This window comes from Cnephaeus nilssonii, assembly GCF_951640355.1.
Source record: "Cnephaeus nilssonii genome assembly, chromosome: 16".
Taxonomy (NCBI): Eukaryota; Metazoa; Chordata; class Mammalia; order Chiroptera; family Vespertilionidae; genus Cnephaeus; species Cnephaeus nilssonii.
Window position 1 is genome coordinate 50,657,140 of NC_137087.1, and position 60,948 is coordinate 50,718,087.

The following is a 60,948-nucleotide window of genomic DNA, read 5'->3' on the forward strand; positions in this document are numbered from 1 at the left end:
GAAGGGAGGGAGAGAGAGAAGAAAGAGCGAGAGCGAGAGCGAGAGCGAGAGAGAGAGAGAGAGAGAGAGAGAGATTAGTTTGCTGTTCCACTTATTTATGCATTCATTGGTTGAGTCTTGTATGTGCCCTAACTGGGGATTGAACCGCAATAATCTTGGCGTGACGGAACTACGCTCTAATCAACTGAGCTACCTGGTCAGAGCTAGTGTTCATAATTTTGAAAGATCAGCTTTATTGAGGTATAATTTACATAGTATAAAATTCACCTATTTTAATTGTAGTTAAATGATTTTTCAGAAATGTATATACTCAGTGATATAACCACCACCCCAATCAAGATATAGACTCTTATTCACATCCCAAATTTCCTTGTGCCCTTTTGCATTCACTCTTTTCCCACTGCAGACTCTGGCAATTAATTTGCCTTTTCTAGAATTTTATATAATTTCATACAGTATGTAGGTTTTTTAGTCTGGATTATTTCACTTAGCATAATGCATTTGAGATTCATTCAGATTGTCATGACTATTAATACTTTATTCCTTTTTATTATTGTAATAATATTGCATGATATGGATATGCCAATGTTTGCTTATCAATTTACCCATTGATGGACATTTGGGTTATTTCCAGCTTTGGGCTCTTATGGATAAAGCTGTTATGGACATCCATGGATGTATTTCTGGACATATGGTAAGTATATATCTAATTTTATAAGAAACTGCCAAATTATTTTTTAAAATTGATAATACCATTTTACATTGCTACCATTAATGAATGAGAGTTCTGATTGCTCCATATCCTAGCTCATACTTGGTATTGTCTGTTTTTGTGTGTGTGTGTGTGGGGGGGGGGGGGGCGGGTGTTAGGTTTTTGTTTGTTTGTTTTTTAGTTGAGCCATTCTAGTAGTATGTAGTGGTACCTCATTGGATTTTTAAGTTTGTATTTCCATAATTACTAGTGATGTGGAGAATTGTTTCATGTAATTATTGGCTGTTCATATATCTTCTTTGGTAAAGCATCTGTTGAAAGTTTTTAGATAAACTGTTTTATTATTGAGTTTTAAGAGTTATTTATATATGCCATTGATCTATATGTCTATCCTTATGCCAGTATCACACTATCTTGATTACTATAGCTTTGTAGTAAGTTTTGAAATCAAGAAGTATTTATTCAATTGTTTATTCTTCTTTTTCAAGATTGTTTTGGCTCTTCTGGGTCTCTTACATTTTTATATGAATTTTAGTATCAACTTGCCAATTTCTGAAAAGAAGGCAGCTGGGATTTTGATACAGCTTATGTTTAATCTGCTGATCAATTTGAGGAGTATTGCCATTTTAACAATGTTAAGTCTTCCAATCCATGAACATGGGATGCCTTTCATTTATTTAGATCTCCTTTAATTTATTTCAACGATTATTTGTAGTTTTTGTTGTACAAATTTTGTATTTCTGTTGTTCCTAAGTTTTTTTTATGCCATTGTAAATGAAGCTGTTTTCTTATTTTCTTTCTTTCTTTTTTTTTTTTTTAAATATTTTTATTTATTTCAGAGAGGAAGGGAGAAGGAGAGAGAGATGACATTGATCGGCTGCCTCCTGCACGCCCCACACTGGGGATCAGCCCACAACCCAGGCATGTGCCCTAACTAGAATTGAACTGAGACTCCTGGTTTATAGGTTGATGCTCAATCATTGAGCCACACCAGCCGGGCATGACCTGCCCTCTTAACACATACACACACCTCCACTGATGTTATATACCAGGAGAACCACTGGTTTGGGGGCCTCATCTCTCCCTGTTTCATTCTGTGCCTGTGTTAGAAGAGCGCATACACTGTTGATGCATGTGGTTTAGTGGCAAGAGCACTGGACTGGGAGCCAGGGCACTCTTCTCATTCCAGTTCTGTGGCTCACCAGTTGTGTCTCTTTAGGCACACTAGTTCATATCTCTGGGCTTGTTTCTCAATACTTAAGGTAAGGGGGTTGAATTAGACCATCTCAAAAGCTTCTTCAAGTACCAACATCCTATGAGTCTATGAATTGGTGACCTTGCTGATAGAGCTAATAATTACCTGACCTGGCAGGATAGCTAAGATTTATTTACTTTAATAATATTTATCAAAACCACAGAGCTTGGCTGCTCACTTCATGCTCATTTATCTTCTCTGGCTTCCTGTTTATCCCAAAGGTTATCTTTTCAAACCGCCCTTTGGGCTTATAAAATCTCCTTTGTGTTCACTCCATATTATTAAGTGAACAAAAAGCAGGTTACAAAACTGTATGTATCCCATTTTATTAAAAAACACATGTGTGTGTTTGTATATATAGATATAGACTTATACTTATATTAATGTTTACATTTATGTAGTCTGAAAGGATATGTATATCAAAATGTTAGAATGGCTTTTTCTGGATGGAGAAATAACTGGTGATTTTCATTTTACTTTTTCTTTCTTTCTTTCTTTCTTTTTTAAAAGAAGATACATTTTAAATACATTTTTTATTGATTTCAGAGAGGAAGGGGGAGGGAGAGAGAGAAACATCAATGATGAAAGAGACTCATTGATTGGCTGCCTCCTGCACGCCCCACACTGGGGACTGAGCTCACAAACATGGGCATATGCCCTGACTGGGAATCGAACTGTGATCTTCTGGTTCATAGGTCGATGCTCAACCACTGAGCCACGCTGGCCAGGCTTCCTTTTTCTTTATATATTTTTGTCCTTTGCAATTTTTGTCTGATGGAATTGCTTATATTTTTTATACTATTGCTTATAAACACAATAGCTCACAAGCCAATAAATAATGTCTCCTTTGGATTCAGGGTCTCCCTGCCCCTTTAACTTTGTCTTTGGTGTCTTCTCCTAGGTTGGCTACCTGTCTTTCTGTTTTAAAAGACAAAACAATGGGGGAGGGGGTACACAACACATGGGACAAAGTAATCAGGGATTCAGCCCTCTCCAACCCCAGCTTTTCCGCGATTCCCCACATTCCACCTCCATTCAATCACTCTCCTCTTTTTCTCTTTCCTTTTGTGTCATATTCCCTCTTTCCTCCCCCCCGCCCCCCCCCCCCCACACACACACACATCCAGTTTCTCCCTCTACAACAGGCGTCCTCAAACTACGGCCCGCGGGCCACATGCGGGTGTTTTTGCCGTTTTGTTTTTTTACTTCAAAATAAGATATGTGCAGTGTGCACAGGAATTTGTTCATAGTTTCTTTTTAAACTATAGTCCGGCCCTCCAACGGTCTGAGGGACAGTGAACTGGCCCCCTGTTTAAAAAGTTTGAGGACCCCTGCTCTACAATCTATGTTGAGCACTTCCAGCATTCATTCATTCATTCATTCATTCATTCATCATAAATTATGCATAAATCAGAACAATAACGGAATAAGCGCTTTGGTTAGAGTTGAAGACTGAGTTTCGAGTCCTGAATCTGCCCTAGGTATACCAGGATCATGTGAAAAGCACTTGGAGAACTGTAAAGACAGATCCGTGGGAATCGTCATTGCCAAGGCCCTGTGCTGAGCCCCATGGGAGAAATGGGGTGGGGGAGCCTCTGCCTTCAAAAAGTCTTGAGTTGTTTTCTAGGGAAGAGGTGTAAATGCAAAGGGGGCGGGGGAGGGCATTGAGGGAAGCAGAAATAACACCCATAGACAAGGAATGAATGACTGGATTCTGCAGAGGAGGGAGAAGGAAGAGTCAAAAATCACCAAGGGGTTTGGGGCCAGAAAAATCATGGGGCCATTAATCTATTTATCAATCCATCTACTCATTCGTCCCACAAATACACATTGAGCATCTGCCACCAGCCCAATACTGTCATAGATGCTGCAGATGAAACAGCGGACAGAACAGATAACAACCCCCTACCTATCCCATTTTGCTTACATTCTATGGGTCCACGGAGAAAAGGAAGTAAACAAGTACATAAACTAGATCATTTCCAAAGGCGATAAAAGCTGTGAAGAAAATAACACTGGTAGTGTGTCAGAGAGCAACGGGGGAGGTGACATTTGTGCTTCCATGCCATTAGCTGAAATAGAAGTCAGGGGCTGAACTGAGGCGGAGGATGGTGAATTTCATGGTAGAGCTGCTGACTCAGAGATACTAAGATTCACCTCCTAGTGAAAATATCTTAACCTTCTCTCAAACTGTGTATTATATTACCAGAGGCCCAGTGCACGAAATTCATGCATGAGTAGGGTCCCTAGGCCTGGCCGGCGATCAGGGCCGATCAGGTTCCCCGCCTCCCAGCCTCCCTGCATCCTCCTTCCCTCACTCCCTCAGTGCCCCGCCGCAGCTGGTCGCCCGCCATGTTCCGAGCCATCCCCTGGTGGTCAGTGCATGTCATAGTGAGCGAGCGAACTCCCAGTCTCCCGGTTGAACTCCTGAGGGGGCAATTTGCATATTAGCCTTTTATTATATAGGATTTTCTGGCTCAGAAACATTTGGTGGGTTTCCATTGCCCTCTGGACAAAATCCTAATTATTTTTATTTATTTAAATATATCTTTATTGACTTCAGAGAGGAAGGGAGAGGGAGAGAGAAAGGAAGAGAGAGAGAGAGAGAGAGAGAGAGAGAGAGAAACATCAATGATGAGAGAATCATTGATCAGCTGCCTCCTACACACCCCCTACTGGGGATGAAGCCTATAACCCAGGCATGTGCCCTGACTGGGAATCGAACAGTGACCTCCTGGTTCATAGGTCAATGCTCAACCGCTGAGCCATGCTGGCCAGGCAAAATTCCAATTCTTTAGCTTGCAATTCAAGGGCCTTCACAATCTCACCCGGCCTGTCCATCTGCCCGCTTCTATCTTCACAAGAACCTTCCATTCTGGCCTCAAAGGGCTCATCACCGTCTCCACTCAGGCTCTGTCCCTTTGCACCTCCATAATTGGGTCCTAGGAAAGTCTGCTGAGTTCTCTAGTTCACAACTGCCCTGCTCTTTTGGGGGCTCAGGCCTTTTCTCTACCTGACTGCCCATCCTTATGATTGTTTAAATGTCTCATAAGCAAGGACCTGACTCTTCAATAAGAATGTAGTCTCGCCGAAACCGGTTTGGCTCGGTGGATAGAGCGTCGGTCTGCGGACTGAAAGGTCCCAGGTTCGATTCCGGTCAGGGGCATGTACGTTGGTTGTGGGCACATCCCCGGTAGAGGGTGTGCAGGAGGCAGCTGGTCGATGTTTCTCTCTCATCGATGTTTCTAGCTCTCTATCCCTCTCCCTTCCTCTCTGTAAAAAATCAATAAAATATATTTTTAAAAAAGAAAAAAAGAATGTAGTCTCCTTGAGGGAGGGGCTGGCCCCTACATGATCCTCTCTCCATTGAATTTGCTCTGTACACCTGCCCAGAAACACATTAACCAGCTTTACAGATCAATTACCTTCTTGTATAAAATGAAGAAGGAAAGAGAATGAGAAGAGTTTAGAAAACCAAAAAGTTTCCCATCCAAATTCATGGAGCCGAGAGATGACAGAATTCAGCTGTGGGCAAGTGTTCAGAAGCAATCAACAAGGAATCAAGTCAGTTTGCTAGAAGTTGGAATAAACTCCATCTACCTTGTGCATCTAGGGATGAGTCTGCTTGGCAACGCATGGCCTGAGAGTTCTGGAATTCCTCCCACCCCTGAATCCACAAGAGGGGCAGAGGCCTGGGCTCTGGCCTAGAGTCATCCATAGCCCCTCTCTCCAAGGCTTCCTTCCTCAGTGTCCTAGGCTCTGTCATCTTTCCTTCTTTTAACCTGTGGGGAAATAGAGCACCTCAGTTTACCATCTGAAATGCAGGATGATGGGGGATCAGCTGCTCCCTGCCCTTCCCTCTCCTTCAGCAGCATTTGATACTGGTGCTCAGCTTCTGTGCTTGGAGGCCAGGATGTCAGGGAGGGCAGTGGGAGGTTAGGGGAGGGGCACGTGATCGTCATGACGAGTGTTGGGGAGGAAAGTCAATACCATAAACACGTATTCATCAGGACATTCCTTCTGCCGTGTCTTTCATCTGGGGAATCTGAAAGCCCTGGACAAACGGTAATTAATTTCCACAGCAGCTTCCAAGGAGGATGGGGTGCTGCCTGCCAAAGGCCAGAGGGGCACTTTCCCAACATCCCTCCCCCAACCCTTCCTGCTCACTCCCAGCTGCTGCTTGTCCCCAAGGTGACAATGCCAGGTGATGGCATGCCTAGATGGGAGACTGTTTCCCAGGACTTCTCTGCTTAGAAGCCTCCAGAGACTCCTAACTGACCTCCTTCCCCCACCCCTACTCTTTCCCAGAGGATGACTAAGAGTGAACCAGGGCAGGAGTGGGAGCTTTTCCGGCCCCCACAGGCAGGCTGGGGCCAAACAACTAGTTAGTTGACTCAGCGGGAACCACATGGCTCCAAAAATACAAGTGCCTCTGTCCAGTTCCTCCTCGCACTCCCTTGGCCCTTTGGACACAGTCACCTGCTCCTTCTCCCTCCTCCCCATACCCCAGAGAAGCCACTTGAAGTGATGTTTGCCTTATTTCTGATTATAGAAGAGCTATAAGCTTAGTATAAAATACATTTAAAATATAGAAAAATATAAAACAGAGAATTATTTTGTTAATCCCATAATTCCTTCACTCCCCAAATAACCACTGTTGAAATCTTATTGTATTTAATATCTATTTGTTCTGCTTTTTGGGTTTTATTTAAAAATTAATACATAATCATGGCAAAAATTATATACTGTATATTATAATATATACTAGAGGCCCAGTGCATGGATTCGTGCACCAGTGGGGTCCCTCGGCCTGGCCTGCACCTCTCGCAATCCGGGACCCCTCGGGGGATGTTGGATTGCCAGTTTTGGCCTGATCCCCGCAGGCCAGGCCAAGGGACCCCACCGGTGCATGAATCCTTGGACCAGATCTCTAGTATCATATAACATCTTTGGTTAATCTCTTCCCGCCCTCCCCCCTCCCCCCTTCCCTCTGAGATTCATCAGTCTGTTCCATCTTTCCATGCCTGTGCCTTGAGCGTCTGCCCCCCCCCCCCTTGGTCAGTGCACATCATAGCAAACGGTTGAACGGTCGAATGGTCGCTTAGGCTTTTATATATATTATAATATATATATATTGTTTATTATTTTATATACCTAAAATAGGAGAGGTTGTAAAGTGAAAAGTCAAAGTGCATCCCAACTTTCTATTCCTACCCAAGAGGAAAACACTGTTAGGAGTTTCTTGTGTATCTTCCCAGAATTGCCAATTACACATACAAGCTTGCATATGCACACTCATTTTATATGGCTGAGGTCATGCTGTATGAATAATTTAGCCCTTTTTTTTTTCTTCATATGAATACATGAGCATTTTCCATTCAGTTAAAAATTACTGGTAAAAAAAAATTACTGGTTAAACAACATTTTTATTGACTGCCTAATGCTTTGTCTTATTGACATACCAGTTTGTTTAATCTTTTCCCTATTGTTCATATTTACTCAAGTGAGGGGCAGGGAGAAGGAAGTGAGTAAGAATGAAGTGTTGGGAGGAAGAAGCAAGCTAGGATGCATTGAGGGCCTACTGTGTGCCAACCATTTTTGCTCTTTTCCCAATTGCCCAGTGTCAGAGTTAACACAATCCCCACACTGCAGATGAGGTTCAGAGAGGTAAAGAAAGAATTTGCTTGTAAGCCAGGGAGCCAGGGTTTGAAGCGAGGTTTGTCAACTGCAGAGCCCATAGTTGTTCTATTTTGCCAAGATGCCTTAGAAAAGTCCCAGGCCTTAAGACTTTCCATTGCTTTGCATGGGGATGAGGAGAGCCCTTCATTCATTTATCCTCTCATTCATTCCAATAATATCGATGTACCAGGCATGAGGGATTCAGGGGGAAATGACCCAGCTCTGTCCTAGAAGTTCAGTTGCATGGGGATGAGTATGTTAACAAGCAACCATAACCTGGCGTGGGAGAGGGAAGTACAAGGTACCATGGGGGTCAAAGCAGGGGTTCTTCTCCCAGACTCCAAAGGTCAAAGTAGGCTGCCAGGGGTGGAGACCCTGCTGAGTCAGTCTTCTGGCACCAGGCAGGAAGTGCCAGCGAGGCCTGAGCCGCCTCTGCTTCCTGTCCTCCCCAGATCCCACTGCACCGAAGTCACCGGAGGCGGGGGTTGGCTCCTCCCTGACCTGGCTCCTGCCCTTCACAAAATGGCTTGCCCGGCTCCCACGGTGGTAAGGTGGGTGGGGGACCCCTAATTGCTGAGAAAATTTTCAAGACCCTGTTTCCTGTTATTTTCTAGAAGTTCAGGAAATGTTTCTCATTCTCTGGGGAAGAGTGGGTCGCACAGAGGATTGGCTCCATGCTTGGGCCCCGATGGCCACATCTGGATTGCAGTCCTACTTCCCATTTGCTCTGGGACTGCTGGAGAGTCACCGATGGCAGTCAGAGCTGTTGGTGACAAGCCAAAGAGATGGGCCCCGGCTGTCTTGAACCAAGAAGGGAATAAAATGCAATAGAATTGGCAGAGGTTCAAGAAGGAACAGGCTTAGGAAAGGAGCAGGTATGAAGGCAGCAGTCCTCACGGCCCAGAGCAGCAGGAGGCACCAAACCATCCCTCAGCCGGGAGGATCTAATGAGGACACTGATCCTGTTGCACCCAATAGCACAGCAAGTGGAATTCTAACCTTCCCGCGCGCGCCAACTGTCTGGGCCTTTATCGTGTATCCACATCCGCCAGGGAGCTTGGACAGGGAGGATTTGACCTTGGACCTCAGTGGTGGGAGGTCAGCGGCTCCCATCCTCTAAGCAGACACACCAGGGCAAGTCCTGCACACTATCCAGGGAGCTTTGGATCCTGGACAGACAAAAACCTCAATGTCCAGGACAGGCCCTAACATCTCAGAGCCGTTGTGAAATAGACACGTTAATAATGTCCACCTCACAGGATTGCTATGAGGATTAAAAAAAAAAAAGCAAGCAAGATACTTAGCATAGTGCCAGACACCCAGTAAATGCTCATAGTTTACCATTCTTGTTGCTGTTATAATATTATTACTGTTATTAGCCACTTTCTTCTAAAGTAAGATACAAATAGTATTTTAAATATAAAACATATTTTTTAAATATCGGCCATGGATGGCGTATGAAGTAACATATGCCATAGAAAGAAAAATACTGAAAACTTGGAAGAAGAGAAAGAAATCACCTACCGCCCACTGAAAACCGCATCGACGTTTTGGTGTTTCCTGCCGATCTGTTTACTATACATTGGTTTTGGTTCTTTCATTCTTCCTCTTTTTCCTTCCAAACAGCTATCCTGTGTGCACAGTTGTGTATCCTACCTTCCAGCATGTGCACTTCCTCATGCTGTTAAAGACTCTTTGCAATTGTCATCCCTAAGAGCTGCAAAGTATCCTGTGGCCGGGAGAGAATCATCCCCCAAAGTGTTGTTTCTACTGTCTGGGAGGGGGCAGGGGCGAGGGAGTGGTGTGCATTGATAAAAGTGTGAGTGTTTTTCAAAAAACGCTTCTGATTCTGGAATGCTTCTTCAGAATCCCAAATCCCCATCAATTAAGCACTTTGTTCCAAGGAACCTTGTTCAAGAAGCTGTTTCGTAAAATCCCCACAGATCTGATGCAGGTTAGGGGCATAGCCCTCCAGATGCACACCACCTCACGGTGTTCTGATGGGACATTTTCACTGCCACCAGGAGTCTGAGAGTCCCATAGTCCCACCGTCACCTGACACCGCTGGCCTGCCCACTGTCTTCTCACGTGCCCAACATGCTCAACCGCAGATCAGACTGGGTGGTGTATCCTGCCTGTGAACTCTCCTGCCACTAGTCTAATGGAGAATGCCCCCGGCCCTGCCTCTCGTCAGCTTGGGACTTGGGCGATTTTCTTGTGCCTCTCAACCTCTTCTAGAAAATAAAAAGAATCACGTAAAAATTCTCTTAGTAAGGTTTTCTTCTTCTTTTTTTTTTTTTTTAATATATTTTTATTGATTTCCGAGAGGAAGGAATAGGGAGAGAGAGATGGAAACATCAATGATGAGAGAGAATCATTGATGGGCTGCCTCCTGCACACCCCCTACTGGGGATCAGGCCGGCAACCTGGGCATGTGCCCTAGGCTGGAATAGAACCCAGGACCCTTCAGTCCACAGGCTGACGCCCTATCCACTGAGTCAAACCGGCTAGGGCTTCTTTCTTTCTTCTTGGAGTGTTTCCTATTTTCCTCTCTCGTGACCAAGCTCCCGGCTGGGAGTGACTAAATGCCAGGGATGCTGATTATTTGGACTTCCTGGGCAGGCCAGGCACCCTCCAGTGGTGGGGCTTCAGAAGCAACAATAATTAATATTTTGCCGAGTGTGATTCTGATCACCCAGCCAAGGAGAGGGTCCCACCCTGAGCTGGGAGCCCCAGGGGAACTGCCCTGGCTGCATTCCCCCGGCAGCGATTGTGCAATGGGTACCCGCGTGCTCCCAGGGAGGAGCGGGCGAGCAGAGGATGTGCCCCAGCCTGACCAGCTTGGATAGGCCGGAGGGGCGGGGCGCTCACCTTTACCCTGCAGTGTCTGGGACGGGGCTACCCACGTGGTCCTGAATCCATCCTGGGCCTGTCCAGGGTCCCCGCTGGGTGGCCAGGCTCTGCCCCAGCCACAGTGTGCTAGTGAAGTAACCAGAGTATCTGAGGAGGGCAAAGGGCAATGAAATCATCCTTTCCCCCATCCCCTCCCCCACACACCCCGTCCTTCCACATCACCATTAGAACCTGAGAGAAGCAGAGGGTTCAGAGGTCTTCTGGTCCCACTCTCTCCTTTCATGCAGGAGGAAACTGAGGCCCAAAGAAAAGTGAATTGCTCTACGTCAAGTTTCCATAAGAAATGACCAAATGAGGAGCGTGGCTGGAGCTTGTGAATCCATGATATTGCTTATTGGAGCCTCAGTATAGCCCCAGGCAAACATCACCCCATTTTCCAGAGGAAAGGCCTACGGCTCAGAGATTTACTTAATCCATTGAATTGTGAGCACCTCCAGGGGAAGGAACTGAGACACGCCCATCTTTTCACGGTTGATTCATAACTTTACCTATGAACGTTTGTTGTGAGATTGTCCAATATGCTCTGTGCCTTTCACAGATGAGAAAACGGAGGTCTGCAGGGTTAAGGAATATGCCTGGATCACATTGTGGCAGAGTCTGGACCTCAGAGCTTTCGATGCCCAGTCTGGTGTCCTTTCCGCTTCATTCATTCCTCCATTCATTTATTCAACTATGAGAACTGAGCCCACACACCTCCAGGAAGTATGCTGGGCTCTGGAAATACAAACAAATAGGAAATAGTGTGAAAAGAGTGGGGCGCTTACTTTGTTTTTGTTGTTTTTTTTTTTGTTTTTTTTGGGGGGGGCGCTTACTTTGAGTACAAAAACCTAAGGAGAGGGTGCCAAAAAACTCAGTGACCAAGATAAATAATATTTCAATGCAATATTAAAAAATAAAATAAAATCAGCAAACCATGGCCCATAGGTCTGCAGCCTGTTTTAGTAAATGAAGTTTTATTAAGACTAAATTCCAGTCCCTGTTTTGAGGAGCCCATAGTCTTATCGGAGGAGATGGTCCCCAATGGAGTATTTTCAAAATTTTCCATGAATGTCCTTAGGCAGCAAACAAGGGTGAGGGGGCGTGTTCGAGACAGGGAAGGAAATGCACAGAAACCCAGCTGAAGGACACCGCCAGTTTATTGGGGGAAATGGCAGCAAAGTTCATTGATGTAGGCAACTCAGGGTCAGGCGCCAGGGGAAGGAGCCAGGTCTCAGAGATTGTGGTAGGGGGGGGTGGGGTGTGGGGGTGGGGGGTGGGGAGAGGATGCAGAACCCACCAGCCTGAAAATGTCCCCTAAAGATTTTGGACTTTACACCAGGGACCTGGTAACCTACCCTCAGTCTGCCACTGAACTGAGGGAACCAGACACAAACCAGAGGGGACAGGTCTTCCCTCAGAAATATGTTTGAAATCACAATGAATGTGTTTGGCTGGTTGTCCCCAGATGTCCCTCAGGTCTTTGTCCCACTCCAGTCCTTGTCCACCTCCGGGTGCTCTGTGGCCTCATCTGTGACTGAAGCTGTCCACAGCTGCTCCTGCCTTGAGTAAGCTGCTGGGAACCAGGGAAGAATGAAGGCTACTGAGGAGCCCTAGCCGGTTTGGCTCAGTGGATAGAGCGTCAGCCTATGAACTGAAGGGTCCCAGGTTTGGTGTGTGTATATATATATATATATATATATATATATATATATATATTGATTGATTGATTGATTTCAGAAAGGAAGCAACAGGGGGAGAGAGAATGAAACATCAATGATGAGAATCATTGATCGGCTGCCTCTTGCACGCCCCCTACTGGAGATCTAAGCCCACAACCTGGGCATGTGCCCTTGACCGGAATTGAACCTAGGACCCTTCAGTCCACAGAGCCAAACCAGCTAGGGCAAGGGTCCCAGGTTTGATTCCGGTCAAGGGCACATGCCTGGGTTGCGGGCTTGATCCCCAGTAGGGGGCGTGCAGGAGGCAGCCAATCAATAATTCCCTCTCATTATTGATAATACTACCTCTCTTTCTCTCTCCCTTCCTCTTGGAAATCAATAAAAATATATTTAAAAAAAAATTGTGGCAAATAACACAAATGTCAACATTAAAAAAAAAAGCTACTGAGGAATTCTAACTTGCTGAGAATATTATAAATGCATATTTAAAAATATTCCAGCTAAATAATCAGAAGAGAACCTGGCATAAAATAAATGCTCAAATAAAGAGGGCTGTTACTACTTTATTTTTTAAAGTATTTTTAGTATTTTTTTAACAAGTTTACAAGTTTGATGATTTGAAGACCCATGTTTGAAGGACATTGTCCCTTCCCCATATGTTTGTGTTAGTTGCTGATAGTTGCAGAAGCAGTTGCTAGATCAGGATGTTGGCTAATAGCTGAGAGGGAGGGATTAGAGTCCTGGGGGAGGTTTAATCCAGGGGGACTTCCTGGAGTGGGAGAGGTTGAGGGCAGAATTTTAAAGGAATCAATGAGAAGATGGATGGAAGCATTCTGAATGGCATGGCTTCTGAAAGATGGAACAGTTTTGCCTATGTTCTATGAGAATTAACTGCAAACAAGGCCCTAGTGAAAAGTGGATGAAGAAGGAGGAGGTGACGGGAAAAGAAAGAGGGAAAAGGACTGAAAAGCAGATCTGGGTTCTAGGCACAGCTGTGGCTCTGGTTAGTTATGGGAGACTTTGGGAACATCACTGCCCTTCTTGGCACTTTATAGATGATTCAGGCTAAGATTTCCACCTCTGAGAATCCCTGATCGTAAAAAAATATATAAAATATTAATTACTGTTGTTTATGTTTTACTTACCTTATACCAACCTCTCTCCTAAGTGATAAACATATAACATCTCATTTGATTTTCACAATAACTTTGTTAGTAGATTCTATTATCATCCCCATTATATTGATAAGGAAATAGAGGCTCAGAGAAGTAGCCTGTCCGTAGTAAAGTAAAGTAACTCCAGTAAGCATTTTCCCACATGGCCGGAAACGCTGAAGGAGGCTGCTCTCCTTCCTGGTTTCACGGCTCAGTTTCTGTGGTGACACTAGCCTGTAACTTGAACATCCCCCCACCCACCCACGCCCTCACCTCAGCGCAGTGACTTTCCCCAAAAGCTGTGTCACTCTTAACAGATGACACTCAGGGAAAAGCTCTGTGGTTGAATCACAGTGACCACTTCCTGTTCCATTCAAGGTCCCCTGTTCTCTGGGGCCCTCACTCTGCCATGCCCGGTTTAGCAATAAGAGCCTTGATATCTCTGACCCCCAGGCTGCTAGGAAGGCTTAGTCACCCCCTCCTGTGCCCTCATCTACCAGGCTGAGGGGCTCCAGCTCTGAGCTTCAGCCCCATCCCACAGCCCTGCTGTGGAGAGCCGGGGGAAGATCTTGGATGTCCCAGGGCTGTGCAAGTGGACAAAGGGATAATCCCCACCCCTTGAGGCTGGTGATGTAAGGCTGATGGGGACAAGTAGGTGGATGCTCAAACATCAGCCATGAAGTCAAGGAGTAGTCACTGACCTTGTGGGCGCCTCGTGGGCACGCAGGCAGGGGGTATTGTGGTCTCCATGTACATGGGTCAGCACACCAAGTAGGAGAGACAAATACAGTCAGGGCTCTGTGTCTTGGGGGAAAACCCCATTCTCTCCCAGGTGCTCAGAAAGGGCTTCCTGGAAGTTGACAAACTGAAACGAATGTTGAGTGTGAGACTGGAGGAAGTCGTCAGATATTTTGAGGGGCTGTCTGGAGGAGGAGACTTCCTCTGGGTAAATGCAGACAGCAGACTCTGGGACCATCTGGACCGTTTAAGGTCTTTAGAAGTCTTAAGCCTCTAAAGATTATGGCATTTCTTGCCCACCCCACCCCCATAGGTAATACAAAACAAAGCGATCTAAATCCTAAGAACAAGTATAAGGAGATCCAACAAATTTCAGGCATTTTTCCCCCACAATAACTACCTCGGTGCTTTCATTTATTTTTTTATACTATCAGTTATCAGCGTCCTTTGAAAAACATTGTTATGCTTTCAAGTGCCTCCACTCTGCTGATCCTACCAGCTCTGTTAGGTCAGCCTGTTGGGTAATCCTGCACTGGGAACAGTGCATGGTGTGATCATAGGGAGGATCTGTCTGACCATTTGTGTTGTGTGGCCACTGAGTAGGCTGGCCCAGGGAGGGAGTTCCTGGTCACTGGTGTGTTCCCACCCCGCCCTCCCCAAGGCCGGAAGTCCCTATGATGGGGATGTGATGTGAGGGAAGGGGGGTCTGAGAAGGTCGTGGTTCACCCTCTAAAGTCCTTTCCAGTCCAGTGATGCTAGGGTGGGAATTTCAAGCAGTTTGGAAGGAAATCGCTCATGAGGCATGCTCCAGGCTAGGGTCACCCGCTGCGAAGATGGCCTCTGGGGTCCTGTTAGAGACTTGTAGGAGAGAAATCTCCTTTCCATCAGGAAGGCAAGCTTAGCCCTGCCTTGGAGGCCTTGGACCAGCCTGCGGCTACATCTAGAAAACCAGCCACTGTCACCAGATGGCGCCATGGTGGATGGGTCAGGACCAAATGAGTGGAAACCCAGGGGCATGGGGGCCACCAATCCCAGCACCCTGTGTTCAGTCCTGTTTATTTTAATATTCTTTTTTAAAGTATTATTTTATTGTTATTATTTTTTAATCCTCACCGAGGATATTTTCCCATTGATTTTTAGAGAGAGAAGGGAAGACAGAGAGGAATATTGATGTGAAAGAAACACATCAATTGCATGTGTCCCAACCAGGGTCAGGGCCAGGAGAAGCCTGCAACTGAGGTACATGCCCTTGACCGGATTCAAACCTGGGACCCTTTGGTCTGCAGCCCAGCGCTCTATCCACTGAGCCAAACCGGCTAGGGCTCAGTCCTGTTTACATGTACTCCCTCCCTCTGCTCTAGTAGAAGCTCCTTGAAAGCCACAGCTACCTTATTGGTCCTTGTATCCCTGGTGCCGGCTCCCAGTTGAATTCATTGAATGGAGTCAGGAGAAATGAGATGGCATATTTCTTTCAGGCAGTATATAATAAATGCACATTCTATAGACAACCAATAAATGCCTTCTGATTGCGACTTTCTAAAAGGGAACATGGGGAACCGACCATGGTGTTTGCCTCTGAAAAGGAAGACCGAGGGACTCAGGTCTGGGGATGGAGGGAGGATTTTGGTCACTTGATGTCGTTTTTATCATGTGCATTTATTAGTTATATCTACTAAAGTAAAAATGCTGCGTTAAAAAGTTTCCAAAGTGCTTTCAACCGCCGCAGAAGGTGATTAACATGTGTAATTAAGTACTGGGTGTTGGGAACGTGTGACACTCCTTTGAAGAGGCTCTTGACCTTTTGTTCAACTCGATTGACTTCCAGTTTACAATTTTCACAGCGCTGAAGTATTTATTTTCCAGTATAGAGCTGTAGATTTTCCATGAAACGTAACAGGTTAAGCATGGGCTTGTGTCCTAGCGGATTTGGCTCAGAGGATAGAGCATCAGCCTGTGGACCAAAGGGTCCCAGGTTCGATTCTGGTCAAGGGCACTTACCTCGGTTGTGGCATGTGCCCTGGTTGGGGCTCGTGCAGGAGGCAACCAACCAATGTGTCTCTCTCACATTGATATTTCTCCCTGTCTCTCCCACTCTCTCTAAAAATTAATGGAAAAATATCCTCTGGTGAGTATTAAAACAAACAAAAGAACCAAAGTGGGCTTGTGATAGGGCAGCAAACACACTTTCCCCAAGAGAGGAGTCAGAAAAACAGGTGTTTCATTTTTGGTTCTCACTTACAGTCACCAAGGTGACCAGGAGTCACTGGCAAAAGATTACCTTGAATTCACATTTTTTTTTTTTAAAGAAAGTGAGTCAAAATAGTTCTTAGGTAAAATTGGCTATTCCAGACAAGCCTTACACCTAGAGAATAAACCGCTGGGCCCAGGTGAGTTCTAAATTCAGCAGGCTTTCTGAAGGTCTACAGGGTAGACGTCACTGACACCAAGAAGCCTGCAATCATTCACAAAAGGAGGGGATTTCCACTTCCAGGACCAATGTTGGGCCACAGAGCCTCTCCCTGACTCCACGGCAAACCCACATTTCCTCTGTCATCGGTGTTAACCTCCGGGGCGTCGCTGAAGCTCTCTGGACCTCAATTTCCTCAAGTCAATAGAAATTAAAATTCTACATTTTGTTCTGTATTCTGTTTGTGATGCTAGTTATAGGAATCTATACATGTTAAAGTGCAAAGAAGAAAAAAGTCAATTTTACTGTATAATAATTTAAAAACAAATTTTATTTTAAATCCTATACTTTTCGGACATTTCTTTTTTTTTGAAATATATATATTTTTATTGATTTCAGAGAGGAAGGGAGAGGGGGAGAGAGATAGAAACATCAATGATGAGAGAGCATCATTGATTGGCTGATTCCTGCACGCCCCCTACTGGGGATCAAGCTCACAACTCTGGCATGTGCCCTTGACTGGAATCGAACACGGGACCTTTCAGTCTACAGGCTGATGCTCTATTCACTGAGCCAAACCACCTAGGGCTCGGACATTTCTTGTTGCAATATTTTTCCTGATATATCTTCTTGGGAAAGGGAAAAACAAATGGGACTACATCAAACTACAAAGTTTTTGCACAGCAAAGGAAACCATCAACAAAATGAAAAGACAACCCAATGAATTGGAGAACATATTCGCCATCTGATAAGGGGTTAATATCCAATATTTATAGAGAATTTATAAAACTCAACACCAGGACAAACAAACAATTGAATTAAAAAATGGGCAAAGGACCTAAATAGACACCTCTCCAAAGAGAACATACAGATGGCCTAAAGACATATGAAAAGATGCTCAATGCCACTAATCATCAGAGAAATGCACATTGAAACCACAATGAGATATTACTTCACACCTGTCAGAATGGCTATCATCAATAAATCAACAAACAAGTGTTGGCAAGGATGTGGAGAAAAGGGAACCCTTGTGCACTGTTGTTGGGAATGCAGCCACTGTGGAAAGCAGTATGGCCCTCGCTGGTTTGGCTCAGTGGGTAGAGCGTTGGCCTGTGGACTGAAGGGTCCCAGGTTCTATTCCAGTCAAGGGCACATGCCCGGGTTGTGGGCTTGAACCCCGGTAGGGGGCATGCAGAAGGTAGCCCATCAATGATTCTCTCTCATCATTGATGTTTCTATCTCTCTCTCCCTCTCCCTTCCTCTCTGAAATCAATAAAAATAATAATAATATAAAAAAAGCAGTATGGACTTTCCTCAAAAAATGATGCAGCGATTCCTCTTCTGGGAATATATCAAAAGAAACCCAAAACACTGATTCAAAAGAATGTATGTGCCCCTATGTTCATTGCAGCGTTATTTACAGTAGCCAAGATTTGGAAGCAGCCCAAATGCCCATCAGTACATGAGTGGATTAAAAAAAGCTGTGGTATATTTACACAATGGAATACTACTGGGTCGTAAAAAGAAGGAAATCGTACCTTTTGCATCAGCACGGATGGGCCTAGAGAGTCTTATGCTAAGAAAAATAAGCCAGTCAGAGAAAGACAAGTATGTACCATATGATTTCACTTATATGTGGAATCTAATCAACAAAATAAACTAACAAACAAAATAGAAACAGAGAACAGACTGACAACTGTCAGAGGGAAGGGGGATGGGGGGTGGGTATAAAAGGTGAAGGGATTAAGGGGAGAAAAAACTTCATAGACACAGAAAAAAAAAATCCTGTGTTTTTAGTAAGAAGCTCTTTTCATGGCATCCTTTTTACCTGTTTATTCTCTCTGGCATCCAGTACAAGATTTAGCTCACAGCAGACATTCAACAAGTTGTATATTTGTTGAATGAATGAGTGAGTGAATGAATGAATGAATGAATATCAGAAAGAACAGAATACTGATCCCAGGGAGGCACTCAGTAGTTCTTTCTGTCACCTTCCCTTTAGTCCAGGGGTCCTTAAACTTTTTAAACAGGGGGCCAGTTCACTGTCCCTCAGACCGTTGTAGGGCCGGACTATAGTTTAAAAAAAAACTATGAACAAATTCCTATGCACACTGCACATATCTTATTTTGAAGTAAAAAAACAAAACAGCAAAAACACCCGCATGTGGCCCGCGGGCCGTAGTTTGAGGACGCCTGCTTTAGTCATTTCAGACAAACAGGACATAGTGCAGGTCTTCAGAAAAATACTAACCGTTTGCTCAGTTCTCTGCCACTTGGGCAATGTTTGATCTAAGAGGAGAGAAAAGGCAGCTGCTGGCAGTGAGAGTGACCTGGCTGGTTTCCTGTAACCATGGATACATTCTATATGGACTGAATGTCTTCTCCAGCCATGCACCGTGCTAACTACGTGGTATGGAAACCAAGTCCATTTAGACACGTTTCAACTTGCACGATGGAAACAGCGTTTATCTCAGTGCCCTGCCTGGGTTAACACCTGCTGGAGGATCACCCAGCTTCTGGTATTTACAGAAGCCTCAACTTAATTTAAATGACCCACTGGGAGCTAGAGTGAAGGAGGCTGGGCAGGAAACCAGACAGGGTAGCCAGAGCGTGCCAGCAGGGATCCTGGGCCTTGATCCTCCAGTTCCCCCAGCCCTAATCATGTCTGGAAAGACCGATTTACTCTAAGTAATTAACAAGAGTGGGAATAATACCACAGGAAATGAATGTATTCGTTTATAAGGCAAGTCCTTGAGTCCAGTAGCAGCAGCAGTATTGTTCCCTCCTGAGGATAAGACAAGCCAAGGCTATCACATAAGCAGAAGGCTGCTCAGAACGTAGAAGGAGCACAGAGGGACCGGGGAATTCTTTAAAGGGAGGTCAGTGATGTTGTAGAAAGAGCGTGACCTTAGAAACAGGAGGCTCTGTGGCTTGACATTGCGATTCCAGCATTTATTAACTGTGTGACCTTGGGCAAGTTACTTAAACTCTCTGTGTCAGTTTCCCTGTAAGAATAAGGGACACATCCCTTAACTCATACTGTTTTAAAATACAAATGAGATAATATATGGGAAGATCCAGGCACAAACTGGATATCATCAAGTGCTTGAGGATCACCCAGCACTATTTTTTAAAATATATTTTTATTGATTTCAGAGAGGAAGGAGAGGAAGAGAGAGATAGAAACATCAATGATGAGAGAGAATCACTGATCAGCTGCCTCTTGCACCCCCCACACTGGGGATTGAGCCCGCAACCCATGCCCTGACTGAGAATCGAACCGTGACCTCCAGGTTCATAGGTCAATGCTCAACCACTGTGCCACGCTGGCTGGACTGAACTATTTTTTTTTTTTATAGATAACTTCCATTTGCAAAGATAATGCATGTCAATTAGTGACTATGGAAAATATGAATACACCAAAAGGGAAAAATTAAAACCGCCTCTCATTCTATCATCCAAAGGGAATTGTTGGTAGTACTATAATAATTGTCCTGCCAGGTTTTTTATGGATTATTATCATTAAAAAATATTTTTATTTATTTTCAGAGAGGAAGGAAGAGGGAGAGAGAGAGACAGAAACATCAATGATGAGAGAGAATCATTGATCAGCTGCCTCCTGCACGCCCCACTCTGGGGATCAAGCCAGCAACCTGAGCATGTGCCCTTGACTGGAATTGAACCTGGGACCCTTCTATCCGCAGGCTGACGTTCTTTCTATTGAGCCAAACCAGTTAGGGCATATGTATTATTATTTTTTTAAAGCAAAAATGGAATCCTACTACCATGTGGTCTTACACCTACTCTTTTCACTTCTGAGTATTCACATCATCTCATGTCTTTAAATGGTCTTCTACAGCATCATTTTTAAAAAAAATGTGTGGCATGGTGCCCTACCATATGGCCGTACCATCATTTAGTCAACAAATCTCATATTGTTGGGCATTTTCACTGTTATAAACCATGCTGAAGCGAATGTCCTTTATTACTCCCCTATGTTGAGTTTCCTCATGGAGAATTGTTGGTCCGTACTGACAAACAACCTTCCCAAACCTTCTTTCCAGTTTATGTGCCCATCTGCCAAGTCCAGCAATGCCGGTGATCTTAATGGCAGGTCACCCCCAGGTTTCCTTCTTTTTTTTCTCTCCAGCAGCTGTAACCTGGTCGCTTTCTCTCCTCCACTCCAGAAATACTTCTGTCCAAATACATACATTTGGCCTCCTCGCCTACCAAGGCCTTTTCTTCCCTGTCTTGTTCTGGAAACACAAGCTCTGACTATTATCTCCTGCCAGATTTTTCATCCCAGCCACCGAGTCTTGTCTCCCCGAGGAACCATGATAATTAGTTAGATGGCTGTTTATCTGCTACTGGTTACATGTCCCCAGTCTCATCAGCCTTGTTCACAAATCTCATCTGGGGCGAGTTCTTTCCTGAGAAGGTTGCCACAGTGAATGCCATTCATTTTCTGTTGACACTCCTGGCTTCCACTTCCGAGGGTGAGGCTCTGGCTTTGTCTCTAAAGGCAGGGGTGGGGAGGAGGGCGTTTTATCAAAGCTGAAAGTAGCAAATTGGGTTCCAGGGACAAATAGCAGGAAATGAGGGTTCAGATCAAAGGAAGGGCACCCTTGGGGGGAAGGGGAATGGAGAAAGCAGAGGCCCCTGTTCACATGTGCATTCCTTGGCTCTGGCCCCACATCACTCCAACCTCTGATTCTCTGCCTCTCCTGCCTCCTTTGCCTTACAACGATCCCTGTGACTACATTAGGCCCACCCAAATAATTCAGGATTATTAGTTTAATCTCCAAATTCTTAGTTTAACCAAGCTGGCACCTTTTGCCAGGTAAGGTCACGTAATCATCGGTTCTGCGGATTAGGACTTGCACATATTTGGGGTCATTATTCTGTCCACCTCACCTGGGCAAGACACTTTCCCTCTCTGGCCTGATTTTCTCACCTACAAATTGTGAGTCTTTGGGAAAAAAAACTCTCCAGGGTCCCTTTGTGGTTTGGCTGGTGGAAACATTTTAAAATGTGAAAGGACTGACCTGTAGGAACCACACTGAAATTCTCCGGCATTTCCCTCATTCTTTCTCTGGGACTTGCCCTCTGCCCCACGTGCTACTGATGTCCTTTGCACTTAGGTTTCTATTCTTACACAAGTCTACACAGAGTTCTCACTATGTGGAGTGGTAACCTCTATTTTATAGAGGCATAGAGAGGTTGAGTAACTTGCACAGGATCACAGAGTAGCAGGGCTGAGGTCAAACCTCGGCTGTCTGACCGTAAGGCCTGCACTCTTAACCACCGGCGGCCCAGCCTCTCCTCAAAACCCTTTACCCAGCCATACAGCCATTGCTTAAATCTCCTCTAGACTGTGAGCAATTCTAGCGCAGGAGCCTTGTCTAATTCTGTGAATCTTGGCTTTGATATCAGCCTGACACACAAATAAATGAAAAATGAATGAATGAATGAATGAATGAGAACCATGGTTGCAGGACATAATAATAATAAACATTTATGGGACACTTCAAAGAAGCGTGAGCGCTGTAAGGCAGGTACTATTACTCTCATTTTACAGACTAGTAAACTGCAGTAGAAAAAGGACTAGTGACTTGCCCAAGGTCAAGAACTGGATTTGAGCTGAGATCTGCTTGACTTTCACGTTAGGATCATGAAGGTCAGCATGAACTCCCTGAGGCTTGGTGGTTTACAGATGGAACCGCCCTAGTGGGGTATCTCAGTTGGTTAGAGCACCGTCCCCATGCGCCAAGGTTTCAGGTTCGATCCCTGTCAAGGCACATGCAAGAATCAATGAATGAATGCATGGATAAGTGGAACAACAATTGATGTTTCTCTATCTCCCTTCCTCTCTAAAATCAATAAGTATAATAAAAAATATTAAATAAATTTGGGACCATGTATGACTCTAGACAACCAAAGAGAAGGAAAGAAACAAAGGAACACTTTACTGAGCAACTACTACATGCCAGGGCCTTTTTTTTTCTTCTCTGATCTTAATGTCCTATTTCACAAATCAGGAAACTAAGGTTGAGAGAGATTACTGGTAGATCCAGGATTCACAACTAGGTCTGTCTAACTCCAAAATTCACAATCTTTCCACTATCGCTAGGCCGCTGGGCCTCAGTTCTGTCCTTGTAGAAGGAAGGAGTTAGGTGACCTCCGTGCTCCAATTCTGCTTAGTTTTTAAAAGCCAGCATTAGCTGTGTGCTTATTGCATGTCAGGCACTATGCTAACTTCACATACATTATGTAATTTCATCCTCACAACACTCTCTGAGGTGCTCCTATTATTATTTCCACTTTAGAAATGGGGAAACTGGGGCTCAGACATGCAGATTTTGTCCAAGGTTAAATAGCTGCCAGGAGGCCCAGCCCGAGTTTTAACTGAGGCTTGTTTGATTCTTAAGCCAAGCTCTTACCCAGACCCTACAGCCGTCTCAGACAGCCTTTGGAGTGAGAACATCCTGTGTTCCTCCAGGATCGGAACAAGGCTGGAGTCGACGTGGGATGAGTTCCTCCGTGCGTGGGCCCCTCTTCCTTGGGATTTCAAAGACTCACTTCAGTGAAGATCTGTTGGAGTCAAAAGGTGACATCCTTCCGTGGACCATTGGTCAAGGGCCAGAGTCCAGCCCTGGCACCTCCAGGGCTTGGCTGTTGTCTCTGATCTTGTTGTCAGGGCAACCCTGGCTGGCTCTGTGGCTCTGTTAGTTATGCTCCCTTTTGCATCCTTGTCTTCCCCACTTTTCAAGACAACGCATGAGAGATGGTGGGTCCAAGTGGCCCACTTGTCAATGTTCGAAGACAATGCTGACCTGAATGAAAAGGTTTCCAGGACCTTCAGGGCCTCAAACAGAAAAAAATTATATTCTCTAAACATTTTGAGAGCAGAAGCTGTCTGTCTCATTCACAGCTGCGGCCTACATATAGCCTTCCAAGGTGCCTGGAACAAAGCAGGTGCTCAGTAAATGTTGAATGGATGAACTGATTATGAAAAGGGGCTCCCTAAAGTAATCAGCCAGAAAACGGGGGTAGAGGGATGGGCTCAGATTGGTAGTAGCCCCCAGAAAAAAGTACATGTGTGTGTATACATGTGCGTGTCATGTGCCCCAAAGTAAAGGCTCAACAACCCTTGTGATGTGCTATCCAGCTCCACTTCTTTCTACATCTGTAATCTGAAGCTGTCAATGTATACCGTTCCTGCACAGCCCACCTGGGAGTTTTGGCCTGAAGAATTTTTTTCTTTCTCTCCCCATCTTATTCTCTCTCTCTCTCCTCTAACTCTATATCTATCATACACATACTACAAAATTCACCATTTTAACCATTTTAAGATGTACAGTTCAGTCATGTTATGTACTGGGATATTCACACTGCCATGCACCCAATCTCCAGAACTCTTTTCATCTTGCAAAACTGACTCTGGCTTGTGTTGTCCCATTTTCATAGACTATCTTGGATTTTAGCTACAAATATATAGACAGTGGGTTTCAAACTCTTAAGTGAGTCTCAGTGTGGTCAGGACAGTATTGGTGCTCAGTAAATGTCCACTGGTTAATTGATTTTGCTCTGTTTTATTTTTTCCTGTATGCTACAATTTCTTGGTTTAAGGGCAAGTTTAGTTTTATGATGCACCTGACAACTATAAGTACTTCTCGACTGCCCTCTCATGGAAAGATGAAGAAGTGAAACTCAGAGCAGTGTTTGTCTTTTATGCTGGAATAAAATGGCCCCTTTTTTCCTAACTCCCTGGACTTACACCATCCAAAATTATGATTGATCCAAAGTTGTCAGTTTATCCTCACCTTATAGATGAAGTTGACATATAGAACAGTGGTGAATGACCAGTTTAAAACATTTTTTTAATCTGTTGCAAACCAATCCATTTGTAAAATATGATAAAAACGAATCCATAGATATATTACATTTAAAAACAAAGGCATACAAAACAGAAATCTAATTTTTATTATCAGATTCAACAGACAAAATTACATTCCAATAAATATAATCAGAACAAACATAACAGGGAAAAAATAACATAATTGCAAAATCTGTATGTGTTGTTCATTGAATGTGCATACTTTAGGTGATTAATACAGAGAATTGCTTCTATGCTAATAACTTTTGTTGTTCTGCAATCATAACTAGACAACAAATTCTAAGTAAAAGGTAGTGTTTCCCCACTTTGAATGAACACCATATTTATTAACATGAAGGTTTTTTAATAGACAAATGCACATGTATGGCTTGTTAGCCTATCTAATCCACGCAGAATGGAACAGAATACTACTCAGAAGATACAATGTAATTTCATCTTCAATGCCTGTAGAAACTGTTTCTATGTCTTGTTTTAATAAGAACTCTAGAGGAGAAGCCAGCCTCACAGAGGTTTGTTGATGGAATAGAAGAAATTTTATTTTATTTATTGTTTTAATAAAAATGGTTTTCTTTTAAAATATATTTTTATTGATTTCAGAGAGGAAGGGAGAGGGAGAGAGACATCAGTGATGAGAGAGAATAATTAATTAGCTGTCTCCTGCACGCCCCCTGCTGGGGATTGAGCCTGCAACCTGAGCATGTGCCCTTGACTGAACCCTTCAATCCACAGGCCACGCACACACTATCCACTGAGCCAAAATGGCTAGGGCGGAAGAAGAAATTTTAAAGCAATTTCAGGAAGCTCAGGATTTTCATAGTTTACTTGAATTCAAAATGAAGCAAATGATTCTAATTTTCAAAATTCATCTTCAGTTCTCTATCAATATTGCCTGTTCCACCAATTTATCCTATTAGGGTATATCAAATCATCTTTCAATTAAAGCAATGGTTTCTGGATCTGTGAATTTCCCATGCATAGATCCTCTTTTGATGGAAATAAAATGTAAACAGTTCAGTCAAATCTGTAAGGCATTTGGCCATAACGTTTCACAGATGTGCAATATCAAGATGATCAAGTACTTTATTGATAATTGTTGTTAAATTATGAAACATTATCATAATCTATGGAAACTCTGTTCTTCTAAGCTTCTAATTCCATTTTTGCTCTTCAATCTTATCTGCATTGAAAATCACATTGTATTCTTTCCTTGCTTAGAAGTAGAAAGAACATAAAAAAATGCCTGGCCAGTGTGGCTTAGTGGTTGAGCATTGACCCATGAACCAAGAGGTCACTGGTTCGATTCCCGGTTAGGGCACATGCCCAGGTGGCAGGCTTGATCCCCAGTAGGGAGTGTGCAGGAGGCCACAGATAAATGTTTCTATCTATCTGTCTATCCCTCTCCCTTCCTCTTTCTCTACAAAAATCTATAAAAACATATTTAAAAAAAAAAAAACACAAAAAAAAACCCAGCAAACAAAATTCTCGACCTGATGGCTTCACAGGGGAGGTTAAAATTTTTTTTTTTAATGCAAAAATATCACACAAATAAACAAGTCCTTTGTCCAAATCACATCCTTAAAAGGTTGGGATCTTGAAAAGGTGGGTGCTTTTTTTGTTTTTGTTTTTACTTTCTAGGAACGCTAAAAATTCCTTTCAGATTCAAACATTCCTAATAGAACTGTGTCCTTAAGTAAACATCTTATCTCAGCGTGCAACAACAGTTACCATCAGCTTTCATGCTACCACGTAATAAAGAGAATCTTCTCAAATTTAATACATTACCTCTTGCATAATTCACCATTTTTTACTATGTAACTAGACACTGTTTAGTTCAGCTAAATCTTTTTCATGGCAGAATTTTCTTAAAAAGGAAGCAGTGTGTTGATTTACATTCTCATGCAACATCTTTAGTTGGGAAATAACTTCGGAATGGTTTTCTGTCAGTGCAGCTGCACCATTAGAGCACGTTGCTACACCAAACTTAAACTCAAACCATATTCCTTGGCAGCGTGATCCCTCATAGTTTTATACAGTTCAGAGCTAGTTGTGTTTTCATCAATGAAACTGAAAATTTTCCTCTTATCTCCAGCATGTTCAAATTGCATATTGTATCAAAGTAATTGTCATGTGAGCAGTATGTGTGCGTTCAACAACTCCCGAGGCTGAGATGAAATCGCAGCCTGGTCTACACTTACCTCTCATTAACTACAGCTCTACATTTATTTATGTTCTTTCTTTTGATGTAAAATCCACGTATAATGACATGTAAAAATCCTATGTGAATAGTCACAGATTTTTGATAAATGCATAAACCTTGGAACTCAAATCCCTATAAAGAACATTACCATCAGCTCCCAGAAAACTCCGTGTTCCTTCCCAGTTCCCTCCTAACGTCCCCGAAGCAATCACTTTTCTGATTTTTTTCCATAAGTTTGTTTCACTTGTCCTAGAACTTCATATACATAGAAATATGTATTCATTTGGAATATATATATATATATATATATATATATATATATATGTCTCAGTCTCTAAGATTCATCAGTATATCTTTGAGCTTCACTCAGTATATTTTTGAGATTCATCTATGTCATTGCACCTATCAGTAGTTCTTTTCTTTTTATTGTCAATAAAAAGATATACCTCAATTTATTGATTGAGTCATCAGTTGGTAGGTATTTGGGTTGTTCCAGTTTGGGACCATTGTAAATAAAGTTGCCACGAACATCCTTAAAAAATCATTGAGGACATATACGGTATGTTCATCTTGGGCTTAGATCATAGGATCGATGTATATTTAATTTTACAATAAAGTGGTTGTATCACATTACATTTCTATCATAAATGTGAGAGTTTCAGTTCGCAGAGAGAGAGAGAGAGAGAGAGAGAGAGAGAGAGAGAGAGGATTCCGCACGCTGAATTCCAGAGACCACCGGCATTCTGTGGGTCCAGGGACGCAGCCCGCTCCGGGTCCGCATTTTTAAACAGACCGAGACCACGTGACCGCCGGCCCGCACAGCTATTGGTCCTCCGACTCCCATACTTGGCTTTGGCGCCGAAGGTTCCCCCTTGTGGACGCAACCATTGGCTCCACGCTCGGAGGGAATACGAGCCAACCTCACCTTCAAGACTTTACTGAATGAAGCTTCCGGCTAACTCTCAGGAAAGTTTCAGCTACAAATAGAAATTTAATAACCAAATGAAATCCACCTCAGGACGCCGGAGAAGCCTCCTTTTCTGAGACAGATAAAGCAGACCTGACCCTGACTCCCCCTACGCTTTGTTGGGGGAAAACGAGGGTGGTTCCGTCCGAGGCGCGGACTCCGCCTCCCGGGGCGACGCCATTTTGTTTGGCTGGCGGGACGGCTTGGCGCTTAGGGGGAGGGGTCCCTTAGGTGTCTCACCTGACCCCCCGCGGCCGCGCTGTTGTTTCTTCACGGGCAGCCCTTCTCCCCGGTTGGGGTCACGGAACCATGTACATAAAGCAGGTAAGGCCTGTGCGTCCCTCACACCCCTCACGGGCCCGTGAGGACCGCTCCTAGAGGCGGGGATGTCGCGGCACGACCTGCGGCCTCACTACTCCCGGCACAGGGGGACCTGGGTTGGACGGGGACTGAGGGGGGGGGGGGGGGCGGAGAAAGGCCCCGCCCCCGGAGCGCGGGGATCGCTGAGCATTGGGGCGCCCCTCTGCAGCCCGGGCCTCTGTGCAGGGAGGGCACTTGTTTGAAGGAGAAAGAACCTGGGAGAGGTGTGGAGGGGCCGGCAGGGCGGGCCTTGTGGAGCGATCGGGCCTTCCCGGAGGCGGGGGCTGGGGGGTGGAGGTAGAGGGGGTGGGAGAGGCCGGGGAGCTGTGGGATCCCGCGGGGAGAACCCCGCGCGGGTCCTTCGCCGGGGTGTGTTGGAGATGTGTCTCCCCGGCCCGGGGGCGCCCCTGCGGGCACAGGCTGGGTGGGGTGTCAGCGTCCCCGGCTGCCTTTCTCCTCCCGGTCTGACAGGAGGCGTAAAAGGGACTTGATTCTGGCAGAACGTGTGGCGCCTCCTTATTGTTTACGTCTGTCAAAACGGTCTTCCCGCGCAGAGTCCTGCACACACAGGAGCCCATTCGCGGTCCTTGGGGAAAGTTTCCCTGTCGGACATGTGAGGCTCTCAGCACTCCTTTCTTGCAACGTCTCCTTTTGGGGGGTGGGGGGTGGGGGGCTGTCCCGTATTTCTCTCGGATCAAAAAAGCTGGGGCCAGCCCGCCTTCTTGACGCATTTACTTGAGCCCTTCAGGTTGGGGGTCCAGCGCCCCTTTCCCAGGGTGCTTGGTTTTGAGACGCCCCGAACCGGTTACTAATGGAAACTAAACACACTGGCAATGGTCACCGATAAACGGACGGTGTGTTCTCCGACGATTTTTTTTTTTTATAATCGCCACTTTCCACAATGAAATATTCTTAGGAGAAGCCGACAGTTTCCTATCTTAAAGGAGAAACCAGAAAGGGCAAGAAGTGCAAAAGAAAACGTGTTTTAGAAGTTTATTTCTTTGTGTGTGTTCTGAAAAAAAAAATCCCTTTTATTTATTTGTTAGGTTATCATCCAGGGTTTTCGAAGTTACAGAGATCAGACAATTGTAGATCCCTTCAGTTCCAAACATAACGTGATTGGTAAGTGTTCATGGCTCACGAGACCAGATGTATACCTTTGCAGCCGGTTGACATTCTGCCTGTATCTGGGCTTACGGAGACAAAGTTACCTTTGAGTATACATAACTATGTATTTTTTCCTGTATGAAATAACTTATTTGTCTTCAGTCTGCACGGATGAATTGCTTATTTTACACATTTAAAGTATTTGAATAAGACAGTCATACATTACTTTATTTGGGTATACTCCCGTGTGTGTGTGTGTGTGTGTGTGTGTGCACAGCTTTAAGTTTATAGTGAATGGCACTAAATTTAGTGCCATTTTGTAGTTAAAATGCTCACTATTGCCTGTTTCAAAGAAGACCATTCTTTATGCACAAATGACATTGTTCTCAGATTTCTTGTCTACCTGTCATAATGTCTAAGGATAGACCACATTTACTAGATGCACGACCCTAAACAAGTTACTTAGCCTCTCCAAGCTTAATTCCTGATTTGTAAAATGGAGACTGAAGTGGCTACTCCCTGTAACTTTTAGAACGCTGCCTGGCAAATATCATTCAATATGTGTTGCCTGATAGTACAACAATCACAGTAGCAGCAGAAAGCCAGCTTGGTGGGAAGGTCATAAACTTTGAAGCAAAATTGGATGGGATTCAAATCCCAGTTCTGGCATGTGTTCTTTTTCAATCGTGACTCCCCGAGGGGCTTCGGTTTTCTCATTTGTAAAGTGGAGGTAATGATACCCATCTCATAGGGCTGTTGGGAAGATTAAATGAAAAAGCAGCTATGTGAGGATCAGGGCTAGTGGTGATTGCCCTGCAATAGTTAGTCTACAGGTTCTTCTACAGAGCGATAATGCTCTGTTTTGCTCAGAGAGCCAGCACAAGTGTTTTTTGATGTTCTGAATTTTTACATGTAAGTTACATATATCATGGAACTTTACCTCAGACTTCAATGTGAACTTTCTAAGAAAAGGGATATTCTCTTGCATAATCATAGTATACTTAACGACTTCAGTGAACTTCACATCAATACAGTCATTTGCTGTTCATTTTCCAGTTCTGTTGATTGACTCAGAAATGTTCTTTATAGTATCTCCCCCCTCCAATAAAGGATCTAATTTAGGGTCAGGCATTGCATTTAGTTGTCATGTCTCTTAGGTTCCTTTAAGGTGGATCCTTTTGACAGTGTTTCTTTATCTTTATAACATTGTTTTATTAAAATATTGTGCCATCTTCCTTTTACTGATGTTACTTTCGATCACTCAGTCAAGGTCGTGTCTAATTTTTCTACTGTATAGTTATTTTCCCTTGCAACTAATAAATACTGTGGGAATGGGGAGATACTTTTGGAACATGCAAAGATGGTGATCTTTATAAAAATTTTCCTCTACATTTTGTATCCATTAATAGTTCTTTATTCTGATGGTTTCAAATGATTTTTTTCCCCATTTCCAGCATTCCTTTCACATTTACCATGATCAACTAAGAGCCCTTTCTTCTTGGTTGCTTATCTTTTTGTTGTCAGTTTGAACTCATGGATTATTCCCCCCTGCACTAATTTCTAATTCTTCTAATTATTATGGTACTCATGTTGTCCTAGATTTAGCCAGTGGAAGCCTCTTCAAGCTGGCCTCTGTGTCTGTTATATACCTCTTTTTAAAAACACTTCATTACTTTCTGGCATAACATAAGAGATCTCTTCAGGATTTACTTTGCAGTAAAGGTGGTAACTTTGAGGCTAAATTGTTCAGCATATTTTAGTCAAGATTAAGAATCTTAATGAAAATGTTGCAAAACAAAACACTCAAATGAATTCATTAAACTCAAAACATTTGATACCCTTTTATGTATAGGATAGCTTATTTCTGAATTCAGATAGAAAAAAACAATGCTTTACAGTTATCTATACTTTTGTGAGTATGGAACTATATTATGTACATAGGGCTGATCATAAATTATTTAACATGTGAATAGTTTGAGAATTTAAAATGATTCGAGTATTTTTAAAAATGTTAGTAATATGTGCATCTTTACATTATTAAGAAATACTTTATATACAGTTAAAATAGAATTATTGTACATTATAATGATTATAAATTATGAAAACCAGGCAGTGTATTTAGTTATTTTTATTAATTTTAAACTATTGGGAAAGAGCAAAAATATCAACAATTAAATTATTTTCTTTAGAGAAAAAGATATCTGAGGTACATATAAAAATTATACTCATTTGGTGATTAAAGCTGTTTTGTTTATTGATTTCTTTTGTTTACTGTTCTGTTTTATTTAATATTATATATTAAGATGTTATGCTAGAAACTTGGATTTATAAATTTTCTAATACTTTCAGTAAAGTTTTAATTTTATAGTTTCTTACACAAAATAACATACTTTTTTTGAAATTTTATAGTGGGCAGAAATGGATCTGGAAAAAGTAACTTTTTTTATGGTAGGTATTGTTTTTTGAATTTTAAATATATTAAGATCTACCTATCTTAAGATAGCTCATTTTGAGATTATGTTTGCATGAAATCCAAGAAATACTTCTTCATACAGGTTGTAGTTTAGAGAGTTAAGAATGTAAGGACCTGAGTTCTACTCTATACCTAGTGATTAATGAGCTCTGTGAGACTGGGCAAAACACTTAGCCTCTCAAATTAATCTTTCCATTTTAGGAACAGAGATGTTCACCCTGCCTGCCTTAGATGGGTTGTGTGAATTATAAACTTGTAACCAAGATACCTGCCCGTGACCAGAAATCGAACCTGAGGTTCAATGCTCTAACCACTGAGCGAACCCAGCCGGGTCTCTAAACCAATTATTTTTATAATGGATGGAGGGGTGTAAAAACTTTGTAAACTCAATAGATTATTGTCAGTTTGCAGATAGTAAATAGGACTTTGAAAATTATCTCTAAAAGATTAGATGCATTTAAGTATAGTAATGCCTCTGTTAGCAAATCTTCTGGGCAGAAAAAATCATGTTAACAGAATTAGACTATATAAAGAGTGAGTTGGAAAATTTTTGAACCTCTTAGTTGATTAGTATTTGAGGAAAAGGGTGGGTTTAGAAAAGCAAAAGTTCTATTCTGTCTGCTTGTAAAGCTAAAAGGTACTACTCTGTATCCTATCAGTGTAGTAATTTGGGGATGGTAAGAGAGTGGCTTGGAGTGGAAATGAGTATTTCATAATCTTCTCGGGAATGAGGGCAATTTAAATTCATTTTCCTTCCACCCCCCACTCCAAGGTGATTATAAAAGACAGCCAGTCCTCACCTTCACCCCCATTCATGCACACATACACACTGTCAAAGGTCTTTTGGGTGGACTAGGAACAGAACAACTGGGTAAAGAGTTCAATTTCTAGATCAGGTCCATTTAAGTGCTCTACATGGAAGTAGGAGTGACTCCTTATGGAAGCAGTTGAGTAGAAGGTGGGACTCTGAAATATTTCCCTATATATATTTTAAAAATTTTATCTTATTTTTTTAAAGTATTTTTTAATTGCTTTCAGAGAGGACAGGAGAGGAGAGAGAATTAGAAATATCAGTGATGAGAGAGCATTATTGATGGGCTGCCTCCTGCATGCCCCCTTCTGGGGATTGAACCCACAACCCAGACATGTGCCCTGACTGGGAATTGAACTGTGACCTCCTGGTTCATAAGTCGACATTCAACCACTGAACACACCAGGTGGGTAACCTTTTGGTGCACAGGACCACACCCAGCTAACTGAGCCACACCATCCAGGGCATTTCCCTATATTTTTACTTAGTTCTATTTCTTTTGACAAAGTATCCAATTAAGGATATTGTAGGAATGTATTCTAATTTGTTAATAACATATAACATATCTAGTGGGTAAAAGCAAATACAGTGTTAACCTAACAAGTCAGTGAGTACTTTGATTAAGAAGTAGACCTTAATTCTGCTGTCTCTTCCTGTACCTTTGTATTTTCTTTTTATTTTATTACCTTAAATGTTTCAGTGAACGCTTTAAAAAAATATTTTATTGATTTCAGAGAAGAAGGGAAAAGGAGAGAGAGATAGAAACATCAATGATAAGAGAGAATCATTGGTCGGCTGCCTCCTGCACGCCCCACATTGGGGTTTGAGCCCATAACCCGGGCGTGTGTCCTGACCGGGAATCGAACTGTGACCCCTGGTTCATAGGTTAACGCTCAACCACTGAGCCATGCCAGCCGTGCTCAGTGAAAGCTTCTTAATAGTTTTCTTATATTGTCATTTTCTAGCTGATTAGTCTGAAATACAGGCAAATTATCTGCTTATTTGTTGTTGTTTATATGAAGCAGGTAATCCACTTTATCTGCATTGTTCATTACCTGATACATAATATTCTAGGAAGATATGGGAAATTATTCGTAAGGCATAAATTCATTTTTAGACTGTACTAATTGTTATGTTTTTATATTTCTAGCAATTCAGTTTGTTCTCAGTGATGAGTTTAGTCATCTTCGTCCGGAACAGCGATTGGCTTTATTGCATGTGAGTGAGGCTGCTTTAAGACATTATTGATATTACAGTTAATTCTTGAACAACTCAAGGGATAGTGGCATCCACTGCCTTCAGTAGGAAATCTGCACGTAACTACAGCCAGCTCTCCAAATATGCAGATTTCCAATCACCAGTGGATCCTTGAACAACATGTACAGATCCGTTTTAAAAACCTGCATATAAGTGGACCCTCATAGTTCAAGGGTCAGCTGTATATATTTTTATTTATTTATTTACTTTAATTCTCCCCTGAGGATATGTTTCTACCGATTTTATAGAGAGAAACAGATTGGCTGCCTCCCAAATAAATATGCCCTGTCCAGGGATCGAACCTGCAACCTTTTGGTGCATAGGATGATGCTCCAACCAACTGAGCCACACCAGCCAAGACAGTAGTATATATTTTAAAATACATTGTCAATCCTGATAAATTATTTGTTCAAGTTTCAGATCCTTTTGAATATGATATAGCCTCATTCTGCTGTAAAATTTAATCTGTTAATACAGGATAAAGCCCTAATTTTAATCGAATGATAAGAAAATTGTAGGACTTGTCTATAGATGGATATGTCTTCCATATAAATATAAATTCTTTATTAAGGATATTGTCTGGTAAAGCTCGAGAAGGTTTGCCGAGGAAAAAGAAGCATTTGATATTGGGGATTAGGAACTTCGAGACTCAGAACCAAAAGTTAAATGGGACCATATAGAAGTAACCATTGCAAACTAAGCAGCATAAAGTTGTTACCATTTTTAGCTATATTTTTACTTAAATGTTAACATTTTCCAATATGAAAGAAGTATGTGTAAAGAAAATTATAATTTTTCATTAGATTTTTATGAATAACGAACTAAAGTAGTTTTAGGATAAAAATCACAAAAGACATAAAATAGTATAATTTATATTTCTGGTTTGAATAAGGCTTATAATTAAGGATCAGAAAGTAAGATTCCTCCATATATCTCAATAATGTCTCTCACACCTAGGAAGTGTTTTTTGTTTTAAATAGCTCTCCACCCTACTCCCCAAATTTGAACGTTTGACTCAGTAATCAGGACTAATTCCTTATAGAAAAATCTCTGTTTAAGTTTCTCATATTGGCATTAAAAGAATAATCTTTTTAGATATTCTCCATTGTGTTGAATCACTACATGATACCATGTCCAGAATCTGGAAATTACCTGGACTTGGTTATGTAAGTGGTTAGGTCATAAATTGGTTTAAGTGTGACATGTGTTAAATGTGTTTTCTTAGCAGATTTAAAACATAGACTATCTCAAATGTTGAAAAAAGTTTCAATAGTTATATGATTTGTTAGGGTTCATTTTCAGCCTTAACATGAGTCTGTAAAAGAAAAGCCTCAAAGTGTTTTAGATATTATCATATAGGTAGAATTTAGTGTCTATGGGGTCTTGTGCTCTGCTCTAATGAGGACCTAACTTTAACATCTTTTGTATTCTTATTCAGAATCAAAAGCCTTTAGGTTAAATATTACTATCCTAATATCTAATATCTAATATTCTAGTATCTGCTATTTTGGCAAGAGAGATGTATACTAGTCTGGTAGAAATTTTTCTCCATTGAATCAGGCTTGTTACACCATGCACTAAACTTGAAATGTGTTTAAAGTATTTGAAAATACCACTTAAATTTAAAATTTATTTTTCTCATGTTTTAGGAGGGTACAGGTCCTCGTGTTATTTCTGCTTTTGTGGAAATTATTTTTGACAATTCAGACAACCGGTTGCCAGTGAGTAACTGCTTTTTCTTTTTATTAATGTTGAGAATTTTATTGTTGCAGCTGTTTGTTTTTTTATGCTTTAAAACATTTATTTATAGCTTTATGTAAGCTATTATAATTTCATTTATGCCAGAGTTACTATACAGTTTACATACTAACTTTGTTTTAAAATTATAATGAACATTCTTATAAATAATAAATAAGTGGGAATGTTCAAGCTGTTGTGAAAAAAATGTCTTTATCATAAGAATTGAGTATTCATAGCATACCTGTAGTGAGATTGAAATGTCAAAATAATTGTTATGTTTAGGGACTCTAAAGTGACCTTTAAAGTTTTTTACTTATACTATTAAATTAACTCTGGGCTTTTACTTTTTCTTCTTCTTAGATTGATAAAGAGGAAGTTTCACTTCGAAGAGTTATTGGTGCCAAAAAGGATCAATATTTCTTAGACAAGAAAATGGTCACGTAAGCATTTTTCATCACATTTGTAATTTCTTTGCAACAGAGTGAAAGTATTTTTTACTTGCCTAATAGAAGTATATTTACTTATGTTCTACAAATCAATATTTAGAGCATAAATGTTAAATCAGAAGATTCTCTCAGGCTAATACAACAGATGGTTTAATGACTGTTCTGTACTCCCTCATGCTCCTTAACCCAAAAGTTAGTGTACTCATTTTTTGGTTATTTATCTGAAATTTTCAATCTTTATCAACAGGAAAAATGATGTGATGAATCTCCTTGAAAGTGCTGGTTTTTCTCGAAGTAATCCTTATTATATTGTTAAACAAGGAAAGGTAAAAAAATTGTATGTCCTTTTTTAATAGAATTTGGTTTCTGAGTATATTCAGTGAATGATTTGGTTTATTGTAGTGGTTAAGTTGAAGCTAAAATGTACCTTATGTCTTGTTTTCACTGGTTTATTTTGTATTGAAGTTAGTATTACTTTTATGTGGCTATAAAATACAAAGTAGATCCATTGCATAATGGGATGGGAAGTATTTCTGTAGAGTTTAAGTGGATCATCTTTCCTTAGTGACCTGTATCACTTTCTAAGGTACATTGCACTGGAAGACATTTAGGTTTTTGGAAATCTTTTAAAATCATAAATTATGAATATTGTAGAAATTCTGTAAAAATCACATTTGGAAATATTACTTTCTAAAAGTATATCACAAAATTAAAATGCTAAAAAGCTTACATTACTAGAATTCACCATAATGCTACATATTATTTTCCTTATAGAGATTATATTCATTGTAGTTTTTAGTTTCTATATACTTTAGCTGATTGTTCTACGATTTTCTAATATACTTTAAACTATATCTAAGATAATTAATTTTTCTTAAGACGTACCTATAATGTCCTAAAGTTTTCTGTAATGTTCGTTTGGACTAGGGGGGAGTTCTTAACAAATGTCCACTTCTAATATCATATTGAAGGCTTTTTTAGATTTGTGTTGGAAAGTTAGCATTCAGAAGTGATTAGGAAGGGTATGGTGTTTCACATTGGGAAATGTGATACCAGAAGAACAGGATTTTTAAAAGATGGTTTATAAGACCTTTTTTTAAAAAGGAGGCTGGTTTGAAATAGCAATTATCTGAGTCTTCCCTTCACACATACAACATGGGCCACTTTACATTATTTTAATTTCTGCTCATGTGTGATTTCATATGGCCCATCGTGACTTTTTTATCTACAAAAGTATTGCCTTCACCCCTACTCTATATGCTTTATTTCTTTATTTTGTGTTTTTTTTTCATAGCAGTGTGTTATACTGTGATGGTATGCTTATTTCCTCTTTTTCCACTAGAATAAGTTCCATGAGGGCAAGACCTTTTCAGTTTTGTTCACTGTTTTCTTTCCCAGTGCCCAGCAGAGTGGCATATATGTTGTAATGATTCATTAAATACCTTTTTTAATATATTTTATTGACTTTTTACAGAGAGGGAGGGAGAAGGATAGAGAATTAGAAACATCGATGAGAGAGAAACATTGATCAGCTGCCTCCTGCACACACCCCCTACTGGGGATGTGCCCGCAACCAAGGTACATGCCCTTGATCGGAATTGAACTTGGGACCCTTGAGTCCGCAGGCTGACGCTCCATCCACTGAGCCAAACCAGTTAGGGCCATTAAATATTTTTTAATTGAGTAAATTTAGTGAATGAACAAGCTTAATTGGGGTACCCAAGGAGAAGGACGTGAAGGGTGATTTTTTTGTTGCATATACTTTTGTTGTGTATACTTTTGACAGACCATTTTTTCTTAGCTCAGAGCTGATTCTCTTTTATGTAAAAGTGTTAAAGTAACTGTCACTTGAATTTTTAATGCAGTGATAGTATTTTTTACCTTTAGTGCTTAATTTTATTTTAAAGAACATGTGAAACTCATGCTTGTTATATAAAGTTTCATGGTAATTAGGTTTTATCACTCTGTCATGTATTTTCTTTGCCATATATTTGTGAGATATTAAAGATGTTTTTGCTTATTTTTTTTAATACACCCTACCCCGGTGAGACAGTTATTTTAATCTATACTTTAAGGATACCATTTTTGTTATACTTTTAAAAGTATCATTATAGCTTTTAAAAAATGCGTTAGTGAGTTAAGGTTTCCCCTTTTAAAAATACTTTGTTCCTTTAGAATGAATCTCATCTTTTATACCTTGTCAAATTGACTAAGAAAAAGAGATCATGGGACATTCCTCTGTCATTTGTAATTTGGGGTTTTTTATCATAAATCTGACTTATGAATATATATCTTAGATTTTTGTTTGGTAAATTTCACTTAAGTAAAAGAAAATACAGGTATATAGGTATACTTGAGTACTGTACAGATTATATTAGTGAACTGCTACTCAACTTACGTGAATACCCATTTAAGGTAGAGTTCTTAAAGAGCAGTCTGTAGTGCTGTAATAATTATTTTTCCAAAATTTTTAGATCAACCAAATGGCAACAGCACCAGATTCTCAGAGACTAAAACTATTAAGAGAAGTAGCTGGTACTAGAGTATATGATGAACGAAAAGAAGAAAGTATTTCTTTAATGAAAGAAACAGGTAAAAGAAATGTGATTGTACCTTATTTCTATTTGTTGTGAATTACTTTTCATTGTATTGTAGTAGAAAGGAGTTATGTCTATCTCAGGAGTATATTGTATGATACTTTGCCTATATGTTGAATGGAGAGAAAATTAAATTTAAGCAATTTAAGGTTTGAGATTTCCAATAATTTATTTCTTTGAATAAAGAATTGTTACTGTGAAGTAGTAATGCCCTTTTAGGTCAACTATTTTGTGCCTCTAATGTCCTCATCATTTTGTGTGAGATAACAAATTTGGATGTATTCCTCAAAAAAAAAAGTTGTTTAGGAGCAAGTAAATGTAAAACTTGGAACTTAGACTCATCATTAGTGCATTTATTGTGGAAACCCACTCTGCTCTTCAAGTGCTTTGTCCTGTCATAGCTTAGGGTCAGACAGTCCTGGATTCAAAATCTAACTAATAATTAACTGACATTGTAACTTTAGACTTGATCTCTCTGGTTCAAAGCTTCCCCATCTGTAAAATCCTTTTTCATGTTTTATGGTGGTGAGTAGAGGAGCAGAGTAGCACCATAATTGGAATATAATAGGCATTCAATATGTAGCAGCTATAGATAATGCTATTATTGTAAAATTGGGAATCAGTGACACCAATGATATTAGTAGGGTTTTGTGTTTTTTAATGTTAAGCTTTTAAAGGAAGCTTAAACTGAGACCCTTACCACATGTATATGAGAATCAGTGTCACTATGTGTAAGTTTGTTCTCTGTTGTTTTTCATAATAAAGTATCATAATTGCCATTTTATCTTAGATTTGGTTATCCCATAATATCAAAGAAATAATGCTGTAGTTCTTAAGATTAAGTTTAACTCATGGTATATTTGAGAAGAGATATTACATAAAAATGTATTGAATTCCTTCATCCCTCCCATTTTTTTTTTTTTTTAAAGAGGGCAAACGGGAAAAAATCAATGAGTTGTTAAAATACATTGAAGAGAGATTACATACCTTAGAGGAAGAAAAGGAAGAACTAGCTCAGTATCAGAAGTGGGATAAAATGAGGCGAGCCCTGGAATATACCATTTACAATCAGGAACTTAACGAGACTCGTGCTAAACTTGATGAGGTAAAATATTTACCTTTGCCACTTAAATTCAGATTAATTTTATTACTATGAATGCGTTAAACTCATGCTATACTTATACTTTTCAGTGATTTTTAAATAGAAAATTAAATTTGAAAACCCCTTAATGAATTTATTAGTTAGCAAATTTGTTCTCTCAGTCTATTCTAAGAAAAATGTGTAGGCCCATATTGGCCTTGCTGTATATCTGAAATATAATCAGGTGGGGTCTCAGACCAAGATGAGAGGAAGCCACCTTTAAAGTTTTATGAATTTTTTTCTTAGCTTTTAAAAATGTATTTTGTAATTACTATTGCTGACATTTTGTACAAAAATTTGTTTTAGGGAATTTTCTATTTAAAGAAAACCATTAAGTTTTCTGGTGAAAAATTTTAAAGTGAATGATTATTTTAGCAGATATCTAAAAATTTAACTAGGTATTTTGAAAAATTAAACAAATACAAGATGAGTTAGAAATAATAGCTTGGTTTTGTTGTTGTTTTTAGCTTTCTGCTAAGCGAGAAACTAGTGGAGAAAAATCCAGACAATTAAGAGATGCCCAGCAGGATGCAAGAGATAAAATGGAGGTAAGATTACAAACTACACCTAGGCTATTTTTTTTTTTACCACAGTAGGACCTTTGTACAAGAATTGGGAATGATTACTTTAAGTGGGGTGTCACTGGGATTGAGTATTGGAAACAGAGAGTACTGAACATGTAAATGAAAGAAAAAAAAAAACCAGACAAATCTAATCTAATCTAAAGGGCTAATATGCAAATCAACCGAATGACTGGTCTCTATGATGCACACTGACCACCAGGGGGCTGATGCTCAATGCAGGAGCTGCCCCCTCGTGGTCAGTGCACTCCCACAGGGAGCACTGCTCAGCCAGAAGCCCTGAGGCCGGCTCACAGCAGGCGAGTGGCAGCGCTAAGGATGTGCAACTGACAGCTTAGGCCTGCTCCTCTCGGGCCAAAGCCGTCAGTTGGACATCCCCCAAGGGCTCCCAGATTGCAAGAGGATGCAGGCAGGGCTGAGGGACCCCCCCCTCACCCCCCCCATGAATGTCATGTACTGGGCCTCTAGTGGTATTATAATTCTGCTGTTGTACTTTTAATTGCCCAACTCATTTCTATTTGAAACTTTTGAATAGGACATTGAACGCCAAGTTAGAGAACTGAAAACAAAAATTTCAGCTATGAAAGAAGAAAAGGAGCAGCTCAGTGCTGAAAGACAAGAACAAATTAAGCAGAGGACTAAGTTGGAGCTTAAAGCAAAGGATTTACAAGATGAATTGGCAGGCAATAGTGAACAAAGGGTAAGTTAAAATGCTAAAAATGAAAGACATAAATATTCAGATGAGGAGGACTAAGAGTCCTTTCTGTGATGGGTGCATGCTTAAATTTTTGTAAAAGATTTGGCACATTAAAATAATTTGCATTCACATAGCAACTCAGTACTATCTCTTTGTTTCTTACATTTAAAAATTAGTTTTGTGTTGCAGGATCAGTTTTCTCAATGAATTTTTTTCATGAGAAAACATTTTATGTTAGACTTATAAATTAAACAAAAGTTTTTAAGCAGATTGCATTTTTACTTATCTTGCTTTATTTACAGAAACGCTTATTAAAAGAGAGGCAGAAGCTGCTTGAAAAAATAGAAGAAAAACAGAAAGAATTGGCAGAAACAGAACCTAAATTCAACAGTGTAAAAGAAAAAGAAGAGCGAGGAATTGCTAGGTTTGGGATTTTTTTCACCACCACTTTTAACTTTCTGTATAGGTTTTCTATAGAACTAAATAGTCATGGGTTAAGAAGGCACAGTATTAAGGGCAAAAGTTAATTGCCCATTACAGAGTAATAGCCAATGTTAAACAAATACTGTGGGCCAAGCATTATTGTGCATATATTGTCTACATTCTTTTTACTCAAAGGCCCTAAGAAAACCACATTATTCCCACTTTATATGAGACAAACTTGAGTCTCGAGTAGGTTAAATAACATGTCTAAAATAACATAGCTAGATGTTGGATCTTTTTAAATCATTCATGTTTGTTTGTTTTTTCACCAAATGACATGTTACTTTATATTTTATTCTGCCACTTTTTTTTTTATTCAATGCTGTCTTTTTTTGTTTTTTAATTTCTTTATTTACGGTGTTACATATGTGTCCTTATTCCCCCATTACCGCCCCCCCAACCCCCCTTCAATGCTGTTTTAATAGCTAGACATTTTAGTATGTATTTGTAGATTGGACTTGCCAGTGTTTGCTGATTTTATGATTTAGTGCATTATCATGTTTATGTGCCACTTATATTTCATTTTAGTGAATTGCCCTTTAAAAAATTTTTCTGTTGGAATCGGATTGCTTTATGTAATATAGGCATCAATATTTATTTTATATGTTTTGAATGTTTTCTCTTGCCTTTTAACCTTTATAGTGTCTTTAGTTGTAAGGAGTTTAAGTGTTTATATAATTAAATATAGTTGGAGCATTTTTGAAAATTCCGGAGAACAGGTTACTAGAATTGTCTAGATCTACTGACTATTGCAAACCTTTTCTGTCTGAAATTCTTAGGGTATGGACTATTTTACCTGACGTAAATTGTGATTTTGAAGTAAATTTATTATTTTATAGTACTAGTCCAAGGAGCTCTCTCTGTCAGGTAGCAGTTGCTTAATACCTTTTTTAATGGAATTTTTTAGATGGCTATTTTCTCTATGTACTCTTGATGTATTGATTGCAATTAAACTTGTTTATTTCCTGTTCTGTTTTTCAATCTATTCTCTTTTGTCTTGTGTAGATTGGCCCAAGCTACCCAGGAAAGAACGGATCTTTATGCAAAGCAGGGTCGTGGAAGCCAGTTTACATCAAAAGAAGAAAGAGATAAGTGGATTAAAAAGGAACTCAAATCTTTAGATCAAGCTATTAATGATAAGAAAAGACAGATTGCTGCTATACATAAGGATTTGGAAGACACTGAGGCAAATAAAGAGAAAAATTTGGAGCAGTATAATGTAAGAACTTTTAGTTATTTTGTAAAAATCTTTCCAAAGAGATAAATGTGTAGTTTTACCTATTTAAGTTTTATTTTTAACAGTTTTCCATGCTACTCTTAAAATACATAAGACAGTACTAATTTTAAAAAGACCAGCACAATTTAATATACATATGGTAGTTTTTTGTTTTTACTGATTTTTTTAGAGAGGAAGGGAGAAAGAGAAATTGGATTTTAAATTTGAATTATTTTTATTTCCTTAGAAACTGGATCAGGACCTTAATGAAGTCAAAGCTCGAGTAGAAGAACTGGACAGAAAATACTATGAAGTAAAAAATAAGAAAGATGAATTACAAAGTGAAAGAAAGTTAGTATAGACTAAAATATGTCAATTTTTTTGAGGAATGCTAACTAGCTGACTGTTAAATGGTCTTTAAATTAAAAGTTAATCAAATACGTTTGATGTCATTATTTTACTCTAAATTTTGTATGTTAGTGCACCTTCTTAAGTCTTTTGAAATTAAAGACAGTCTAATTTTTATTGGTTAGTTACTTGTGGAGAGAGGAGAATGCAGAACAGCAAGCACTTGCTGCTAAAAGAGAAGATCTTGAAAAGAAACAACAACTTCTTAGAGCGGCAACAGGAAAGGTGAGCGGATTCTTTTCCTTACCTCAGTTTACATCGAGTCAGTTGCTATTACACGAAAATTTATTAGCTTTCAAGCTGTAGGTAATTGGTTCCAGGAAATAAGAAGAGAGTGCAAATCACTTGTCTTATAAATATGAAACTATGGGTATTGTTTTAGCATGCTATTAATGATAGTACTTTTAATAATATAAGATATTGCATTGTTGTTGGCATATTTCCAAGGGGCATGTGTTGTTGGAGAAGTGCTTTTACTTTAATCTCTGGCATATTTTTTAATATAGAGATAGGGGTTTTTTACCAGCAAGAGTGCCATTGGTAAATTATTTTAAAATTTTTCACTTCTAAACAGGCCATTTTAAATGGAATAGACAGCATAAACAAAGTGCTAGACCACTTCCGTCGGAAAGGAATAAATCAGCATGTTCAAAATGGCTATCATGGCATAGTGATGAATAACTTTGAGTGTGAGCCTGCTTTCTACACATGTGTGGAAGTCACTGCTGGAAATAGGTGAGATTATTTGCTTGATATCTTGAGTTTTTAAAGGAAAGAGGAAATAAAAAGTAAGAAACAACTTTTTGTAGTTTTTAGTACAATATATCTCCCATTATCTTCTTTTTCCCCCATTATCTTCTTGTATCCTCAATTACTTACTTAATTTTCTAATTAAATGTATAGGTACCAAGTGTTTGTTTCTAATTGTAGAAGCTAGAACTTTCCCCTTTTGGGGCTTTTTCTTAGAGTGGTAACAATTTGCTTTTTCTAAGTAGTTCTTCTCTCCACCCACATATAAATTGGATTGCATAGAAAGGAAGTGAATAGTTTAAATGTTTATAACACTTTAAAGTCTGGCAATTAAAAAATGTCTAACAATAAAAATCTGTTATTATTCTGTTTACATGTAGGTTATTTTATCATATTGTTGATTCAGATGAAGTCAGCACGAAGATTTTGATGGAGTTTAATAAAATGAATCTTCCTGGGGAGGTCACTTTTCTGCCTCTTAATAAGTTAGATGTAAGGGATACTGCCTATCCTGAAACCAATGTGAGTTGGCCTGTTAAGGTCTTTCTTTCTTTCAATAAGTTACTTTTTCTCATGTTCAACACATGCTTAGTGCACAGGCACTGTACATTAGAATTCACATGGTCTGTGAAATAAATACGCCTTTTTCCCCATAGAGCACAGTCACAACATGAAACAAATAATTGGAAATGCTGTAAAGTGTTAAAATACAGAAATGGAGGATGCTTTGAGAATGTATTCTAGGGTGACAAAATTAAAGTTAGGTAGTTGGAGAATTCCCTGAGGAACTGTCATGTAAAATGAGTATTAAGTTTTCCGAATATACTATTTAAAATTGTTTATAAATTAAATTTAAAACATCTAGCAAGATGATAGGCTTGAAAGTGTAATGTTGCCTTTGTTACTAGCTGGTATATTTTTGAAAAGAAAAAAGTGCTTTGAGGTATTTGCTTTCAGAATGTTCATGATAGTAGCAACTATTTTCTTTTCTTCTAAGGTTAGAGCTGAAACCTTATGAGAAAGATCAACAATTTCAGAGGAACAATGAGAATCTTATAAGCTACTCAAAGGGCCCAGCTTTTTCTTTTAAATCTATAAATTGTATTTGAATTTTGGGGGAGGAGAAATTGAGTCACAAATGTGACCTGTGAATGAAGCAAGACACAAAAGAATGCATGTAGTGTGCTTCCCTTTACATTACCTAAACAAAACAGCTGCCACTGTTCTGTAAAGAAAGCCCTCTCCTTTTATTCTTAATTTTATCTGAAAACAATATTTTTCTGACTAAGATAGATATAAATTAAAATTAAACATTTTTGAGGAAACACTATTAGTTTACATTTGTTTTGCCTTTTTATGTGACAGATGCTATCCTGTTTCACATATATTAATTTGTCTAGTTTTAGTAACTTTATGAGAAAGATACTGTTGTTATTGCAATTGTATAAATGAAAAAACTGTTATATAGAGAAGTTAGGCAGCTTGTTTACTAAGCTCTTTATCACTGTGCTCTACTATTGAAAACCTAGATGATTAAATGGGCACTATTTCCAGGATATTTTAGCAGAATGATTTTTCTAACTTCTTCAGTATAAAAACCTATAGTTTTGAAATATAAAGGCATTTGTGTTTATTTCTATTTCATAAAGATGTAATTCATAATTCTGCTAAAATGTTTTAATTAACTGTGTTGTGATCTCTTTGTTTTCTAACAAAATATTCATTTTTAGGATGCTATTCCTATGATAAGTAAATTGAGGTACAATCCCAGATTTGACAAAGCCTTCAAACATGTGTTTGGAAAAACACTGATTTGTCGTAGCATGGAAGTTTCAACCCAGTTGGCTCGTGCTTTCACTATGGACTGCATTACCCTGGAAGGTTTGTAATGGGATTTATTTCCCATTTAAGTTTTAAGAGTATTTGAAAATTTATGTCCAATTCTTATTTTTTAAATAGTTGGTTTATTTAAATCAGAATCCAAACAGGGTCCACACTTTATATTTAGTTGATGTCTGTTAAATATAATCACTTGGTCTATAATAGAGGTTCTTAACCTTTTTTGCACCATGGATTCCTTTGGCTCTTTGATGAATGAAGCCTATGGATCCTTTTTCAATGTTTTTAAACATTGACCATAAAAAACATAAATTATATTGGCACATTGGCATGGTTATCACAACATTAAAAAAATATGACATAGTAATTCTTAAGGTATTCAAAAACAAGATTTAGCAGTGGGTCTAATCTATCTATATATATAAAAGCCTAAGCAACTGTTAAAATGGAATGACCAGTCGACCAGTTGCTATGATGTGCACTGAGCACCAGGGGCAGATGCTCAACGCAGGAGCTGCCCCCTGGCGGTCAGTGCGCTCCCACAGCCAACCTCCTGCAGTCAGCCGGTGGCATTGGCGTCCGGCGTCCGTTCCTTCCGCCTGGCCTGGCGACTGTTGCCTTCTCTCCCACCCCTGCTGGGGCCTTCAGACCCCGGGCTGGGATGGGGAACTGGGGGTGGGTGGCAGCGGATGCGGCCCCTTTCTCAGAGGGGCCGAGGGCTGGCGGCCAACCTGTGCCCTGTTCCCCCCCCTCGGCTGGCAGGCCCCGCTGATTGCCAGCCAGGCCTAGGGACCCTGCCCGTGCACAAATTCGTGCACTGGGCCTCTAGTAAATCATAATTTTGAAGCACTGCTGCATGTAAACAATATTTTGAGATTTGTGACAAGTGTTATCTGATAGAAAATATCTGTTATTTCTCTGGATAACAAAGTCACAAGTACTGATAAACTGTGGTTCTTGTCTCATTCATTATAGAAGGAATTACTAAATTTCATTTGAGATTAGCATAAAAATAAAGATACAAATTTTTTCCCACTCAAGACAAGGACCTCCTAAATTTTATCTGTGGAATCCAGGTTAAGAACCTCTTATACATAGGTTCACTTGCCTTCATTTTTTCCCCCTTTACAATATTTATGTGTTGATGAAAGAAGGTAAACCACCTTCCAGCTTTGTCTCTATATATGTAAAATTTTATGTTGTTTTGAACCATCTGAGAGTAAGTTTTACAATAATGACATTTGATCTCTAAAATTTAAAGCATGTATCTCCTAAGAACAGGACATTCTCCTTTATAACTATAATGTCATTGTTAAACCTAAGAAATTTAATCTTAACCTTATAAAATTTAAAAAGGGTCTACATTCAAATTTTCTCAATTGCCCCAAAATAAAAAAAAATTTTTTTAAATTACAGTATAGTTGACATGCAATATTATATTAGTTTTTTTTAAATTACAGTATAGTTGACATGCAATATTATATTAGTGTACAGCATAGTGATTTGACATTTATATACCTTATGAAGTGATTATCACATTCAAATCATTTTTCTGTCCAGGATGCAGGCAATGTCTTCTCTTTAGATTATTTTAATATAGAACAGTTTCTCCTGTTTCTTTCTACCCACAGAAATTGACTTTCTCAAAAAAATGTCCATTCTCTGTATTTGTCTTCTTTCTTATCATTAGATTCAGGTTAAAAATTCTTGGCATAGTGATATGTACATATAGTATCACATAATGTATCCCACTGTTGGTGATGCTAAGTTTGACCACTAGCAAAATACCTTTTCCCTTTTTAATTAATAAATTATATGTGGGATTGTCCTTTAAGAATACTAAACCTCATGTTCCCCCACAACTTTTTTAGCATCCTTTGCTGATCATTGCCTAACTCAATTAATACACTGAGGGTTTCAGAATGGTGATTCTTATATTGCTTCTGTATTTATTAGCTGTCACTGTTCTGTAAAGAAAGCCCTTTCCTTTTATTCTTATTTTTAAAGTATCACTGTGATTAATGGATTATTTTTTTATTTCATGTGTTACTACATTGTCACTTATTTTTTATTAAATTTTCCCAAATATGGCCAGTAGGAATTCCAAGCTAGTTCTATGTCCTGTTCACATGTCTCCATTTTCTAGCAGAGGTTTGGGCTCACCTAAAAGGCACATTTTTTTTTTTTTTAAATTTCTTTATTGATTAAGGTGTCACATATTTGTCCTCATCCCCACATTCCCATCCCACACCCCTCCCCATGGATGCCCCAACCCCCTGTTGAACTTAACCATTGGTTAGGCTCTTATGTATGCACACAAGACCTTTGGTTGATCTCTCCCTTCTCCCCCCACCCTCCCCTATCCTCCCTCTGAGGCCCGATAGTCCGATCGGTGCCTCCTTGTTTCTGGTTCTGTTCTTGTTCATCAGTCCATGTTGTTCATCATTTCCCCTAGATGAGCGAAATCATGTGTCACTAGAGATGTACTTATAAGAATTGAATGTGCGACGGGCAATAATAGTTATGCTGACAGGCAAAAAATCAGTCTGTAGTGAGTTTCTTTCTGGACCAACAGTTCTTTTGAGACCCAATATCAATGTCCACCAGTTCCTTATGAGTACATGTCGGCACTGACCCCTCAGCTCTGGATGGTGGACAAATGGTGATAATGCAGGTCCGACTCCCTCTGGTTTGGTCTCGGCCGGACCCAGCGGGGGCACGGCTTCACCCGGACCCGGGACCCAGGCTCACCCGGATCCAGGGGCCCGCGGCCTCGCCCGGACCCGGGGCCCAGGCTCGCCCGGATCCAGGGGCCCGCGGCCTCGCCCGGACCCGGGGCCCAGGCTCGCCCGGATCCAGGGGCCTGCGGCCTCGCCCGGACCCGGGGCCCAGGCTCACCCGGATAAGGCACATTTTTTTAAACACATATTTTAATATTGGAAAGCAAATTTTTTTCAGAGTAGCTTAAATTCTTTTTAATTCTCATTAAATAGATAAAACCTTTAGTTGTTTGATTGTAAGTAAGTATATCATTGAGTAAAGTTGTTATAAAGAATTACTACCTTTCTTATGTTTTATTTATAGGTGACCAAGTTAGTCATCGGGGTGCTCTAACTGGAGGTTATTATGACACAAGGAAATCTAGACTTGAATTACAAAAAGATGTTCGAAAAGCAGAAGAAGAACTAGGTGAGCTTGAAGCAAAGCTCAATGAAAACCTGCGCAGAAATATTGAAAATATCTTTTTGTGCTACTGTGGAGAAAGAACTGCATTTTGGTTAGAATATATAATCTTTTGCATGTTAGGTGTGTCTTCTCATATACAGTGGGAAAAAATTCCATGTGTTTTACTTTGACTTTTATTTAAGTACAGAAGCTTATATTTGGCTAACTTCTGAAGGCAGAAAAAACTATTTTAGCATTGATCCTTTACTTTGTTGATAAATAGCTAGTAGTGAGTCTGCTTCTGTGCGAAAAGAACTCAAGAAACACTAAAATTTAAGGTTATAAGGTAACTGAGGAGGAGTAGTTAGAAAATTGTAGAAGGAAAACCAGGATAGTGTTTCATGGAAGAAAGGGGAGAGGGGTAATCAGAAATGCTACATTCTTCATAGAAATTAAATATATAAGGGTTGAAAATGTCCATTAGATTTTATTATCTCGCGGTCATTTGGCTGAGATTTAGTAGGGTGGAGGAAATGGCTGTCAAAATCCATAAAAATGGTGTGCCATTACGCGTGGCTAGTTCAGCCCTTGTTTCACTGTCCTCAGCTTTAATAAAGGTACTCTCAAAATCACACATACATAAAAAAGCTTACAAATGAAATAGTTGTGCCTGTTCATTTTCTTAAAACAGCCATGGTTTAAGGCAAAAGTGCTTTATGTTACTTCACATTATGTCACACGATACTAAAAATACAGATACTCGAGCAGCAAAAATAATCATTTTTACTGCTTCATTAAAATATTCTTAATTGAAACTGGCATTTTTTAAAAATAGGAGTTTATAGCTTCTGTGCCATCAGTGAAAGCAATAGCACTGAGAAAAAGGTAAATATCCTAGTTTTGACTTTGCAGAGGTCTACATAGCATACTTTGAGAACTGTCTAAATTTGGCAACTTTTTACCACTAAGAAAGCATGGTGAAATACTAGGAAAAAGAAAATTGACACCAACTACCTTTCCATATTTGATAATCCAGTGAGGTAGAATTATTCTTCCACATTGGGCAAGGCCTCTTCATACATACATAGCTTCCATATATAATTGATGCTTTAAGCATAATAGACTACACAATAAGTATTTGTTTAATGAAAAGATGTTAAAAAATACTGTTATATTTCATTTAGCTGCTTCTAGGGTTTTCCAAGAATATTGATTGGTTGATTGGTATAGCTATTAGTAAAATAACATGTTATTTTGAAAGAGAAATGGTGGGGTGAACACCATTTAATTCAACATTCTTATGGTCCATAAATTTGAGGAAACAACTTTTATTTAAGGGTAAAGAAGAGGAAGGGCATACAAAATGTGTTTATAAGAATTGAAAAGAGTTTAGAACATAAGATGTATTTACAAGTTGGAGAGAATTTTCCTTAGCCTTGCATATGGATTAATAATGAAATTGACCAGTTGATGAACCAAATGCAGCAGATAGAGACCCAGCAACGGAAATTTAAAGCATCTCGAGATAGCATATTATCAGAAATGAAGATGCTAAAAGAGAAGAGGCAGCAGTCAGAAAAAACTTTTATGCCAAAGGTTCGTAAGTATGCCTTTTATTATAAACTAGTGGCCTGGTGCACGAAATTTGTGCACATTAAAAGGGGATTAATTAGAGGAAATATTTTAATATTGCTATTTGCCCTTTCTCTATAATAGAAGTGACAGAGATGAAAGAAAATTAGTAAAATGTATATGAAAATCTTCCACTTGTCAGAGTCTGGGTGCGCCCCGGGACCCAGAGTCAAGTCCCCGCCCACCCATGGCGCCTCAAAATTGTGCGAGACCCAGACCCAGCTGGCCCCATCCCTGTTGGGCGAGATCCAGACCAGGCTGTCCCCACCCTTGTCAAGCCCCTCTGGGCGGGGGGCGCAGCCTCAGGGCCCCCATTAAGCCCCGCAGGGTGGGGTGTGCAGCCTCAGGTCCCCCGGCCAGGCGCTGGGGCGGGGGGTCGCGGCCTGAGGTCCCCCGGCCCAGCACCAGGGCAGGGGGTGCACCTTAAGGTCCCCCATCAAGCCCTGCCAGGTGGGGGGGCGCAGCCTGAGGTCACCTGTCAATCCCTGCTGGGCGGGGGGCATGGCCTCAGGTCCCCTGGCCTGGCGCCGAAGTGGGGGGCACAGCATGAGGCCCCCTGGCCCAGAGCCGGAGCAGGGGGCACGACTTGAGGTCCCCTGTCAAGCCCCGCCGGGTAGGGGACGCGGCCTGAGATCCCCCGTCAAGCCCTGCTGGGTGGGCGGCGCAGCCTCAGGGCCCCCGTCAAGCCTCGCCTGGTGGGGGGTGCAGCCTCAGGTCCCCCGTCAAGCCCCACCAGGTGGGCGGCACAGCCTCAGGGACCCCGTCAAGCCCTGCTGGGTGTGGGGGGGGCGCAGCCTTAGGTCCCCCGGCGCCAGGGTTGGGGGGGCACGGCCTCAGGTCCCCTGGCCCAGCGCCGGGGCAGGGGGTGTGGCCTCAGTTCCCCTGGCCCGGTGCCAGGGCAGAGGGTGTGGCCTGAGGTCCCCTGGCCCAGCGCTGGGGCGGGGGGCGCGACCTAACGTCCCCTGTCAAGCCCCACCGGGTGGGGGGTGCAGCCTCACGTCCCTGCTGATGGCTCGTTAAGGCTCTTACGGCAACTCGGCCTCTGCTGTGGGTGCAGCCATCTTGTTTTACAGAAACCCTTCCTCCTCTGCTGTGGGCGCTGCCATCTTTGTGACGGTGTGATGGTCAATTTGCATATTTCATCTTTATTAGATAGGATGTTTTAATTAATAGAATTGGGTGAACCATGTTAAATAGGTTATCCACACTTATACCCAAGGGTACCTAAAGTGTCTCTTCCTAGCCCACATTCAGATTTTCCAAATTCTTTCAACAAATAGGCATTTTGAACTATGGCATAATAGTACTGTCTGGTAGTAATGAATTTGTAATTTAATCATTTTTGACTGTAAAATACTATTTATGGAGTTATTTGAATATTTGATTGCATTTTGTTCAGAGTTTTAAAATGAGTAGAAAGCAAATTGTAACTGCTGTTACAGTGAAAATATATATTGGTCTTATAAACGTGAAGCTGTTTGAGAAAACTAATTTGGTACATCAGTACTAATACAATTTTTTTTTTTCTAAAAATTACCCGCAATTATTCTACCCCAATACATTCTAGCAACTATTTTTGGTTCTTATGAGTATATGTGAAGATTTTTATATAGTTTGATCATAGGATATGGTATTTCACACAGCCCCATAGTATTGCATCATGAATATTATTGCTACATAGTTCTAATTATCAAATGTAATGGATACCTAATAGTTAATTTGAGTTGATATGATTCTTAGCTCACTTTAATATCAAATGTAGATGGTTAACAATTTTTTACTATTATAAGTGATACAGTAACTAATACCTTTATTAATACATGAGTTATCTGTCTTATAGCAACGTAGCTTACAAAGTTTGGAGGCAAGTTTGCATGCTATGGAGTCCACGAGAGAATCATTAAAAGCAGAGCTGGGAACTGATTTGCTTTCTCAACTTAGTCTGGAAGATCAGAAGAGAGTAGATGCACTGAATGATGAAATTCGTCAACTTCAGCAGGCAAGTACAATTGACAGGAAAAATAATTGTTGATAACTGGTTATTGTGGAAAGTATCTTTCTTGCTAATAAAGAAATGTGAAAGATTATTGAGAAAATGTAAAAATGACACTTGGACTTATCCATAAGAGTAAATAAAAAAAGATTTTAATAAGTTTTCCTAAACCATTCTGTATATGTTAGGATTATACAAGAAATCTTCATTTTATTCTATCTTATTTAGTGCATATTTATCACTAGTAAGGTTTGACTTGTTAGCTTTGCCATATTTATTAATATGACCATCTTTACATATTCAATATTATTTGAATTAAACATTTTAATAACATTTTATTATTGAAACAGATTTAAATAATATTAAGCCCAAAAAATTAAAAGCAGGAAAAGAAAAACATTTTTGGTAGTATGCTTATAAAAAGAACCAGGCACAAAAACTTAGCATTTTGAAGATAGAAAATATAGTCTTTGGAATGGTATAAAACTCCATAATGCTTATTTGAACACAAGTAATAGGGATGACAGCAAATTAACAGCATTCCTGTATGTGAAATGTACATGCCTATGTAGACAAATACTTTTCTTTTCTTTTAGGAAAACAGACAGTTGCTGAATGAAAGAATTAAATTAGAAGGTATTATTACTCGAGTAGAGACTTATCTCAATGAGAATTTGAGAAAACGCTTGGACCAAGTAGAACAGGTATGTTCTTTTTCGGGAGTTCCTTGACGACCATAACCATTTGAAGGTACATATAAGAGTCTCTGTTTGAGAGCATGGACTTTGGGGACCAAAAGACTAGCAGTGTGATCACCTGCCTAGCATTGCCACCTGGTGTATGATCTTAGATAAATCATTTAATACTTCTAAGCTTCAGTTTCAGGACTAATACTGTTTTGTATTTGTATCCTGGCACAATCTAGGTACTCAGTAAAAGTTATTAATATTTTATAAGTAGAAGGTAGATGTGGAGAAATTTTTTAGTAATTATATCATTACTTTTTCCCCCTGTAATGGTACTTTAAGTATTTGCAATTGTATGAAGTATATTTTTTTGTTTTCTGAATGTTTATTCAAACATAACAGCTATAGAAACTGTTGCTAATCATAACATTTTGAAACTAACATTAATATTTTGTGGATGAATGCTCATAAGTTCCTTTTGTGTTGCAGGAACTGAATGAACTGAGAGAGACAGAAGGGGGTACTGTTCTCACTGCTACAACCTCAGAACTTGAAGCCATCAATAAAAGAGTAAAAGACACTATGGCACGATCAGAAGGTAAATTATTGTTTAGTAAATTTTTTTAGATATTTAGTTAAATTTAGCTTTTTTGTTTTATAACATTGTTTACTACAAAATGAAATATTCAAAAAGGCAAAATTATCTAGTAATGATTTTTTGTTTTCCGTTATCATAAACAATCTATAGTGAACAGAGTTAGGGTGTTGATTATAGATAGTAATCTTTGTTTTATTGAAATATTTGTGACAATTTTGAGATTGTAAATTATTAATTTTGAGAAAAGTATGAAATAACTGAATCAATTTTCTTACCGCCTACTTACTGAGTAGAAAATTCTTTTTTAGTTTTTTCTAAAGGTAAACATTAAATAATAATAAAAACTATACTCATGATTCTTATATAAACTTCTAATTTATCCTGAATTAAATGTTTTATGAATTTTTCACAGTAAAATTTAAACAAACATGAAAAAGCCTATTTATTTGGATAGATTTGACCATTAAAATAAAACCTTTGGTCAAATAACATTCTGTCTGTAAAATAGGTATTACGATCTAATTTGTTTCCCCCCCCACTCCCCACTTCAGATTTGGACAATTCCATTGATAAAACAGAAGCTGGAATTAAGGAACTTCAGAAGAGTATGGAGCGCTGGAAAAATATGGAAAAAGAACACATGGATGCTATAAACCATGACACTAAGGAACTAGAAAAGATGACAAATCGACAAGGCATGCTACTGAAGAAGAAAGAAGAATGTATGAAGAAAATTCGAGAACTTGGATCACTTCCCCAGGAAGCATTTGAAAAATACCAAACACTGAGTCTCAAACAGGTAAATCTTGTTGGTTTTAAATTTGAAATCTCATTGCAAATTTTTCTGTATATGAATTTACGTATACATTTTTTCCTCCTTGTAGTTGTTTCGAAAACTTGAACAGTGCAACACAGAATTGAAGAAGTACAGTCATGTTAACAAAAAAGCTTTAGACCAGTTTGTAAATTTCTCTGAGCAAAAAGAAAAATTAATAAAGCGACAAGAAGAATTGGATAGGGGTTACAAATCAATCATGGAATTGATGAATGTACTCGAACTTCGAAAATATGAAGCTATTCAGTTAACTTTCAAACAGGTATGTTTCTTTCCTTTTTTTTTCCCCAGAGAGAGGGGACAGGGAGGGGAGAGACAGAGAGAGAAACATGTATGTGAGAGAGACACATTGATTGCCTTCCCCATGCACCCTGACTGGGGCTGGGAATGGAGCCTGCAACCGAGGTATTGTGCCCTTGACTAGAATCCAACCCGAGACCCTTCAGTCCAAGGGCTGACCGCTCTATCCACTGAGTCAAGCCGGCTAGAGTCGTATGTTTCTTTTAGTAATAAATAAACACACATGACAAAAGCTTCAGCTATCATTCAGTTTATTTTTCAGTTTGTAAGGATTTTTTCCCACTGATAGTTGGATCTAATACATGTGAATAAATTCAGCACATAAGTTGCTAACATAGTAACTAGAATGTTTTACACATAGTTTTTTTTTTTTAAGATTATTTAAAAAAATATTTTCATTGTATTTTTTTAGAGAGAGAGGAGGGAAGAGAGAGAAACATTAATATGAGAATGAAACATCTCTCAGTTGCCTCCTGCACACCTCTCACCTGGGAATGAGCCCACAATCCGGGCACATACCCTAACCGAGAATTAAACTGGCAACCTTTTGGTGCACAGGATGACAACCAGCCAAATGAGCCACACCACTGGCCAGGGCTACACAGTTCTTAAAAGGATCACATCTGTTATTGTTCTTAAAAAAAAAAAAATACTTCTGGCCCTTGCTGGGTAGCATAGAGCATTGTTCCTACTCACCAAGGTTTTGGGTTCATCCCCAGTTAGGGGATGTACAAGAATCAAACAATGAATGCATAAATAAGTGGAACAACAAATCTCTCTCTCTCTCTCTCTCTCTCTCTCTCTCTCTCTCTCTCTCTCCCTCTCCCCTTCTCCCTCCCTCTAAAAAAAAGTCAATTAGCCGAGGCCGGTTTGGCTCAGTGGATGGAGCGTCAGTCTGCGGACTGGAGGGTCCCAGGTTCGATTCCGGTTGGGGGCATATGCCTTGGTTGCGGGCACATCCCCAGTGGGAGGTGTGCAGGAGGCAGCTGATTGATGTTTCTCCCTCATCGATGTTTCTGGCTCTCTATCCCTCTCCCTTCCTCTCTGCGGAAAATCAATGAAATATATTTAAAAAAAAAGTCACTTAAAAAAATGCATACTAAAAAAATACTTCTGATTGCTTTTACATACTTGTCTTGTTTTAAGCAGTAAGATGTATAGTTCCACATAAGCAAAATTTATATTTGAATTGACACCCAACCTTATATATCTATCTGTTTGTTTATTTTAAGGTATCCAAGAACTTCAGTGAAGTATTTCAGAAGCTGGTACCTGGTGGCAAAGCTACTTTGGTGATGAAGAAAGGAGATGTTGAGGGCAGCCAGTCTCAGGATGAAGGAGAAGGGAGTGGTGAAAGTGAGAGGGGTTCTGGGTCACAAAGTAGTGTCCCATCAGTTGACCAGTTCACTGGAGTTGGAATCAGGGTAAATGCTTTTACATCCAGTTTTCCTCAGTAATTATCATAGTTGTAATTTGTAAATATTTTGCAAATCTAAATAGATGTATTCAATTTAATTTAAAGAGATGATTGTGATTCAACCCCTTTCGGATATTGACGCAAATGTTTTCTTAGGTGTCATTTACAGGAAAACAAGGTGAAATGAGAGAAATGCAACAGCTTTCAGGTGGACAGAAATCCTTGGTAGCTCTTGCTCTCATTTTTGCCATTCAGAAATGTGACCCAGCTCCTTTTTACTTGTTTGATGAGATTGACCAGGCTCTGGATGCTCAGCACAGAAAGGCTGTGTCAGGTACAGTTTTGGTTTTACACTTAGCAATAAGAACATGCTCTAAAATGATTTATAGTGATTTTATAGTGATTTCTTGTTGCTTGAGAGATTTGGGGTTACTAGATAGGATATGTATCCTATATAATAAAGAGCTAATATGCTAATTAGACCGAACAGCAGAATGACTTCCAGATGACCCTTCCAGATTAAGCTGAGGCTTCAAGGGCCAAGCCCCTTGCACGAATTTCGTGCATCGGCCCTCTAGTTAGTAAATAAAATTTATCTTTTAATAGGTTTTTAAAATTTACATTAGACTTCTTTGCAAAGTTCTGTGAGAAAGATGTAATTTTTTGAATCAATTGAAAATCCTACTGCCCTGGCCAGTGTGGCTGTTTGTTGGAGCATTGTCCCGTACACCAAAAGGTTTTGGGTTTGGTTCCCAGTCAGGGCACATACCTAGGTTGCTGTTCAACGCCCAGTCTGAGGGTGCATGCAGGAGGCAACCAGTCAATTTCTTTCTCTCTCCCTCTCTCCCTTCTCTCCAAAAATCAATTAAAAAAAAGAAAATTGTACTTGAGTTAAACTTTTTAATGTAGAAGTTGCTCATTTTAAAACTTGTATTTCAATGTTTGAGTAGTTTCTGTCATAAACATTGTTGATTATGTGGTTAAAGAATCTGTATTTGATCTTTAGTAAGTTCAGAAGATCTTGGGGAAGCCCTGGCAGGCTAGCTCAGTTGGTTAGAAGCTCATGTGCCAGGGTTATGGGCTTGATTCCTGGTCAGAGCACATACAAGAGATAACTAGTGAGTGCATGAATGAGGGGAACAACACAGTGATTTTTCTCTCTGCTTGCTCACTAAAAAAATAAAAAAAAAAAAAATCAATAAATTAAAATAAAAACACCAGTAAGGTCAATTAAAAAATATATATATCTTTGGGGGTGGTAGCAGGGGAAAGGCGTTTTGCTCTCATTATTTCTAATGCTGTATTAGAAGTTACTGCTTCTTTATATTCTGGAACTAAGATATTGGGGTTAAAGATTTATTTCTAATTTAAGAAATTAAGGTGGTAATTTTTGTAGGTATATGCATAAAAATAGTCACAGGCTGTTTTGAATATTAAGAGTAAAGATAGTTGCATTTTAAATTTTAAGATTACTGAGAAAAGGGTCTTGTTAAATTACTTTTTTTTTTTTTACAGATATGATTATGGAACTTGCTGTACATGCTCAATTTATTACAACTACTTTTAGGCCTGAACTGCTTGAGTCAGCTGACAAATTCTATGGTGTAAAATTCAGAAACAAGGTAACTTTTTTACATGAAGTTTAAGTTTATGTAGTATTTAATCCATTATATTGAATTCTTATTTGTGTTACTTCAGTCATGAAAGAAAACTTAGAAAGTTGTTGCTCATCTGATGATGTCTTTGTAAAGAAAAAACTTTACTTAAAGTACACAGGAGATTTAGCAGTTTTTTTGTGGTATTCACTGCACTTATTTTTTTTCCATTGGCATTAAGAGACAGTATCTTCCTATCTAGTCATTCGTTGCTTCTTAATGAAGTCTTTAACAGTTAAGTACATTGATTTATATTTGGCTGGACCGTTTTTCTTGGTGTTTTAATAAGCCTTAATGTTCTCTGAAACAGCAAAATAATACATAGGCATAAGTTCTTGTCCATATCTTCAGAGCATTAAAAGGCAGAATGTTTTTAAACTCACACATTGAACAAACCATCTATATAATAATCTATATAATAAAAGCCTAATATGCAAATTGTCCCCTCGACTCGGAGTTCGACTAGGGGGCAGGGCCGGCTGGCCAATTGCAGGAAGGGAGGCCCCGGCTGGTAGCCGGCAGTTGCTAGGGATCCTACCTATGCACGAATTTCGTGCACTGGGCCTCTAGTTATAAATAAAGGTTTTATCAGTCCATGTTTTAGAATCATTTGACTTGATATGTAAAATTTACAGGTAATAGGCTGTATATTTTAACTATTACCCTGTACAGTGGGAACACTGATATATTTCTTTAAGATTTAACAGATTTTATTTTTGGCATTTATTCTTCAGGTCAGTCATATTGATGTGATCACAGCAGAGATGGCCAAAGACTTTGTAGAAGATGATACCACTCATGGTTAATTGGAAACTGTTGCCCACTGGTTTGGAAGATATGTATAATATTATGATTCTCATCCCCAGGAACTGTAAATTAAACTTAAATATCTGGTCATTAATAATAGTTTTCAAATTTAGAGTACACACAGTCCTTTTATATTTCAGTCATTGTATTTTATAAGATACTCTGTAATGTTACATTTCTATGTATAGTTTAAGAATTTTATTTCCCACACAACTTTTTGTAAAGTGTCCTGTTACTGTTTTAAATCTTTGAAACATGCTAAATATCTTTTCCTAATTATTTTATCAATTATATTGCCTCTTTTTTTATAGCTTCAATTAAATAATTGGTTTTGTGACTTAATTTTGTTTTTAAATTTTGTGTTTTATATGGCTTTTCATTTATAGTTGTACAATTAGAGACAAATTTTTCTTAAATATCTATGTTTTATTTTGCCTAAGAAAAGGTCTGCCTTCACTTAAAAGAAGATTTTTAAAATAGTTTCATATTCTGTTGAATTATATCAGTGGTTCCTAACCTAGGCTGCATGCTTAAACCCATGGAGGAAGCTTTTAAAAATGTAACACTGTGGGAGTCTGTCCCTATACCAGTTGGATCAAAATCCGAAAGGGATGGTGTCCTGGTCACTTCAATTCTGAATTCCCCCAGGTGATCTGACTCTCAGTGAGGGTTAGAACCCCTGCTTTATTTTTTCTTTTTATTATTATTTTTTGTTAATCCTCACCCGAGGATATTTTTCCATTGATTTTTAGAGAAAGTGGAAGAGAGAGGGAAAGACAGAAAGAAACATTGATGTGAGAGAAACACATCGATGGTTGCCTCCTGCACAAGGCCCGACCAGAGCCCAGGCTGGGGAGGAGCCTGCAATCAAGGTACGGGCCCTTGACCGGAACCAAACCCGGTGCTCTTTGGTCTGCAGGCCAACACTCTATCCACTGAGCCAAACCGGCTAGGACAGAACCCCTGCTTTAAACTCATAACAGTCCTTTAAAAATTATTTTTAATTTAAGATGGCAATCTATTTAATAGGACTTGGGAACGTGGTTTTAAGAGTAACGTTTATACAGCTTTTTGCAACTTAAAAAAAAATAAAATATGGCCCAGTTGGCGTGGCTCAGTGGTTGAGTGTCGACCTATGAACGAGGAAGTCACAGTTCGATTCCCTGTCAGGGCACATGCCCAGGTTTCGGGCTCAATACCCAGTGTGGGGTGTGCAGGAGGCAGCCAGTCAATGATTTTCTCAATCATTGATGTTTCTATCTCCCTCTCCCTTCCTCTCTGAAATCAATAAAAATATATTTAAAAAATAAATAAAATACGGGGTGATTAGCAAAAATGGGTTAAGCATTTTGTCAAAATAAGTGAAGTACTAATTTTAAAGAAAATAATGCAATTTAGAGAAACATGACTAGTGGTATAATAGTCATATAATATAAATATAGAAAAGTTATAAGATGAATTTTGGAGGATTTCTTTTTTTTCTAAGTATTTAAGCAATAGCAACCCTGACTTCAAAAACATTTAGTTCATTCTTAAATGGAGTTTCTTTCATAACAACTCTCAGGGTAGAGGACTAGCACTTTTGTTCAGTTCCCACAAAGAGAGAGAGAATGCATTGCTGAGGAAAAGCAAACATTAAGATTTCTGTCACCCAGCAAATGGTCACCTTACCCTGGGAGCGGCATCATGCTGCCGGGACACTTGCCAGAGAGGAGCAGAAAATGTTCACTGTCAAGGGATTTTTATAGTAGCAATGGCATTCTTTCTCTTTCTTCACCTTTACTCGGGCATAGCCCCTTATCCTGGAACATGAATAAGTAATCTGAGTTTGCATATTCAACAGGGGCAGAGCAAATGGGAAACAGATGCACACTGATGCAGTTAAAACTGGCAGCAACGTGTTCACCTACTACCAAGAAACTAGGACTGTCTTTCCTTCTTTACTTGAAGATTTCTTTTGAAATTGTATGTCATTAGGTAGAAATTACCCTCTGCTTTTCTGTGAAGATGAAGCAATAGTGATACCCTTGTTCTGTAGGTTTCATACTTTTGGGAGAAGCAGTAGCTCTTTTCCTCTGTGAAAAATGACAGAATCTATTTCAATGGTCTGTTGCTTAGAGGTGTGGTGTGGCCTTTCTTTTGGCCTCATTAAGTAATTCTTGATAAAGTGGGTTGATTCAGATACCTCTCTAGAAGGAATCTTTGTTTGGCAGGAACTCAGATTTTGTAAGGCATTTCCTCTTCTTAAATAAAGCTTTTTTGGTCAACATGCTGTAAGCTAAAAGTACCAGGCCCTTACACATAGGATCCAGAGATACAAGATTTTTTTTTTTAGTTTAAGACTTTTATTTGATAGTTAAGGAAATTTGCCCAGGTA

The 60,948-nt window shown here is 39.8% G+C and overlaps 1 protein-coding gene across 1 annotated transcript; it reads left to right on the forward strand.

The window, feature by feature from the left end:
* The first annotated feature begins 27,758 nt into the window (after positions 1 to 27,758).
* SMC3 (structural maintenance of chromosomes 3) lies at positions 27,759 to 58,913 on the forward strand. Its single transcript, XM_079794009.1, has 29 exons — positions 27,759 to 27,901; positions 28,984 to 29,059; positions 31,454 to 31,492; positions 33,479 to 33,546; positions 35,235 to 35,306; positions 35,686 to 35,765; positions 36,019 to 36,097; positions 38,246 to 38,363; positions 39,298 to 39,473; positions 39,977 to 40,057; positions 40,626 to 40,790; positions 41,090 to 41,211; positions 42,276 to 42,489; positions 42,734 to 42,837; positions 43,020 to 43,119; positions 43,469 to 43,629; positions 44,025 to 44,166; positions 45,375 to 45,525; positions 48,568 to 48,720; positions 50,093 to 50,244; positions 52,121 to 52,279; positions 52,870 to 52,977; positions 53,449 to 53,557; positions 54,109 to 54,356; positions 54,442 to 54,654; positions 55,925 to 56,116; positions 56,266 to 56,443; positions 57,625 to 57,731; positions 58,499 to 58,913. Exons 1-29 carry the CDS (start codon positions 27,887 to 27,889, stop codon positions 58,568 to 58,570), a joined length of 3,654 nt encoding a protein of 1,217 aa, XP_079650135.1. The 5' UTR covers positions 27,759 to 27,886; the 3' UTR covers positions 58,571 to 58,913.
* The last annotated feature ends 2,035 nt before the right edge of the window (positions 58,914 to 60,948 follow it).

What these genes read in the sequence shown, in the direction of transcription:
- SMC3 (XM_079794009.1), top strand. An exon ending in AAAATTTGGAGCAGTATAAT is followed by an intron (nt 42,490 to 42,733) that starts GTAAGAACTTTT and finishes TTATTTCCTTAG; the next exon opens with AAACTGGATCAGGACCTTAA. An exon ending in GAATTACAAAGTGAAAGAAA is followed by an intron (nt 42,838 to 43,019) that starts GTTAGTATAGAC and finishes TTTATTGGTTAG; the next exon opens with TTACTTGTGGAGAGAGGAGA.